General features: G+C 40.5%; 3 protein-coding genes across 3 annotated transcripts; all 3 read right to left on the bottom strand.

The window, feature by feature from the left end:
* Nucleotides 1-1,627: 1,627 nt before the first annotated feature.
* Nucleotides 1,628-12,361, bottom strand: LOC138604025 (polyserase-2). The gene is made up of 10 exons (XM_069675834.1): nt 12,276-12,361; nt 8,542-8,562; nt 8,078-8,240; nt 7,620-7,888; nt 6,347-6,492; nt 5,999-6,263; nt 5,729-5,900; nt 4,788-5,041; nt 4,563-4,660; nt 1,628-3,851 (listed from the first exon to the last, which is right to left on the bottom strand). Exons 1-10 carry the CDS (start codon nt 12,328-12,330, stop codon nt 3,528-3,530), a joined length of 1,767 nt encoding a protein of 588 aa, XP_069531935.1. The 5' UTR covers nt 12,331-12,361; the 3' UTR covers nt 1,628-3,527.
* An 11,571-nt stretch (nt 12,362-23,932) lies between these two features.
* Nucleotides 23,933-45,878, bottom strand: fus (FUS RNA binding protein). Its single transcript, XM_069675732.1, has 15 exons — nt 45,866-45,878; nt 45,265-45,289; nt 44,263-44,447; nt 43,980-44,160; nt 43,585-43,808; nt 40,479-40,674; nt 34,111-34,145; nt 31,098-31,139; nt 29,967-30,076; nt 29,749-29,878; nt 29,346-29,444; nt 28,976-29,120; nt 28,790-28,887; nt 28,182-28,326; nt 23,933-26,514 (listed from the first exon to the last, which is right to left on the bottom strand). The coding sequence occupies exons 1-15, from the start codon at nt 45,876-45,878 to the stop codon at nt 26,475-26,477; spliced, it is 1,668 nt and encodes a 555-aa protein (XP_069531833.1). The 3' UTR covers nt 23,933-26,474.
* Nucleotides 45,879-48,247: 2,369 nt separating this feature from the next.
* arl6ip1 (ARL6 interacting reticulophagy regulator 1) lies at nt 48,248-57,815 on the bottom strand. The gene is made up of 6 exons (XM_069676389.1): nt 57,666-57,815; nt 56,655-56,788; nt 55,985-56,104; nt 53,963-54,080; nt 53,431-53,515; nt 48,248-49,313 (listed from the first exon to the last, which is right to left on the bottom strand). Exons 1-6 carry the CDS (start codon nt 57,699-57,701, stop codon nt 49,195-49,197), a joined length of 612 nt encoding a protein of 203 aa, XP_069532490.1. The 5' UTR covers nt 57,702-57,815; the 3' UTR covers nt 48,248-49,194.
* Between the last annotated feature and the right edge of the window lie 3,862 nt (nt 57,816-61,677).

Raw genomic sequence — 61,677 nt, 5'->3', positions numbered from 1 at the left:
TTTTAAAAATCCTATTTTACTATAAACGTTTAACAAAGTACAACTGTGTTGCTACCTCTGTACCTTAACTAATGTCAAGCTAGGCTCTTTAAAGCTACTCCTTTCTAACTCTATATTATAGAAATGTCAAAGTAGCGTTGTGCAGCTCTGCAGGCACGGGTAGGAAGAAATTCTACCTCCAGTGTAGCACTCCAGACAAGAAATATGTATATGATTAGTAAGAAGTGTATATTTTGAATTTCTACAGCAGTATGTTGATTAGTGCTCCATTTTTTATTCAGAACTTTACTCAGAAACAGCATTTTAATATTTCACAGATCACTTAAACTCAACATGAAAACTTAAAACACTTCTTGTCGCTTAAAACTCGCCTTTTATATTTAAAATTTTTGCCAAATACTGTACCTGCATTTAGCATGAGGGAAGTCCACAGGCTTTCTTCGTGACTGACACCTGGTTTTTGTTGATCCTTTTGATGTCAAAGTGCCTTCTCTGTTATTGTTTATTTAAGACATGATTCATTAAGTAAGTCCCGACTTCCTGTCTGTGGCTCCTACTGAAGATGTTGAAAAACACGTCACATATTTACAGTTTCATGTTTAAAAAAGATTCAAGAAACTGCTGCTTATTGTAGTTTTTAATGCGACCAACAGGAGGAAACAAAGCACCTGTGTGGGACCGTTTCCAGCAGCTGCCTGATCCACATTAGGTGCTCCTGAGAGTATTTCTTGTGTGTGGTTTACATTTAATTCCTTGTTATTTCTACTGTAGCTTTGTGCTGTTATTTTATACATTGTGTTTTTTAAAGTTTGATTATTAAATTATAAAATGTTTTCAAAATGGATCCATCAGTTTGAATTTACGTTCACATTATTTTTAAAATGTCGCCATTATCAGATTGCAGTGTGAACTGGTCAGGGTCCTGAACTAACCCGCATGTGCAAAAGAACAATAACAAAGACTAAGCGCAGCACGCTGTCGTACGTAAACAAACATGGGTGCCGTGGAAGCCAGCGAATTCAACAGCAGATGATAACGAGGACGAGGAGGAAGAACGCCACATTTTTAATTATGGCTTTTTGTGGAGCAATGGCTGCTGGTGTGTGTGGACTCGGAGTCGGAGCTGTCTTCCATGTTTATATTTACAGTTTGACTCCCGCCAGCGCAGAACTGTGACGAATGTCGATCGAGAGTGGCGTAAAAGTCGCATGAATCATGAAGTCCGACTCTGGTTGCATTGCAAAACATCAGACCTGCATCTGATTTAGGACCACATATAAAAGATCAGATTCCATGTGATTTGTGCTGTTCACACTGTCGTGAAAAAAACCCACCTGAGTCACAAATGTGCAAAAAGAAAATCTGATTTGGGCCACATTTTCCTGCAGTGTGAACATAGCCTATGGCTGCATTAGTTTTAGCTAGGTGTACCTAATAAACTGGTAACTCAGTGTATGTAGCTGCTTCATTCAGCAGGATAAATGCAGGTTATAGGGAAAGACCAAAAACATACAAAACATTTTCTGTGAATCTCTTTTATTATTGATAGATACTCAACAAAATGCTTTATATGAATGTGCTGATATTTACAAATCAAGTGTTCTCACAGCATAAAAGAAAATATATGAAGCAGAAAGCATTTTCACTTTATTTACAAGCAGTTAATTTTCATCTGTTCAGTTCTATCACATCTACATGACAGCTGTTTTTCATGGCAAAGCTTGGAAAGATTCAAAGTTGACATTTCAAACCAAAGTATTATCTCTGTAAAGTGCAACTCAAGTGTGTTCTGCTGAGTCACTTCAGATCAAAATGAACATTATGATACAGCAGCTATATGAGGTAGATAATGTTTGTTAAAGACCACCTCCCATTTAACAATCATTCTGTTATATGAGTAAGTAAAAAACAATGAATTACAGAGAGTTCACATGTTATATCCTGATCAATGTGGCTTAAAAAATCATGAAATGCTGGTGTAAAAAAACTACATATGCAAGTATGTGTTCAGTGCAGCTTAAAAAGTTCTTCATTTTACACCCGACATTTAAGACTCAAACAAACATCCAGAATCTCTTCTGTTAGAGGACAGTGACCAAATAATGGAGCAGGATGAATCATGTTTCACTGTTGCGACAGAGAAGCTGGAGGTTACTGCCCTCAGGGTAAATTCCATCAACAGTATGTAAGAAGTGAATGTAGGCCCAGGTCTGTCTTAAACCTGCATTTTTTCTAATGTCCAGCAGGGGGCGACCCTAAGTCTGACTGTATAGAAGTACATGAGAAAATGACCCTACTTTACACTTGATTTATTACCTTAGTAAACATTGTTCTAATGAGTTTCTGGTCAAAATCACTAGTTTCAAGTCTTCTTTATCACAATATGATGTAGAATTTTAAAATTATGGTGCCATTTAGAGTAAAAATAAATGCTCTAGGACGTGGCTAAATTGTGATTGTCAAGTCGCTATAATAAGGCACTAAAAAAACGCTACTTTAAGCAATCGTAAGAAAAAACACTCACGAGTAAGTTGTTCTTTTTTTGTTCCCATTAAATCAAAATATATTGTCACTTAAAGGCCGTTATATTTTTACGGTCTCTTAAAAAATGACACAAAAGGGGCGCTGGTAGAGCAGGCGCCCCATGGTTACAGTCCTCGACACACCGATCGCAGGCTCGACTCCCAGTCTGCTAATCATTTGGTGCATGTCATAAATATCCAAACCTCTGGGGCGTACACAAATTTTGTCCTCCCCTGAATTTGTATGTCCCTCCAACATGACATACTAGCTAGCTAAGAGCTAGCTAGCACAGTTATGGGTCGTCAATGTCTTCATAACAATGTTCTCACTTGTAACGATATTGGCTTCTGTAAACGTCAATAAAAAATCCATGACATGTCCCTCCCTAGCTTTTATATTTTTAAAGCTAACCAAGCTAGCATTAACTCCACCCTTTCTTCCAAGTAGCGTCACTCTCAGCACCAAAAAACCAAGATGGCAGTCAAACTGCTAGACCCAAGCTTTAAAAAGAACAGTCCTCAACCAGTGGGGGACCTCCAGGTAGCTATGTCCACTTCTTATATAAAGTCTATGATAAATTCACATTATAAAGTTTCCTTTTAACTGCAATGTTCAATATATCCTTCAGCGCAGGAACACAGGGATTTTTCTGGTTAATTAAATCATTATATACAGTATACATTCATCTTCTGCAGTTTGCTATGGCAGTTAACTTTAGCAAACCTTAACATTACTTTACATTAGCTGTGTCCCTCAAATACAAGCTGTGCGTTCACACAATGTACTCAAAACAGTCAGCATGCAGACTAAAAAATGCCTGATTTTGAGTGTGCTGTTGATAAACACCACAGTCTCCTCATAGCTAGACACCAAGAGACACAAGTTCAAGTTATAGATCACTTTAACGCAGTTTGAAGTTAAAAAAATGTGCCTCAAATTTAAGGTTGTTTACATTCATTAGTGCGCGTCACATCATGTAAACCACTGTTTGAAGTGGGGGGTTTCTATACAAACAGTTGGAGACATACAGAGAAGACGAGGATGTGGAAAAAGATGAAGAAGGGGGAGTAAGCAGGGCCGCCCAGGCTGCTGCTGCTGGTCGTCATGATGCTGGGCGGCGTGGTGTTGCTGCTGGTGTTGCTGTTGGAGGCTGGAGATAAAAACACCCCGAGCGTGTTCGCCAAGAAGGTCCCAAAGCGGCTCAGTTTGGTTAAGACCGTCATTGAATCTGCTCGTGTTAGCCTGCTAGAGTTGTTTTCAAACGATAACACGGACGCTTGGAACCAAGAGCTGCCCACCTTACACATCAGAGGACCGCCAGAGTCACCCTAAACAACAAGGAAAGATGGACACGATCAAAGACAACGTATCGTCCACATTTACATACAGTCACATCTTTTTGTCGTTTTGATTTTCTTTGTTTCACCAAATCTGCTTTTCACATAACACTTTTGCATTAGTGGCATTGTTGGACATTTTATGAAATAAGCTTCTTCACTTTTCTGCGAAAAAGGTTGATTCTTCTCTAATGATAGGTTAAAAAAGCTGCGTTGCCAAGGGACTGTTTTTGCTAACACAGGTACTGTACATACAGTAATGCTGATTGACATTGTCCCTGAAAAAAATGAGTACATAAAACAAATTATGAAACTAGCAACAGTTAGCTTAGCTTAGCATAGCTTAGCATAAAGACTGGAAACAAGACTGGTTTTGTTAAAGGTAATAAAATCTTGCTGCCAGCACTATTACTGCTTTTTTGCACACTTTACTTTTATATGAATTTAATGAACAAGAATTACGTTTGAAAGTATTACAGCAGGTTTGGAAGTTAGTTAAGTATTTGTTGGTAATTTTGTCGCTACTTTGTCAAAGATGCCAACAAAGCAGCACAGTTCATGAAATGCCCACAGTACATAACATCAGATAGGTCAGTTCACCGTGTAACTGTCTTTAGTTTCTGATGGTTAGAGACCCGTAATCGCCTTCTAAAAATAGGAAGTCATAAAAAAGTTTGATAGTCTCCTGCTCTTTTTACTCACCTGCTCCAGTGTGAATGCTCCTGTACAAATTGTGTCACTTGATGACGCGTTTCCGCAATTTACAACTGAGGTCTGGAACTCCTGCAGAGTTTGTGTCTCTAAAATAAAATAAAAAAAGAATATTTTAAGAAGTGGACCAAACCCAGGCAGAAGTCACTTCTTCTTCTTAGTGTCTTAATTTTTAATCTAAAGAGGTTGAATGATGCAAGAATCAGTGAGACTTACCCCCGCCTCGCCCAGAGCTCCAGCCAGCGCCCCAGCAGGTCGAGCCCTCAGCGAAGGTTTGCCCGTTGTCCAGGCAGATGGGCTGGATGTAGTCGGACAGGGTGGGTTGGGTGGCCAGATGCAGCACAGCTACATTAGACCCGGTGAGGTTGCTCAGAGTGATATTCGACACGTTCAGTGTCACCTCAAAGGGGTTGGATCCGTTCTGGTTCAAACGACCCAAAATGACGGTCCATTCAGATGGTTTGGGAGAACTGTGGGAGGTAAAATGAACTGATTAGGACTCATCGATTGGATGTCTGATTGGTTTTGGTAGGATTTGACCTTTACAGATTCACAATTTTAGGTTGTTTTCTCAACAAATTGCAAGTTCATTACTGGCAAAACTGTCCAAACCACCACCTTCAAATTGGTCTCAGACGTAAGATATATTCATGCTTCCCAGAGGATTAATGTAATGGGATTTTTGGGAACACCTGACTTTTCCTACAAAGGACACCAGAAGTTGTCTGTTTCATGAATTGGCCATGACCCCAAGAGAACGCTGTTTAAAAACTTTGGTACTTATTACCTGCAAGACTAATGACATTCTCGTCCGTCTCAGCATGCTAACAAGCTAATGGTCATAGTGGCACAGCTGGAAGCACCTATACATGTTCGGGTCTTAATTACTGACAGATACAAAAAGTTTTGTGATGGTTTTGGCAGCCAGGAAACAAGCTGTAAAGGCTGCAATGTTATCACTGAGGCTTAATAAGCCTGATTAAAGTAGGTCCACCCTTATTTTTGCCACTTACAGGCTTAGATTGTTATTGAAAGTTTCTGACAACATCACAGAAAGGATCCCTGCAGAGATCGACCTTTCTGTCAAAGTGAGACACATTCTTTAATCCAGAAACGGCTGTTAAATCGCTCTCTTCAGAACCACTAGACTTTCTCACCTTGAGAAGCAGTTGGCGTTGCTCAACACAGAATCCGAGGCCACCAGAGTCCCACCACACACATGGCTTCCATTCTTCTGCAGACTCGCCATCCACGGCCACACCCCGGCTGTTGCTACCGAGTTTCCTCCTCCAATACGGGAATTCAAGGAGGCTTGTCCGCAGACCACAGCTGGAGGGAAAGGATGCATCATCATCAAATTGTGTTCAAACTCACCCAACATGTAAATTTGCACAAAAAAGGTGCACAAAAAAAATCAAAGTACTCACGACTTGCTGTGGTTGGGGGGGCGGTTGGTGCTGGTGGCAGGCCGTCGCAGGTCACGCTGAGGTCACTGTCGGTCCCAGTGGAGGTGAAGGAGACGAAGCCAGGCTGATTGCTGGTGATTTGACTGTTGATCCACGACTGATACTGGGACACACGAGTGTAGACTCCTGGAAAATTTGGTTGAGCACAACCTTGTCCAAAACTCACGACTCCTTGCAGGATCCAGCGACTGTTCTGCTTGGTAACCATCGGACCGCCGGAATCCCCCTTTAATAAGAGAGAAACGTTTAGGAGAGCGAATCTTTTCGGGATGTCAAATCTGACATAAATGCTGGTTTAAAAATGATCACCTGACAGGAGTCCTTCCCTCCAGCCTCCAGCCCAGCGCAGATCATGTTGTCCGTGATTGTGCCCACTCCATAGTTACAGTTACACTTTCTGTTCCCCACAACCGGCACCTCCACCTCCATCAAGTCTTGTGGGGAAGGAAGGGGCACTAAAGAGACAGAAAATTACTTCAGTTTACAACATGTGTGGAGGAATATGCTAACATCAACATTTTGTTTGTATTCTACACACAACCAAAACTAAGATTTATTTCCCAATTACGCCTAGTCCTGCTCTACTGTGCTGTGATTGGCTAGAAAGGCAAATACGTCACATACATGACTCGGGGCTGCTGTTCGTGTCTCCTGTGAAACCAAACTGTCAATATCATAACCCTAACCATGATCATTTCCTAAACATAACCAAAGTAAGTGGTTAACGTGGTGGTGAAACATCACAGTTTGGCTTGGTTTAGGCTCCAACATGAGTTGGTTTGGCTTTAAAAAAGGTCATGCTTTGGGTTCAAACAATAAGTTAACTTGGACTTCAACACAGGCCTCCTTTACTCCTGGGTGAAAGAACTTCCATAAAGAAAGCGCTACAAAGCAAACGCAATGGGTCCTAGTCAGTCACAACACAGTAGTATTAGCCAATCACAGCATAGTACTAGCTAACAACAGCACATTAGTAGTAACCAGTAATAGCACAGTACTACTGGCCAATAACGGCACATTAATACAAGGCAATATCAGTACCCTAGTACTGGCCAATACAGCACAGTAAATAGCCAATAAGAACACAGTAGCACTAGCCAATAACAGCACATTAGTACTGGCCAATCACAGCACAATACCAGCTAATAATAGCATATTAGTACCCAATAATAGCACAGCTGTACTGGCCAATATCAGGACAATAGTACTACACGATAACAGCACAGTAATACTAGCCAATAATAGCACAGCGGTACTGGCCAATAACAGCACAGTAGTACTGGGCAATATCAGCACCGTAGTACTGGCCAACAGGTACAGGGGGAAGTACAGCACAATCACGTATTGAAATGCAACAACCAAGGCAGGGATGAAAATACTGCTAGCAAAGAAATACCGGTTTCAATGGTAACGTATAAAACGTCCTTTATACTGTGTGGTATGATATGGAATGTTCAAAACCTTTTAGCTCCACATGTTCAAGGAAGAACTACATCTAAATACGTAATGGGACAAAGCAATGCCACCATTGAAGCCACACTACTTCTGAGAATAAATGTTGTTTCGTTGCTTTCTGACCCACCTCCAGATCCAATGTTGCCCCAGCCTGTGACCCAGGAGTCGATGCCGCTGAAGAAAGTGCTACCGGAGGCTGCCAGGCACACTGGCAGGATGAAGTTGGTGAACGGCACTGCCGAGGAGAGCCTCAGGAGGGAGATGTCGTTGTCGTTAGTCTGTGAGTTGTAATTGGGATGATTGATGATCTGCACGACCGTCCGAGACTCCTCGTTGGGGTTGGATCCCTCTTGACTCTGACGACCCAGATACACGATGAGATTGTTGGTGCTGGTACTGAAGTGATGGGAAGAGGAGCAAAACAGAGACATTCTTAAAGTTTGTAATTTTGTAATTTGTACATTATAAATCATAAGATCAAATCACTTTTAGCATTTTTAACCCCATAACTTGAGGCTTTTCTTACAGTATATATATTTATTTTTAAAAGATGTCAAACTGAGGTCTATCCCTGTATCTGTATACCTCGGGAAGCAGTGAGCAGCAGTCAGCACCCACTCACTGTTGATGAGAGACCCTCCACAGAAGTGCCTCCCGGAACTGTGCAGACTGGCCTGCCAGGGCCAGCTGCCCTCAGGGGCTGCCTGTCCTCCAACAATCCTGGTGTTCAGCGCAGGTTTACCACACACTAAAGACAGACAGACCGTAAGAACACGGTGAGCAATACTCTCCCCTCCCTGGATTAGCCCTCCTGTAGGATTATAATCTTCAGATGTTTGTTAAAGATTAAGATCCTGGGAGTGTGCTGGGATGCTCCCAGGTGTGTCCCAGTCATGATGTAAAACTATTCTCATTTCACAATTAGTCTAGACATTTCATTGCCTTTATTAAGTTAGAGATTCTGTGTTTGTCAGCAAGAATGATAGAAACGACACCGAACAACATGTTTTAAATTACACACATAACAGGAAGTAAAAAACTTGACGTACCTTCCAGCTGTGAGTGACACTCTGAAAAACAGAAAACAAACACTTTAGGAACAACAGTTCTGTCTTCATATGTGCTCATATATGTCTATAGCAACATGTGATGTGTACATGGGAAGGATTTATTTGTAGGTCCAAGGAAAACAGGTTGGGGACCTGCTGTAATATACTGTGTTCTGTTTCTATCAACCATTATTTCAAATTCCTTTTCAACCATTACAACAACAATAAAAGAAAATGTTCAGGTGGAAAATGTTGATTTTCTTTCATGAGATTGTTCTTTAAATGTTTACTGATGTGCTTGTTGTTGTTGACATTAGCGGAGGGGACACGTTTACCTTTAAGCTGAAAGGGACTGTAATAGAAGCACTTTTAGAGGAACTAGGAGGAAATAGTTTCATCTTCTTTGACCTTCTTTAACACAAGAAAGTTGGAAATATTCTGACTTTTAGTCTCTAATATGGTTCAAAGTCCAATAGCGCTGGATCCTACATTTCCCATAACGCAACTCTTTCATTGGAGCCTTTCTTTAACATTCCCTTGATCTTCTAGTGTGCTTGAATTTCTTCTGTTAATTTATTGCATTTTTGGCACCTCTTATTGTGATTTTATATTATTTTATTGTATATATTTCATTATTTATTTTCACATATATGTGCTATATATTTTATTCATACTGTATATATGTTGTGTTTAGGTGTTACGTGGCATTATTTTCTTCTACTAAAGCTTTTTTACAATTTATTTCAACAGATGTAGTCCCACTCAAGCCCCACCCAAGGTGCCCCCTCACCCTCACCTTGGTCTTGCATGTGATGCTAACAACACATACAGGTAACGTCATACATTGAAAGTATTTAAACATGCAGCCAGCTGAACACAAAAAGGCTCTCAGGACGTTTGCAGCACCTATTATTAAACTGATGTTACAAAATTCCTCACAAGCAGCAGAAAAGCATCAACTGCATGACAGCGATGACATCACTTCCTGCATTGACCGACAACATGCCGTTGTTTGTGCGAGGTGGGTGGTGTTGTCATTGTCTGCATGTCTTTCTCTTTTAGTCGTTTTCACACTCTCATGTTGTTTTAACGGATCGGCTGTTGTGTGGCATCGTGCTGCGTGTGTGTCCCATCAGACGGGTTTCAGAGCCTCGTCTGACAGGATTGTTAACATGCCTGCACTGTGTCAGCCTCAGTGTGAACACACACTGTCAAGATTACACAGGACACAGGGGGGGGACATATTCCAACTAAACATGCATTTCCATAATGTGTGATGACAGACGTAGAGGGCGGAGAGTCAGCGGAGGGAGGGGCGATACTGACAGACGTCTCAGAGCTGACTGGAGGGCTAATAATCACTGCCACACACATGTCACACATACATGCAACATCCCATGACACGAGGTGTTAAAGCGGAATTCAGATGATTATACACATTAAGTGCAGATTACTCTTTACAAGAGTGTAACAAAAGGAGAACAACAAGAAGCACAACTCTGTGTAAAACGTAGATAAGACAGATGCAATCATTTTTGACATGCATTCACTTGAAAACGGAACAAAAGCACGACACTTAATCAATCAGAATTGACTTTTTGACCGGGTATGTGCACATTCAATATTTTCCGTTTTTGATAATGAACGTTGGTGGTTTAGCATGGAGCTCTGCGGTTTCCTTTTTTTTATATGTGGATGAATGAATTGAACCTTGAACTCGATCTCTTCCTCACTACCACTGCTCAGGTGCCCTGTTGCAATGCATTTAACCCTTAAAGCCCCGGATAAGATTGTGGTCAGAATATCTTTAAAACTTTAAATCCTCATCCTTTCTTTCTTTCTGTCTTTCTTTGTAAACGAGTTGAGTGACCTTCAAACGTAAGTGTGGGAAATGACACAAAAGTTGTTGTTTTTTTCTTTGGTTAAATATTTTTTCACTCTTTAAAAGTCACCCTGTTTGGGTCCTAATTCTGACATAGAGGTTTGGATTAGGAGGACGCCTCACCCTGAGTTTATCATTTCCTCATTAAGCTGTGATGTCACAAATCTGTCCTGTAATCCCCGAATTAAAGTTCCCTTAAAGCTGCAAATATTCCTTTATTCCAACACGTTAAACTATCTTAAAACGATTGATATTTTTTGTTAAAGTAGGTACACGAAAGAATCAAACAATCTTTCCGATATGGAAATGCAGAATTTTAATCCAAACCAAAAAATGATTTAAATTTGAACTCCCATGTAAATATTGTATTATCCATCCTTTAAGGGTCATTAAGGTTTAAGAATCACAAATATTCTTTAAAACCCGAAATCATTACTGTCAGTCTGTTAAGGGTCAGATTTCTTCTTGCACACGTCACCCTGACGTGACATGTATAAAGAAGGTTTAGAGTTTAAAACTGTGACTGAATTTAACTTGTTGCACCGTGTTAGACTCCACAAACAATACAGATGTTAAAATAACTGAAGGTTGACACTATTTACTTTGTAATCAATCCAAAGCTTCCTTAAAATACAGGAGTTATAAATCCAGAAAAACACATTCATGTTGCAGTAATCTGTTTTAAATAAGTGATACTTTATAATAAAATGAGAAACTCAAAATGAGTTATTTATTAGACTTGAATACGTCTTATTAACACACAGTCAAGATTCCAAGCACAGTAACGTTTTCTATAAGTGGACCGTTTTTCGTCTGTCTCATGCCAGGTTGCCAATCAGAAGAACAAATGACCGCTGTGACACATTGGGTGTATTAATATACATCCATAGATTTTATTGCATGTGGAAATTAAAAATATAATCACATTAATATTTTAAGTTTTGCAATATAAACAGAAACTTTAAGAACAGATTAAAAAGGCTTTTTTCACTATAACTAAATAACCTAATTTAAAAACTAGTCTTTTTAGATACTAAACCAGATCAGGAATAAAAACTTTATAAACACGATTGATCGTGTTCAATTGGGTCTGTTTTTATCCACAAGTTGAGGCCCTGTTTGATGTATAAGATGTTGCGATTTATAGCGACATACTTTGTTAATGCACCGAGTGATTGACAGGACAACCCGTCACTCAGCTGCCTCCTGAACTACAATAATAATTACCTATTGTATAGGGAGAGTAGCATGGAGGCTAATCATTTCACTTTCCACCTTGAGGCAAAGTTGTAAAACAGGACACATGAAGAGTTCATTCTGGAGTACAAAGTTAAAGTTTGAGTGTTTTCATTACTAAAGGAAGTCTCTGTGTTTTTGTCTGCAACATATCGGAGGGAAAGTTTGTGCTTTTTATTCCTTATTTGTCTGAGAACGATACATGCTGCTTACTTTGTATGTTTATTAATTTCTAACGCTTAATAATTATGTTTTATTAACAGATGACAGAATTATCTTTGGACTACAGAACTTACTCAAGCAGTGCAACTTTAAGCATATTTCATTTCTTATTTCTCGCCTTGATTTGACTATTTTTATACTTTTGATTCATGCATATTTTCAGTGCACGTGACAGGCTTTGACAAGTACTTTGGTTTTGTATATTTTATTGATAAATCTGCATAAAGAGTTGAATTATAATTCAAGGTTTTGCACATGGGATCCAGTTCTGCAACAACTTAGCTCCTTTTAATTTATAATCAACTTCCTTGTTAATGTTTCTCCTGTCGTACAGCAGTCAGTGGATCTCAGACATGATTGGTTCAGGTGTGTGTGCATTGAGGAGGGTCCTTACCTTGCGTGAGGAGAGTCAGCAGAGTCGCTGCACAGATCACTTTGTGGAGAGCCATGGCCAGATGTCCATATCTTCCGATCTGCTCCTGTATAAATAAGCTTCTTCTCTCCTCCCTCTCTCTCCGTCTGTCTGCCTCCAGCACAAACACACCACTCACTGCCTCCCTGACAGACGCTGTCACCTGTCCAATGACACGCCCAACACCTCGCTGCTAATCACCTCCAGCAGACAGCGCACACACCTTCCTCTCCAGACAAATACTGTTCTTAAGTTACTTTTTATTCTTTCAGTTTCTTTCCCATTGATCACCTGATTTACGTGCCGACCCTTCGGAGGGATCAGACCACTGGACTAAACTAGTAGCTCAGACTAGCTGTACCTGGAGCAGCTCCAACTGTAGCATACAAACATTTTACTTTAAAATTGTACCTTAACTGATACTTTAACTTCACAAAGCTGGGAATACTGTTGTACTTTTTTGAATATACTTTAACTACATGAAGCTGAGAATACAGCGGTGCTTTCACTGCGACACACTTACTCTATAAAGCTGATGATACTTTTGTACTACACGTTTTATTAACGTCATATTAGCAGCGGTACACATGCACATGTTGACAAGCTGGAGAACTTCAAACTGGAAAAGTCGACTTCAGAAAACAAAGAACTACGTCAACAGCTGCATGACGTGGCATTTCCAAGTGGGACAACATCCTCATCCCCTCATTATGAACCAACCAATCACACCCCTCTGATATCATCAGTGAGTTTCTCCTGTGGTTCGCTTCTCATGGTAACTTACTGAGCTTTGAGAGCAGGTCGTGCGAGGGAGGAGGGAGAGAGACCGGTCAAACTGGTCCTCTTTACCATATGAATTTTGATATCACATTTATTTATGGAAGATATTCATTGTGCTCTAACGATGGAGCAGTGACTTCATTTGCACATTTACACAGTTGTCCTTCCTGTCTTCAGCAGCTGCAGCTGGATTAGGTTTAACTTCACAGTTTGCTCTGAGTTTGTAAAATATGCCGAATTAGCTGACGGCAAACTTGTCCATGTGTGCGACTGGTAATACGTAGCAGACTCTGTCCCTATAATGTGAACCAATCATAAAAACCCTGGGTTGACTTATTGAGTTGGTAACCAGCGTCAAGTGATTGCCTTTGTTAGGTTAAGTGAAGCCAGATCAGGAAAAGATACCCTGGGTGTGTTGAACTGGCTTGGTAGTATAGCCCCAGGACCATCATCATCATGTTGACCCTTTACCATCACTGCCATGTTTACCATCACTGCCATGTTGACCCTTTACCATCACTGCCATGTTTACCATCACTGCCATGTTGACCCTTTACCATCACTGCCATGTTAACCATCACTGCCATGTTGACCATCACTGCCATGTTAACCATCACTGCCATGTTGACCATCACTGCCATGTTGACCCTTTACCATCACTGCCATGTTAACCATCACTGCCATGTTGACCCTTTACCATCACTGCCATGTTGACCCTTCACCATCACTGCCATGTTGACCCTTTACCATCACTGCCATGTTGACCATCACTGCCATGTTGACCCTTTACCATCACTGCCATGTTGACCCTTTACCATCACTGCCATGTTTACCATCACTGCCATGTTGACCCTTTACCATCGCTACCATGTTGACCCTTTACCATCACTGCCATGTTGATCCTGGAACATCTCTGCCATGTTGATCCTGGAACACCACTGCCATGTTGGCCCTTTACCATCACTGCCATGTTGGCCCTTTACCATCACTACCATGTTGACCCTTTACCATCACTGCCATGTTGGCCCTTTACCATCACTGCCATGTTGGCCCTTTACCATCACTGCCATGTTGACCCTTTACCATCACTACCATGTTGACCCTTTACCATCACTGCCATGTTTACCATCACTGCCATGTTGACCCTTTACCATCGCTACCATGTTGACCCTTTACCATCACTGCCATGTTGATCCTGGAACATCTCTGCCATGTTGATCCTGGAACACCACTGCCATGTTGACCCTTTACCATCACTGCCATGTTGACCCTTTACCATCACTGCCATGTTTACCATCACTGCCATGTTGACCCTTTACCATCGCTACCATGTTGACCCTTTACCATCACTGCCATGTTGATCCTGGAACACCACTGCCATGTTGACCCTTTACCATCACTGCCATGTTGACCCTTTACCATCACTACCATGTTGACCCTTTACCATCACTGCCATGCTGACCCTTTACCATCACTGCCATGTTGATCCTTGATTGTTTATGTTGATCCTGAACCATCACTGCCATGTTGATCCTGGAACATCACTGCCATGTTGATCCTTGATAGTTTATGTTGATCCTGGACCACTCCCTTATTAACCCTGGAAAACGTGTTTTGTTGAACCAAGATTATCATCACTGGTTGATCCTGGATAATCTTTTTATCCAGGATCATATATGCCATGTTTATCCAAATACGTTATAAAAGGGAAGAGAAATCAACATAAGAAAATAATCTGTATTCACATGGGGAGGATGCTTCTGGCACAAAATAAACGTAAACAAATGATCCAGGATCATCATGACAGTGAATGGAAGTGTATCATAAAGCGCTGCAAACTTATGATAGATAGATCTATCATAGACCTGCTTTCGTTACAGAGTAAAAGAACAGGTGTATGGGGCACAAAATGGGAATGAAAAAGAGGCTCCATTCTCTCTATAAGAAGTCAGTGTACCATCAAACGAGTATTAAGCTGTTATTTCAAGCGTAATCGTAACATAATGTTGATTTAAGTGCATGTAGCTGAGTTTTAGTTGAATTTTAAAAGAAGATATTTCACTCCTTATTGACTTTACATTCATGCGTTGGTACTTCTTCCTCTACTCTGTAAACCACTTGAGTTCAAATGGTTCCTTCAATGACATGTTGCCTTTGTTTATTGATTCAAGCAGTGCTTAGTGTTGACATGACTTTCCAGTTTGTTGAAGCGTACACAGTCAAGAATGGGGAGGAGCTCTTGGTTTTGTTCCAAATGATAAAGTTCCAGGTTACACACAACTGTCATCCCCCACTTTTAACACACTGGGAGTCATGGAGTCTCACCTGGCAGCATTCCTGCAACTCTGCACACAAGTCTGGTTTGACTTGTGTCTGTTCCACTTCCTTCCTTAGGATGTCTTGAACTCTTCTTACACTTTGCAGAGGCTTTAACATATGTTTGCTGATCCTTATTAATAATCACATTGTAAAAATACTGCATAAAAATACAGAATTAACAGCTTAATATACTTTGAGCATCAAAAGTAAAAATACAAATGATTCATAATGCCCTTTTAGATATTACATGATTATACACATCATGCTATTTGTTGTGTAGAAGCTAAACATTGTAAAATAACCATGGTTCTCCGAGTCATATGAGTAAGGACTTTTTTATTTTGCCCAACTAGTTGAATAGCATTTATTTAAAAACCATTAAACTTTAAAGAACACCATCAAGGATGAGACAATATGCCCACAAATGCAATTAAAGAGTTATTGGTTGTTGTGATAATTCTTTATAGATGAAGGTCACTTATTTCAATGAGCTTTTTCCTCGAGCTAACATGCTAGTGCAAGTAGCTGATTCCCCTCAAATGTTTAACCAAATATGTTTTTTCAATTTTATACCTCCTAATGAGTCGAAATTCAAGCATAATGACGAGTTCAGTCCCAAAAAACTGAGCCTTTTTTGTTTGTCTTTTGTTTTTTTTAATGTAGTTTTTTAAATTAAATTTCAGACTTCTGGGCATTTGTGCCTTTACCTATGGAAGCCCGTTTCCACCACTTGGGTGAAAAAAAAATTCTATTGACATACTTTCTCAATATTTCGACTTATTATCTCAATATTTTGACTAATTCTTGATTTAATATGTCAAAATATTGAGAAAGTATCTCAATATAATGACTTACAGGATGTTTTATTTTTTCATCCAAGTGGCGGAAACAGGCTTCCATATTTATCTGACAGTAAAAGCTGCAGAGAGATGAGGCTAACTGGAACTACTTACCACACCCATAACATCATACCATTACCGATAATGAAGCAGATGAGCCATTAGTGGTAATTAATGATAGTAAACTGGATCCGCTAGATTTTTGTGTGTACTAACTCACTAGTTTAAAATATCAAACAAGAATTGAAGTAAAGCGACTAAATTGTGAGTGAGTTTTCAGAAGATTTAAAGGTTTATTATCTGATGAATCTACAAGGATAATCAGACTTTCAACACTGCACCGACGTTTGAAATGACACAGCAGATTTTTTCCAGGATGGAGTTCTGAGATTATTTACACCAAAGAACTTTAAGGTGAGTCAGAGCAGCTATGACGCTGATGGCCCTTTGACCTTCACCCGTCTATGCAGACAGCCGGACCGACACATGACAAATCTAAGAACAAGCCTGCTTTCTGCGCAGGAATGAACAAGTAAAACTACATTTGTTGGACGGAATTACCCACTAGCCATTGTCAATTCCATCAGATAGTGATTGTTTTGGAACAAGAGGAACCAGGAAAACTTTCAACACCAAAGAGGTCAAAAGTCAAGGTTTAGGTGCTGTAATCTCTGTGTGTCCATACCGTTGAAGGTTAAAGTTAAAACATTTATCATACCTATTGGATAAAGAGTGGAGAGGGTAAAAAGAATGAATAAATGTTAAAAAAAAAAAGAAAAGTTGTAAAAAGTGTATGTAATGGAAACAGTTAACTCATTTACTGGATGAATGGTGAAATAGCTAACTTTGTATTGTATCTAAAATTGTTTGATTAAGGGTAAAAGAGCTAATGTTAACTTATAAGTCACAGATAAATGGTTGAAATAGTTAGCTAACAATGAGGATAAATTGTGAAAAAATTCAAAAGTAATAAGTAAAAAAAAAATTGCCAAAATTATTGCATGAATGGTAAAAAAAAAGCTAACGTTTACCTGTAAGTCATGGATACATGGTTGTAAAGTTAGCTAAAAAATGGGAAAAGACGGTTAAAGTTCTGGATACATAATTGAAGTAGTCCGCCAGCTTGTAAAGTTAGCTGAAAATATTGGAAAGGTGGTAGAAAATGTATAAATAAATTGTTATTATAACAGTTAAAGTGAAGTAATGGATTATTGTGAAGTTGAAAACAATCACTTCAAATAATTGATTGCTAACGTAAACTTACAAGTAATGAATAAGGGGTTGAAATAGTAAGCTAAAAGGAATGGATACATTTTGAGAAAAATGGTCAAAGTAATAGATAAAGTTAAAAGCAATGAGCTAACATTAGTGAATGAAGGGTGAATGTGCTAACGTGAACTTATAAGTCATGGATAAATTGTTGTTAAGTTTGTTGAAAATATTGGAAAGGTGGTGGAAAACGTAAATTGTTCAGTTAGTTAGCTAAAAACAACAGATGAATCGTGAAAAAGGTCAAAGTAATGGAAAAAGTTGAAAACCAAAAACGTAAAAAATAATTGAATAAAAAGTGAGAAAGCTGACATAACTTATAAATAATAAAAAGTTAGCTAAAATCATTAGAAAGGTGGTTGAAATAGATCAATTGTTGACATAGTTATGGATAAATTGTACAGAGGTCAAAGTAAGGGTCAAAGTTAAAAACAATTTGCTAAAATTATTTAAAGAAGGGTGAAATAATAATCATGTTAACCTATAAGTCATATATAAATGGTTGTAAAGTGTGCTGAAAAAAATGGTAAAGTGGAAATGGATAAAATTTTGGCAAAAGATAAATTATTTAAATAGATAGCCAACAGTAATGGATGAATTGTGAAGAAGGTCGTAGTAACTGATATATAATCGAATACAATTTAATGAAGATTGAAAAAGCTAACTTATAGACACTGTATAATGGTGACAGTTTTCACCACTTCGTCACTATCTATCGCTGAATGAGGTAACACAGTGGTGATTGAGCCTGTGGCCCACTGATGAAAGCCTTTGCATTTGCAGTATTACAAACTGGGTGTCTGGGGCGGAAAAAAATCACAAGCTGCGCCCACTTAGTGACACGTTTTCCATCATGGTCTGCCAGAGAGGGTAGGTGGAGCTAAGCGGCTGCTTTTCCAGTCTCTGCAAGTGTTGCGAGTAAACAGTAATCTACTATGGCTGAACAAACAAAAAAAAGATTGATGACTACAGATACAACTTCAAAAATAAGTGAAAATCCAAAGAAGAAGAAACAAACTCGACGCTCAGATGCGGCAAAGCAACCGTCAGCCAGGAAAATCAAGAGTTCCAACCGTAACAAAGGGAGCAACCGTATCTGGAAAGTGTTCCCCTGCAAGTGCCGTTTATCACCATAAGGTGTTGCCAAATAGATCGAAACTGAGATCTTTTGAGATTATCACTTTAACTTAGCTAGAATAATATGAACAATGTTCAAATAGTTAGCCAGTGGATTAATAGTTAAAATAGTTAGCTAAAGGTCATGCTTGAACTATTGAAAGGGCTAAAAGTAATGGATGGTTGTTCCCTGTCTGCCCCTGCCTCCCACCCAATAAAGATAAACTATTCAAAAAAATAGACAGCTTCATGATAAGCGCATACTAACTCACAAAACTGCAACCCACTGAATACACCCAGGTGATATACATTTAACTGATTATATGACCTATTAAGCTAATTATCTGAAGTGATGAGTCACACAAATACTTGTGCACATACTGTATGTAGGTCAGCTTTGTTTTCTGTACTTCTTATTCATTTAGATCAATGAGTCTGTTTTCTCGTTCACATGGGAGTTATGTTGGTCCCTTTTTAAAAAGTCACATTAAATCTACTTTAATTCCATAGAAACAACAATTCTAAGGGGATTATGCTTTATGTATTATTTATTTGATTTACTAATGCACCCATTAAAAGGCCATATTAGGTGCCCTGAGTTTGGTTGAGATATATTCTTGGAAGCAGATGCACATAGGAAAACTATATGCCGAACGTAATGGGTAATTTTGGAGGTTACTTCGGGTCGAGGACACGTTTCTTCCAGGAACACACGACAGTTTCACACTTAGAGACAAACCTGATCTGCAAGTCAGAGACTAAAGACATTCTCAAGTTCATCAACGAAGTCTGCTTCAACAGTCGGACTGCAGGTATGTGTGCAGGTATGGGGAAGTGCACTTTTATCCACACAGCACCGGGCAATGCCTGTAAGGTAACAAAAACAAAGCTGGATGAACCAGTGAGACGGTTAATGACAAATGATGGGAAAGAATCTGAGAGGACATTTGCCAAAACGGCCGACATTTTGTCATCGAATTTAAAGCACATAATTTGTCTTGAAAAACAAAAACAAAATCAACAACACACAACTAAAAAAAAAACACCCATAGACACTTTACAGCACATCAACAACAACCAAACAGATTTAATGTATGCAGGACTGTTAGATTGGATCAGTTGTTGTATGCTAACCAAACATTTATCAGAACTATTTACGTATTTTGAAAAGACAAAATGTACCGAGGCATAGCAGTGACTCAAGTTCTAACATCAATGGTACACTTACATTTTGATGTCTATGAGGTATACTGTTTATAATGTTCACCCACTTAGTTTAGCATGTTAGATTCTGCAGGTATTTGTACATCAAACCAAATAATTAGAAACATTAAATTGTTGACCTGGATGAAAAGTCAGACAACTCCAAAGTTCATACGATTCATCATGAGAAGAACATGAATGTGTTACGTTTTATGGCAATCTATCCAATAGTTGTTCAAGCCCCTCTCCAGTGAAAATCAAGTGTTTAACCTTGTAAACATCTCCATGTGGTGTTCTTCATGAGCTTTAAGACTTATCAGGGACAACATCAGCAGTCACCTCCATGGCTGGGCCTGTCTGCTTTTAAACTCCAGTGTACCAAGGACAGGCTGAACAACACGTTTTCAGATTCAGTCACAAACGTAAGGAGCCAATCCCGTTAAAGGATGTATGCATATTATTAAGTGTAACCTATGGCAACCACTTCAGCGAAGCGCGAGCCAGCTGTAACCGTCATCGTAATTTTTGCAAACTCACCATCGACTGCTGACGTTAACGTTACTACATTTCAAGCTAGCTACGTTTCAACAAGTTGCCACTAAACGATGGCAGAGACGTGTTTTGTTTTCGTGACGGAGGGGGGCGGGGCCTATGCAGACTCTGGAATTTTCAATGAGAGGGAAGGAGGAGATGCCTTTGGAGGATTTTTACAAGGTAATTAAACATATTTTGCAGAAAAAAACATCATTTCAAGCAGAGCATTTTATATGTGTTAAAACGTGACTGGAGCTGCTCTTTGAGACATGTCACATTAAAAGCATATTTGAACCTGTTTAAGGGTTTAAACTGTCATTGTCACAACTAAGTCGGACAAGGTGAGTGCTTTAATTATTATCAAAGAAACGTCTACTCTGTGTGTGTGATTGTATTAATTTATTTAATGTCCTATTGTGAAGCTCTTAAGTAAATATGCATCTTCCCTCGTACCAGTGAATCATAGCTACTTGTGTAAGCAACTGCTGACAATAACAGCATTGTAATATTAATTACTCACCTCATTATAATTAATATAATGCCCGAGGCGTTAAATGAACCAGTTAACCTCGGCCTTTAACTGGCTTCACAGGAGAGTGATTCTGGCTACGCGTACAGTAGCGTGATGGCTCCATGATCAGTTCTGTTGTCCATGATTCATATTTGCAGTCATAGAACAAGATGCAAATGCTCTCTGGATCCAAGCGTTTGTGTTTACACAATGTGGGTTTATTGCTGTGGCTGCAGCTAACACAAGGCCACTTTAACAAGGGTGTGAACATGAGACAGAGCTCCCCAAAGGTGAAAATCATTAACTTAAAGCAGCAATGTGGAACTGTTTGGGTCTATAGTGAGAGTCTGACCTTTTTCCTGTACGTGCTCATGTGTTGTTACACTAAGAAAAAGTGTTCCTGCTTCCTTTTAACTGTTTAATGTATCACTTACTACGAATCTCTGCCAATTAAACTTTGCTCTTTCCGTCCGTGTGAATCTGACCCGGGAGGTAGTCACACACAGGCTCTAGTATTACACTGAGACTTTCATATACAGGAAAGAAAATTCTACTTCGTGCTCCAATCAAGGAGACAGACAAATCACGTTGTTAAGCTGTATTTTTTTCTGTTTTTTAATGTCTTTCTGTGTGAGGTTAAACTAGAAGCCATATGAATTGGACGTCTGAGCTAGCTACCAGGCTGAGCAGCCAATCGCACCAGTTTATAACTTACAGCTCAGAGAAAGAGTAATCAAAAATTAACTCCCAAGCGCCTTTGTGTATTGGTTGGGCAATTCCAGGCTGTGTGCTTCACTAATTTCACCTCAAAAGGTTTCTCACTGGTTATGAAACAGACTGAAATAATTCTGATGACTCTATATAACAGCAAACCAGACCATCAGCGACAACATTGATTATTTCTATATAATTATTCTTAATGACTGAAACTACTGGCAGGGGGGGTAGGTGTCAGACGAAGCGATTAACTGCACGCTGCGTTTGTTTACATTTTCCAGCGCAAAAACGAGTGATACATATGACTGTTAGAGAAAGCAGGATGATTTGTTGTTAAAAACCACCACTTGAGAACGTACAGGACAAAATCAGCAATGAGATAAGAGGTACGGCTTTGTCCACAGGGTACGCCAGAATCAACACAAACCAAACGTTCCTCACAGGAGCTTTAACCCTGACCACTTCCTGGACCACATCCAGCTGTTGCACAAGAGGTGCACAAATTCTCTCACTCTTAGCATGAACACAGAGGTGTTGCTGTTAGCAAGGCGGCATGACTGAGTGCACATTGTTCTTCTCCCATCCTGCGTGTGTCACGTGCTTATCATCTCTTTGATACAGAACGTAATGTAGCACACACGCACAGGAAGAGTTTTCAATCCCCTGTCCAGGCTAAACTTTACAATGAGCTCTCTTATTTACCACTAACTTACAACGTGAACAAGGTAATACAATGGTGAACACGAGATTCTTCAATAGTTAAGAATCAATTCTCAGCAAAGGCATGCTCATATTGACAAACACATGGTCATAGATGAAAAGTCATGTTGATCACAGGAATTTCCCTCACGGTGCCTTCAGGCTTGTGGAATTTTCTAGAACTGAAAATCCAGTTGTTTTTTTGTTTTAAAATTGCAAAGAGGTATTTTTGTGCTGAAATTTAACAACTTAACAAACCAAAGTGGATTTGTTCTTATTCTGGGGTTGTACCCAACCAGCCCTCAACAATGTAAAAGCACTCGTAGATATGTGCTTATAGCAAACTAAACGCTGGATAGCTGTTGCCTGGATAGGTATGAACAGGCCTAGTGTTGGGTAATGGCTTACAATGGAAAAGATAACATATGAGATAAAAAACATGGTTCAGGGTAAACAAGATGTCTTCAAAGAGGTTTTGGGACTATTTCTGGACTTTGAGCGAAACTGCCTAACGAGGGGAATTCTGGGTAATCTACTATGAGTTGTGTACATGTGCGGTGGTGGCACCAGATTACTAATTGGCTTGTGGCACTGTGTGTCATCCAAATGATGTCCCAAAATGTGTTTTATTCTCTTGGATCAGACCACTGTTGTTTTGTTTCAGATATTGTTTTTTTGTTGTTGTTTTAATTTTTCATGTTATTTAATCAAATTTATTTTTTTAATGTGGTTTTCGTGGTTTGTCTTTTTTCTGTTCTTGTAATTTCTAAAAACCAATAAACATATTGTTAAAACACAATTCTCACACAATTAAAAAACTCACATTCTGAATGGATACAAGAGAGAAACGGAAACATTAATTTATAACAATGTGCAATGTGCCTTTTTTCTTATACAGTGTCTTTTTTTCCCCTTTCTTTTCTTCTGTTCTGTTTTCCTACACATGCTCTGACTGATTAAATTATATAAACACAACAATAAAGGGGTAGGACTAGATACATTTTATTAACTTCATCCTACACCCTTTCGAACAAGGTATGATTTGCTATGTTGTTATAGAGCTGTCTTTTTAATAGTTTTTCTGCCAAAGCACATTGTATATTTTATTTATTTTGTTTTCTTTTAAGCTGTTCGAATAAAATTTTTTTTTTTTTTTTTTTAAAGTGGGTTTGTTTCTTTATCAGCGCAACAGCTGTGCTCACTCATTTACCTGTCACTAGTCCTGTATTATATTCCTTAAAGTTCCCCTTTACATTGTGTAAAACTGTCAGGTTGAATGTCGTAAAATCTGCAGAGTCATGGAACTTGAACCAACTGCCAAGTGTGAACACTAATGGCTGTCAGATGAACAGATTAACAAAGGCAAGCGCCTCAGGCCAGATACCCGCTGGCAAGAACGAAACTATGCCCGAGCAACAAATGAACTGTTTCCAAATGCTGATGACAATAACACCTACCAGACTCTGTAAGTTGACTCAATACAACCTTAAAAACTACACAGAGGTGGAACTGACGCAGAACGTGGATTTAAATGCAGAATATAAAAACGGACTATTCTCGGCTGTCTGCCTGCAGGTTCAGAAATCTGTGTCAGACATAAACACAACAAAGCCGATAAGAACGACAGACACTTTGTTTGGTTTTATCAACACTTTCATTTGAAAACCACATCGAGCACAATACAAACAATAATAAATACTAGAGCAAGAGTTCTGTCTCAACAAAAACACCTTGAACACACCTGCGCAGACACGAGGCCTCATTTACAAAACTGGATTATCATGATCATGAGATATTTTCCCAGAATAGATTCAGCCTGAGTCATACATGTGATCCAAGGGTCAAAGGTGTGATGTAATGTTGTGAGACCAATTATAGTACCCATCTCAAATTATATTAATTTCATCTGACAGGTGTGATGTTGGCAGGAGTACAATCAGTGTTTGACAAGTGACTTAGTTCCCGTAAGAAGCACAATGGTTTTCTGTGATGCTTCCTTCAACATCAACAGTGGCAGGAAGCGATTTCTGGCTGGTGTAATGTTTTCTGATGCGAGTGATCACACTCTCACAAACGTGAAAACTTCATGAAAGTTGGAGCTGCGTTGCAGATGCGTTTATCCTTCACAGCGCAGAGCTTCAAGTCCTGCATGTGGAAATAAACACAACATATTCAGCAGCACCGTATCGTGAGAGAACAGGAGGTGGATGCTGAGAGATGGTGTCGCAAAGGTTAGATCAGACTTTAAAGTCATGGAGATGGTTCAAAGTAATACTCTTGGGATTTTATTAAAGATTTTTTATTAATTAATCAGCAACTGTTTCACAGACTTATCCTATTAAGCATTTTTAATCCTAAATGCCACAAAAATAGTGGCTCCAGAATGCATGTTCTCCCCATGCATGTGTGGGCTCCCACTTTGGCTTCCTCCCACAGTCCAAAGACATGCTCGTTGGGTCCATTGGTGACTCTAAATTGAGTGTGAGTGTGAAAGTTGTCTGTCTCTATGTGTCAGTGACTGACTGGCGGTCAGTCCCGGGTGTAACCCCGCCTCTCGCCCAATGAAAGCTGGGATAGGTTCCGGCCCCCCCGTGCGACCCTTAACAGGATAAGCGGCATAAATAATGGATGGATGAAGTTAACATAGCAAAGTGAATAGCTTTGGGTTTTCCACTGTTTAACATTTGATGACATCACCTTGGAGCTGATTTATCACTGGTTTGTTGGCGCCTCAGAGGAAATACAAACTTGCACGTGTTTGACAAGTTGTAGCTTGACTCTTGCATTACATCTGACACCCTTTACTGCACAGCTGCTGAGTGTTCCCTGCACGTAAATTCTAGCCTCCACATTGTTTAAAGATAAAGAACACTATTTTATGCTTCGCACTTACAAAAGGAATCAGACTGTGACAAAACAGGAGCCATCAAACAGGTTTTTAAATCCCCGAGTTGCTGAACCTCGAAGTCAAAACAAAGACAATGTCAGTGAAAATGTCAAATGTTTTAATCATCCATCACTTTGTAAAGATGTGCTCTCCGTCAGGTACAGCAGGTAAAAGTGGAACATGATGCAGATGTGACAATAAGAGTAGAGATAGACCGATATGTTTTTTTCAGGGCCGATACCGATACCGATTATTAGTAGTCAAGGAGGCCGATAACCGATATTTGGAGCCGATATTCATTTGCAGTAAACGTGAAAATATTGGCGTCAAAATTTTGAATACAAACTCCAACACTTAACTTTGTTTAAATGCCTTTAAGCATATGTTTATTAAACAAACAAACAAAAAGCGCAGGGAGTTCCCAGGGTCAGCAGCATCTCTTATAAAGTTCACTGAAAATTTAAATAAATAAATAAATAACTTCCTGAAGTTTTATAAAGTAAATAAAACAAAAATATGCAAATAAATGATTTTCCTCTCCGCCGTGTGTGTGAGCACTCTGCATGCACAGCTTTCACTGCTGATTGGCTGTTACCCGTGCCATGGCTCTGCGTGTAACCAATCAGTGCTGTGGGTGGGACAATGCTGGAGACAGAGTAGTGACTGCAGACAGAGAGGCGCGGCTGCATCAGAGCCAAAATAACCCAGTTTTAAATTGATCTCTAATTGATCTCCGATAATCAGCCCGGCCGATAATCGGTCTAGCCCTAATCTTGATATATTTTAATGATACATTTCAGAATAATTAATCTCTGACTAACTTGAACATAAATATAAACCCAACACTTTTGTTCTTGCTGCCATTTTTCATCAGCTGAAATAGAAGTTCCAACCCTCCCTACGCACACAACGCATTGTGTTGTGTTGTTATGCAGCATCTACTAGAGAGGCCTTTTATTGTAAGCATCACCTGTGTAATAATGATGTTTAATCAGAACCTGGGTATGCCACACCTGTCAGGTACATGGAGTATATTTGCACAGGAGAGAGACCGATAAAATTTGATGAGTTGTTGTAAATGAGGCCCCACTGAGCAGAAGAAGGGAGAATAGATAGACTTGATAGTAATGAGTGACATGAACAAGAAAGAACACAAAACAGGGATAGTCACATTTTTCTACACACTGAATAAAGAAGTTGACAAAAGGTGTGAAAGTTTCAGGCTGGGCCCAGTGTGGACGACGAGGGGGGGTTTAAACACTCTGGTCTTTGTACTGAGGTGGGATACTTTGTCCTCGGAGGATGGTTTAGTATGGGCGGCCTCGACGCTCCTGTCTGTGGTCACCCCTGGAAATAACAACACACTGATTATATCATCAGTCTCCAACCAATGAGCAGCGTCTACAGGGTGAACAGGTGTGTGTGTTTGAACAGCAAGTGGTGTTACACAAATGATATGCTGATGGAGAGGACAAACAAGGGACCGTTCACAGAGGGTTTGACCGGCCTTACAGCGGTGTTCATTCAGGCTACAGTATCATCGTGGAAAAATACTCAGTTTATTTCAGATAAAATCGAGCCAGTGGAAACTCTTTTGGTCATTTGTGGAATAGAGTTCACACAGTTCATCCTTTGTCTCATATACCTGTGTACCCATGTCTCTGCTGTGGAGCAGTTTTTACCCCCACAAAGGAGGTTCAATGAAACCGGACGAGTCTGTGAAGTTCTTAAAGATGTCTCACCTCTCATCTGAAAGGCTTCCTCAGCTCTAAACTGACTGGTGGACGGAGCTAGAAATATACCGGCGGTCTTCTCTAGCCAGGATGTGAACAAGACAGCAAGGTTCACATCCTGGCAGAGAAGACTGTTGGTTTGAAAGAGGCGCAAGGAAGCCATCTATAGCCCCTTTCCCACTGGTCAAAAAACCCACTAATACTTGGCTTTTTTGCTTTGTGGGAAAGGCTACAATCGGCATTCAGACCCGGGTCAAATGACTCTGCAGTAGACCCTGGTAATTATCGCCTCAGCTCCGATCGGCATTGATGGGAACACAAAACCTGCTATGACACGCTAATCTCCGCCCTCTTTCCAGTGCTCCGTCTGTAACTTCTGCGACTCCTTGCAAGCGCTGGAACATCGTTCCAGATTTGTCAGCGCCGAGTTTGATAAACAGACTGAATGAGTAATAGATACAATAAAGACCGAACCACCGCATCATCTTCACTGTTTACTAACCCTGTTTTGGGCACGTTTGTGACGTCAGACGGTGACGGAGCAGAAAAGAGACCGAAAGGAGTATACTTCACTGGCAATGGGAAAAGAGACAATCGGCATCTATAAGCTGGTCTTCCCGGGTCTGAAAAAGCTTTGTCAACACGCTAAATTTAGGTGGGAAGGGGTATATGTTAAGCTGGAAGAACCATCCCTTAAAAGAGGTGGTGGGCTAAGGCACCACCTATCACCCACATGCAATGCAGAGTTGAATTCTCAGCAGAAATCTCAGGACTCAGGATCACGTGAGCCCAACGACCCGCCAACACCAGAGGGCGTTAACAGTGTTCTCAGTGATACTATGTGAACAGCCCAGGTCAACGACTTCCTCAGTTACACATCTATTAGCATACTAATGACCTACAGAGGCTTATAGTTCTAGCTCTGTCCACCAGTCCGTTAGAACTGAGGAAGCCTTTCAGATGTTCACTTTTAGGGAGTTGTCATGTCGTCCATCTTTTTATACAGTCTGTGGTATAAATGTGTATGTGAATGGGTGAATGGGTATAAAAGCGCTTCGAGTGGTCGCAAGGCTAGAGCACTATATAAGTACAGTCTATTTACCATTTTTGAACAGGAGGAACAATTACGAGCACCAAAAGCTGTTTGGTTCTACAAATGGTCTTATGTGGGAAACAGAGTATTATGTATGTTTAATGCAACACTTGTTTTGAACCAATTGTAGCCCAGTTTCAGAGTTAGAAGATTTGTCAATGAGTGCTGTTTGTTTGTGTGTATCTGACCTTGTGTCCATCTTCCCAGGGCCGTATCCTCCCCGGTCACCTCCTCGGCCCCCTCTGAAGCCCCCGCGGTCCCCACCTCGGTCCCCACCTCGGCCCCTGAAGCCGCCCCGATCGAATCCCCCTCGCCGCTCTCCTCCGTAACCTCCTGAAACCCGAACAAGCACTTCGGTGACAATTTGTAAACAGCTGACAGAGAGCGTCGACTTTTATTACTTTTGACCCCGGGCTGAGAATACGAACTGCTGATCTGCAGTCACCGTGGCTGTAGGGTAAACTGCTGCACAGGGCTTAGGGATGACTTGAGGTAATTAAAGCTTTCTCTATTGTATGATTACAGGTTATGAGCTGCTTTCAATGGAGGGAGTCATAATAGAGGTATGAAATGAACAAGTGTTTATTTAAAGGCTATTCTCTGTCTTTACTTTACTACTCATCCAATCATTAATAAGAGAGAAAGAGCAGCAAGCAGCTTTAATAGGGACCATTTCTCTGTGAGCTCCTGCACAGATGAATCCATTTGTACTCTTCATAATAACATTATTAATATAGACAACCAATGACAGAGCTTTTCACCACGTCAAGCGGTAAACATGAAAAGACAGTCAAACCTCTCTCCATGGGGGGCATCCCACAAGCCTCCTCAGGTTTAGGGGCTTTGCACTGGTTGCACTCATTACGCCACGAGAAGTTCAGGTTGCCACAGTTGCTGAAAAGAAACGAGCAGAAAAGAAAGAAATTAAATGAGAAACCACAAAAAAATTGTCTCGATCCAGAATCACCAAATCCTGACTCACGGGTTCGAACACTTCCAGTCTCCAGCTCTCTGCTGTCCTCCTCCTCCTCCACCTCCTCCTACTCCAACTCCTCCTCCGCCACCCCCATTGCCTCCTGGGAAACCTCCACCTCGACCCCCTCCAAATCCACCGCGGCCCATCGGCCCTGTGCAGAGCAAAGAACCAAACCAGTGTCAGCGAAACACTGTAGAATAAGTAGAAAAAGTACTGAGGAACTTTCTTTAAGTTGTTCATCATGGACCTTGTGGTGAGAAGGTTCTCAACCGCTTCTTCCGAAATCAAAAAAGGAAAAAAAGGGAGTCTGTTTTACGTGACCCAGAAGGAATTTTTATCTCAATTTGTCTCAGACAAGTTTAAAAAACAGTCGCACCTCCTCGTCCTCGACCTCCCCTCATGCCACCTCGACCTCCAAAGTCAGCTCTGCGGGTGGCAAAAGACACCTTGATGGGATTTCCATTGAAGTCTTTACCTGTTGAGGAAAGACAGCTGAGGTTATAAGAACCTGGGCAAAGCTTTAAATGGAACAAGAACAGAAGTTAACTCAATAAAACATTTGAAATACGACTGTAAAATGTTTGTAGTTCTGGTGGAGTTGAGGTAAACGTGCAGAAAAGGCCAAACTTTTTGAATCACTCATGCAGCCTAGTTCACGTCTCTGCTGTCTCTCTGTGCTCAGTATGTTCCAACTCTCATATTGTGTCTGCCTTAAAGTCATTATTTAACTGTAACCAAATCAAAAATACAAAATTGATTGATAATTATGAACAACTCACCATCAAACCAGTCAATCGCAGCCTTAGCTGAGGGGGGGTCATCGAAGGAAACTGTGGCCTCCCCCTTCAGCTTCCCGGTCTCTCTGTCTGTGTACAGGTTTATCATGGGCAGGCCCGTCTTCTTGTTGACCTAAAAAGGATGGACATACTTTTACTCATACTGTAAACACAATACACAAATGGATATAAATAACTACAATACAGGAAGTGATTGAGACCTTAATGATCCCGATCTGCTTAAAGAAGTCTGCCACTGATTCAACAGTGTAGTCGTCTCCCAGGCCTTGCACAAAGATGGTGTTATTATCAGAGTTATCCTGGTCTTGCACTGTTGGGAGATAAAAGGAAGAGATGTTTAGAAAGTGTGAGTGGCTAACAGGGAACTCGCAATGCTGACCTCACTATGCAATCCAAACTGAGCTACAAAAACTGGCCTTTGTTGGCCTATATGGCAAAGCTGTATCAACAGAAATGATATCAATCAATCCAGCTGTCCCAATCATTCTATTAAATTGTTCACTTGATGAATACAATCAAATATTAGCTCTACTTTTAGCTCTGGTTTGGTTTCCACCAACTCCCGAGGAGAATATCTGTCCCTTTAGCTCCTAGATGTTCCACTTTCTTTCCAAGCACTGTCCCTTTGGACAAGTCATGTCACCAGGAGGGGGTCAAGAAAACCTTTGTTTTTTGACAAGCTATGCTTTAATCAATGGGAGGACGTCAAGAAAACCATCCGTGGGAGAGATTTATGGCAACCCTCTAGGTTGGACACGAAGGAATGGTTAAAGAAAACCATCTCTTTTGGTGAAGCATTAGTCTTGACAATTAGTCAGACAAGAAAATCATGTAATTGTTCAAAGAAATATCTAAGTGAAGAGGTCAAAGAATCATCTCCATTGCAGCCAAGAATGTATCCATAGGAAGGGTTCTTAAAAACCATATCTATTTGACAAGTATTATTCATAAGAGTGTGTCAAGAAATCCATCTCCTTTGGAAAAGTATTATCCTTGGGTGGAGGAAAACAAAATCAACATAATCATCTTGCCTGGAAATGTATATTCATTGGAGGTGGTCAAGAATTCCAACTCGTTTGGACAGCAAATATCCATTCGAGGGTCAAAGAAAAACATTTTCTGGACAAGAGATATCCAAGGCAGCGGGTCCAGACGACCATATCTTAGCTTGACTTTATCCATAAGAGGAAGTCAAGGAAATTGACTCATTTGGAAAAGTAATCATCATGATAGGGCGGCCTAGGAGAACCATCTTGTTTGGATAAGTATAAACAATTGCATGTGGTAAAGAGAACCACATTTTGGATATCTATGAACACGACAAAACTTACTGAAGCCGGGTCCTCCATGTCCGTGTCCTGGATCTCTTGGTCCTTGAAGGGACAAAAAGACAGAAATGAGTTCTGGAAAAGAACAAATTATAAATCTTACATAACAACCCACGCAGCCATAAATGATTTCTTTTCTCTCCCTGTGACTGTACCAGTATCAAGCTCCTAGTTACTTTTTACCTGGAGATACAATCAAGGGCCTTACCATGACATCCTGTATGTTTGTCACAAACAAACCCTCGTATTACAATCCTGTCATAAACCCTTTTTTTCACCACATCCCCCATGATGACCAAACTTCACAGCACTTGTACATGGACTACTATAGGACATCCATTAGCTGATAGTATCTTGAAGTCCCATGAACAAGTGTGGGAAACGAGATTGCGCATTATATTAAGATACTGCCTTCAAGATGTGTGTGACCATCGCAGTAACCAACATACTTCTCACAGAGCATTATTTCATTGGCTCTGTTTTTTGATCCATAAAGTAAACCCAGCCATGTAAAATCCAGAGCCACACAGTTTGGGCTCTTACAAATGTTTTTTTAAACCGCTAACGAGTCAATACATTTTTGTTAATGCTTTTCTTGGCACACTATAAACCATTTCCTTTCACACAAACACCAACTCATGGGACCAAGTCCTATGTCATGCAGCACGATCCCTTTTTATAACCCTTCAAGTGGAACGGTAATCGATGTCATTTATTCCTTTGTCAACTTTAGTTTTCACACATCTGAACAAATGATTCTTGGAAGTTGTCCCAACATACATCTTGAGAATAAGAAGACCTAGTTTGTCAACCCCGAGAGTTTGACAGATTTTGATATTTAGTGCAACAGTTAAGCACACTTTACCCATTCCCACAACCAACCTCTGATGAACTCTCTGATGAAGTTTGAAAGGTCAACTGAAACACCTTCGAAGTTTTTTGTTGTGTTGAGAACTGTCACCTCGATTAACCAAAGCTTTGGCAACTGAAGTAAGAGTTCCTTCATTAAAAAGCTCTTTGCTTTGTGATCAGAAGCCAGAGCCACACTCCTGGCATCAACACAACATTTGAACCACTTAATAAAACTGTCGAAGAAGTGGCTGTAAAACCAGCCAAACCCCTTTCTCTCAGCGTCACAGAGATTCTCGAGCTGACTCTCCTTTGCTCTATAGAAAGTATAAATCTTGGCCCAACTTATGGGTTACATAACAACTTTACTACTTGACACACCTTTCCCATGACATTTCATTTGTGTGTACAGTCACAAGTGTCAAAAGTAAAACTCTAGGTATACATAGTATGACAACTTATAATTTCTTCTTTTATATAGTTTTGTTCAGTGTCAAAAGCTTGAATGGGCAGTTTTTTCAACTTTATAGATTTTCATTCTTATGGCACCTTTCCCCCGAGGTGAATAATTGGTTTAAACTGCAACAAGAATCTCTAGCCAACAATAGACTTTTATATAATTAATGTTATATAAGGAAACATTAGCAAACACAATGGTATTTGACGTAATATTAGCTTAAGTGATAAGAGTCCTTCAAAGGGTCCTTCTACTTTAGTTCAGTGTCAGGCATCCAAACAGGAAGCAGCACCAAGTGCTATGATACCTGGTCTGCTCAGAACTATACAGCCCTACAGAGACCGGTGGAGGAACACACTTAAAGTCACCATTTCTTGGACTTACACACCAGAATGTGCAAAACCAGAGTTCGTAGGATTATGAAGGATCCTCACAACCACAGTGGTAGACCATCTTCTAGACTAACCCAAATGTATCACTATCGTAAAGTCAAACACAGAGAGACTCAGAACAAGCTAATACCCTAAGATCATAAGGATGGCTGTTCCTGTAGTTTATTTATAATTGCAATTGCGCAGATTTTGCCTGTTAAAAGAGGACAGTAATCATTACACGTTTTTTTATTGTAAATTTCATAGATACTAAGTGAAAATACAAAATATGCTGCTTTTCTTATTGACAACATTGGCAGACCTGCCTTAACCACTTTAGGTGCATCATTTTGAACAGAAAAACTAAATTAACTTAATACAGACTTACACTTTATTACCACCTGGTCTATTTCTCCTACCGGTCTCTCACATTGTTGAGAAACAACAACCTTTCCTTCCAGTAACAGTACAATGCAAGTTGCATGTTATCAAGTCAGTACTCAATAACATTCCACAGGTATGCAATCAGACCAGTTTTTACCTTTTTAACTGTCATGTCCGGAAATCACCACCAAAGTTTCCCATTCCACAACCTTTGGTACACAAATGTTACGTAATCCCTTCATGTGAGGCGCACATCCTGCATCATGTTTGCAGAACCTGAATCCTGAACCTGTCAATTCTCTCATAACTCTTTTTTTTGGTTTGTTTTATTTTGACACAGTACCATACAGTATGAACAATGCAGATTTTAGAACTCACGGACGACTGGACAAAGCCTCTGAACCACCATCAAATTCAAACACCTTCAGATTCCAATGCCAAAGATGCAGGTAGAGTAGCAAAAGAACTACATAAATCCATTCTGTACGATTTAACTCCCTCTGCTGGATATTTCCAATCACAGAGTAAGGTACCACTTGTTAAAACTGAGACGGTCATCCATTCAGATAACGTCTAAACACACTAAAGAGTGTTCTTACCTGAAAAGGCTGTGCTATTGAACATATTATGGATCACACTCTATCTTGTGTAGCATAGAACAAAGAAATATAACTCTTAAAAAACAATTGTAAATTCATGTTTTTCCGACAGTTGGAAACATGATTATGCTACACATTATCATCTTTTTTGTTTACACTCCTCTGTTGTAGTCAGGGAAATCAGTGTAGTTGTGTAAACAAAATGTCCCTTTTCCTAGTACCTAAGTCACTTCAAAAACCACACACTTACATTACCATACATTTTACCAGCCTCATGCTGTACTTATCTCCCCTCCTTTTAGCTTAGACTCTTCAAACACAAACCTTGTTGCTAAAGAGTTTGTCTTGTCACTTACCACCAAACTTATTGAATCCTCCACGATCGCCCATTCTGATGAGGAGGAAGAGAGAAACGACACGCATTGAAGGCTGGTGCTGACATCGATTTCTCTCAAGGGGTTGTGGGTAACCTTCACTCTCACAGGTTTTCAATTAAAACCCACCCCTCTTCATTTGGCACTTGTCCTGCTGAGCCCATACTTATTCTTGTTCAGAGTCTCTTGAACACACCTCGAGGACAAGAGGCCAGTTTAAAGACCTTGTCATAGTAGCCAGGCAGGCAAAATTTTGCCATTTTTACCCTTAAGTTATATTAAGTCTTTGAGTGACTTGTATGTACCCATTGTATTTCATTAACCAACCCAAGAATGAACAACTTTGATCCCTGGATGGATTTTGGGTATTTTTTAGGTCAGACAACCTTGACTATTTACACAAATTGCAGTGTTTATGAGGCTTTTCTCCTGCGGTCCCAAATTATTAGTATTTTTCAGTCAGTCATTCTTCTCTAGCTACAAAAAGATTATTAAACGTCTGTAGACTTTCCCCATTTTGCAATTTCCAAAGTGATGGCCTAAGAGTAGAAAGCCAGCCTGGAGAGAAGGTAAAAGCCTAGGAGAAGATTCAAAGGTTGATTAAAGCAGAGTATGACACAGTGATCCTGCAAGGGCTGGTTGGGAAGGGGGTGGTGACAGGTGAGAAGGGCAGGAGATGGTAATGTATTTTGGTGTCTTAAGATGTGTTCAAACCAAAAGCAAAGCCAATTTGTTGAGAGGCGCAATTTCATTTAGAGGTCAAAGCAATGATAAGAATCTGCGTCATTCAGGCGAGTTACTTGAACAAGAAATGTGTTTGACCCTGTGTCCCTAAAGCCCACCAGGGTTAAGGTTTCCTGACATCCTGAAGTTGCATCATTCCATCTCCATTGAGGTCTTGTCTTGCACACAGACCTGACGCAGCATGACTTCAGACTTTACAAATTCGCATCATGATTTAGTTATTTCATCATGCTCTTAACCCAGAACTGAAGGCTTCTTCAGTTCTGCTGAGGAAGCCTTCAGTTCTTCGAACGAGAGGCGAAACATCTTCAAGAACTTCAACCAAGTCAAGAAGCCTTTTGGATTAAACTTTTGAATTACCATGACCTGGATGACTGAGAACCTTCACAGCCACAGAAAGGTATAGTTTTAGTGTAAAACTGCAAGACACCAGAGAAAGACATACTGGCACTCCACAGCTGAAATGAAATGCCAGTAGTTGGTGTCTATCTGAGAAATCCTGGCACTGATGCTTGATAACAGGCCATCAAACTGGGCACTGGTCAACCTCAAATTGCTGGAGGAGGCAGTGGAGCATAACATTAGTTATCTCGTTACAGTGGCACCTTTCAGTGGGTGGGATATTATAGAAAGCACGTGAACATCTTGTCCTCGAAGTTGATGTGTTTCAAGCAGAAAAAACGGGCAAGCGTGAGGATTTGAGACACTTTGACAAGGGCCAAATTATGATGGCTGGACAACTTGGTCAAAGCGTCCCCATAACTGCAGTTCTTGTAGGGTGGTCCCGGTCTGTAGCGGTCAGCACCTACCAAAAGTGGTCCAAGGAAGGAAAACTGATGAACCGGCAACAGAGTCATGGGTGGCTAAGTCCCACTCACGTGGTAGTGTGGTCCGATCCAACAACAGAACTACTGTAACTCAAATTGCTGAAAAAGTTAATGCTGGTTCTGATAGAAAGTTGTCAGAACATTCAGTGCATCGCAATTTTTTGCCTATGGGGCTGCGTGGTCGCAGACCGGTCAGGGTGCCCATGCTGACTCCTGTCAACTCTTGAAAGCGCCTACAATGGGCACGTGAGCAACAGAAATGGACCACGAAGCAATGGAAGAAGGTGTCCTGATGAATCGCGTTTTCTTTAATATCATGCGGACGGCCGTGTGTGTACCCGGGGAACTTCTTACCTGGGGATGACATGGCACCAGGATGCACCATGGGATGAAGGCAAGCCGGTGGAGGCGGTGTGACGTTTTGGGCAATATTCCCCTGGAAAACCTTGGTTCCTGCCATTCATGTGGATGTTACTTTGACACGTACCACCTACCTAAGCATTGTTGGTGACCAAGTACACCCCTTTATGGAGACAGTATTCCCTAATGGCAGAGGCCTCTTTCAGCAGGATAATGCACCCTGCCACACTGCGAAAATGCTTCAGGAATGGTTTGAGGAACATGACCACCAGGTGTTACCTCCCCTAAAAAATTTCCCAGATCTCAATCCAATCGAGCATCCGTGGGATGGGATGGACAAAAATGTCTGGGCGCCGGTGTAGCTCAGCGCTTAAAACTGGAGGCCATTTACAGAGCCTATAGTCCTCAGTGCGGCGACCCCGGGTTCAACTCCCGCCCTCAGCCCTTTGCCGCGTGACATCCCCACTCTCTCTTCCTCCATTTCCGCCACTATCCACTGTCCTCTCTCCTTCAATAAAGGCATAAAAAGCAAAAAAATTATATTTAAAAAACTCCCAACTTATAGTACTTAAAGGATCTGCTACCAACTTTTTGGTGCCAGATAACACAGCATACCTGCAGAGGTCTAGTGGAGTCAATCTTGACAAGTCAGGGCTGTTTTGGTGGCAAAAGGGGGACGTACAGGCAGGTGGTCATAATGTTTGGTGTAGTTCCTGGAGAAGGCAGTTAAAATTACCAAGCTGTTTGCACTTCTGGATGATGATATGAACCAAGACACGATCAGAATTCCGTGGGTTTTGTTTAATCAACACAAAGAATCACAAATTATCATGTGAACAAAGTCACGCAAGTCTCATAAAGTGAGAATTTGCTTTGCTTTTTGTCTGAACAAAAGTATGTGGACAGAGTCAAGTTGCCATTTTGACAAAAGACACCATTTGGACTTATTAGTGTGGATAGGTTTACTGGCCAAGCGAGCCGACTGTTTACACATCTTTGAATGATCAAGGTCAAAACCTAATTAGTTTTGATGTTATGTATGTTGTGTTTGGCGCAAATCTGACTCTCTTATAGTTAAACCTGTTTATACTTTTTACAAACAGTAGAGACGTTTTCTTATACAAAGCCATCAGATCTTGAATGAAGTCGCACAAGTCGCTTTTTATACCAACACTGAACAGTTCCTACATTTTCATGTCTTAAAACAAGATCAAACCATTTTTTAATTCCTAAATATATTAAGATAAAATCTAAATCTAAAGTCTAGATATTTCAGTTGAGGGGAGGAGATTTACATATAGTTAATGATGTATGTGAGAGCACTGAATGAAATGACACACTAATCCATCTATGAGTTTATCACTAACATTATGAGGCTACAAGGAAGTAGATGAAAGATAATGTAACCTCTGGGTAAACAAAGAGCACCAACTTACCATACCAGTTTCTGCTGCATAGCTTTACCCATACGGTGATGATGTTCTTGTTGTAAAGTCTTTTCCCGTAATTTGTCTCTTATTTATTTTATACAACTGTATATTCTATTTATTAATTTGGCCATTTGCATCTTTCTTTTCTGAATTTGAAAAGAAATACAGTTTGAAGAACAGTCTGTTTAGATATACTGTATAAAAGATTTAATTTTGGACAACTGACTTGTGTCTGAACTTGTGTTGTGTTGCCGTATACAGTCAAACCACAATGAAACACCACCAACATGTGGTAACATGTTGCATTACAGTTTAAATATTGTTTGTTTCCTTTTTTTTCTCCTTTTAGAATAAGGCACTGATTAGGTAGCAAAGATGTCTGTATAAGCTTTGTACCTTACTTAAATGTAAATAACAGGCACACATGTAATAAACCTGTTTGAATAATTTTTAGTTTCTCCCTCATGCCTTCCAATGTTTTTCACTTTCTGTTCCACCTTAAAATCTGAGTCCTTACCTGAACCGAGTGACTGCTGGACCCAACAGGTTTATCCTGGTTCAAGTTGTAGCACAATCATTGAAGGATGCATTTTCAATGCGTCATAAGGTATTCTTTGCATCTTTACACGTGTACGAATTTGCTTTCAGTGTTTGTTTTATCATAATGCAGACTTTGATGATGTGGTTTCTGACCAGCATTCAGCCAAAGGGACCTTTACGAAATGAGCCAAACATAAAAGACTCCAAACCGCCACATGTTTTGTTGTTCAACTTGCCATGTGAAATGCTAACTTAGTTTTGTTTGGCAACCACTCTCTGAACATTTAGTTCCCTTTGTACGCTTTGGGCATTTTATGATTTCTTCTCGGAGAGACAAAGACTTCAAGGTGTTATGGTTTAATGTTTTGCATTCAGCAGGTGGCGTAATAAACTCCAATTTCATGTGATGTATATACTGTGTTATTGGTTTTCAAAATTCAGTGGTTTGTCAATTGTAAACTCTTATTAAATTACTTACTGAAGGTTTTTTTTTCATGAGGATATGCAACAATCTTAACAAAGGACATTCACTAAATAAAGGGTTCCTATTATTGGATTTTTGCCAACCAAAACGCTGATATTTTCTCACTCATTTTAGCAGATGGTGAAACCGATATATGCACATATTTTTCCACCTAAATGCAGAGACCATCAAGTCTGTACTGTAGTGGAATTATCACGCCTATGATTGTGATAACCCAATATTATTGTGCATCCCTACACCACATCGTAACATTGTATAGTATCATAGTGGAAAATATTCCATTTATATCGTCTTTTTGGTTTCTACAATATCTCGAGGTACAGCATCCAGGGACTGTTTGCCTCAGCACGAAAGGTGGGCTGACTAGCAATCTTACCTAAACTATGTCCTGTTTTGAGATTTGATTGATTTGATTTGAGAATATTCCTTTTGATTGGAGAATATTCCTCATTAGACACTTTATTACGGGTATGTTCTTAAATGCATGTAAAGTGATGTGAAATTATAACAAAAAGCAGACTTAAAAGTTTGCTTTTCTCTCGTGCCTTCGAGTGTGAGTTTGATTTTGTGTGTGTGTGTGTGTGTGTGTGTGTGTGTGTGTGTGTGTGTGTGTGTGTGTGTGTGTGGACTTGTGGGTTTCCTTGTGTGTTCCTGGTGTAAACCTGTGCTCTAATAGGGACAGGTCAGGGAGCATAAGACCTGGGGCCGGTTTCACGAAGTTGACTCTGGCTTAGATATAACAAATACTCAGACTTCAGATCGACTCTAAATTCATCCGTTTCACAAAGCAGTTTAGTTCTTGACAATTTTAAGCAGGACTATGGTGCATTGAATTCTGGGTAAATTAACACTTTTTAAGACAAGACAAAAAAATGGACCGCATCTAACCGCTCAAGTCCGTTTACCCCAGCAGAAAATGTTTGCCTACTGGAGGAATACAACAGTTTTAAGGGCATTTCACTTGGAAGATTCAGCCAAGAGTGTAACAAAAACAACAACAACAACAACAACAAAACCTGACATGGAAAAAAATTGTTCAAAATTTGATGCTACTGGTCAGCAGGTGTCACTGATTGTTACCATGGTAACATGAGTCTTGGAGCAGAGTTGGCCTGGGGGTCTTTATTTTTGCGAAACGGTCTAATTTGCGTTAGACTAATCTATGAGCAAAATTAAGACTGTAGACCAGTCTAAGACATCTCTGTGAAACCGGCCCCTGTACTTTGAGTACGTGTGTGTTGTATGGATTAGTGCAAGGTCATTTTCTTAAAGTTTTTGGAATTTTATATTTGTGTTTCCGTATTCATTGTTTATTTATTTATTTATTCTTTGTGTGTGTGTGTTTGTTTTTATCTTCTGTAAAGCACATTGAGTTAACATTTGTATGAGCTATACAAATAAAATTGAACTGAATTGAACAGACTAAAAAATAAATATCTTGTGTGGCACGCTCAGTGGTAGTAAAAATGTATTGACAGGTGTTGACAGGTATTTTCAAATATTTGATCAGAATCAGTTTTATGTTATTGCCCATCCCTAATGGACAAATACCCAGAGTTGCAGCACCAAACTTACACTTCATCTGTCCTCTGTTTAATTCAAAAAGGTGCTCTGAAACACTTGCCTTCTTATGTATTTATGTGTTCACCTAAGATAAGTACTCGTATGGCGGCTCTGAAAACAAGCCAAGGTTTGTGCAGTGTTCACTGCAGGCAGAAAATGTTTCAGTTGCTTTGTGACAGAATTCTTGGGGTTAAATTTCCTCAAAGGAAAGTGTTGACACTTATAACACACCTCTCAATTGCTTTAGAATGCAACAATAACTGTGGAACAGTACTCTCCTCTTTCATTTTCATTTGTACAGTTCAACAGGTATCCAAATGTGAGGCAAGTTAAAATGCATCATTGTGTTCAGATTCGGCGCACTTTCATAAGTCAGGGAGATGTACTCATACTAGCACTTACCCCATGCCTCCTCGACCTCTTGGTCCACCTCGGCCCCCTCGGTCAAAACCGCGATCATATCCTCCAGCACCGCGACCTCCAAATCCACCCCCACGGCCTCTGCCACCACGACCATCCTGCCCTCCGTAACCTCCATCAGGACTATCGTATCCTCCACCACCTCCTCCACTCAACGGTGGGCTTTCGTCACCATACCCTGAGAGACAGTTGAGGGAATCACAACCAAACTGTGAATGCCACACTGCATACAACTTACACCAGGGGTGTCAAACGTACGGCCCGCGGACCGGATCAGGCCCGCGAACAGGTTTAATCCGGCCCGCGAGATGATTTTGCAAAGTATAAAAATGAGCTGCAATTTTTCAATGAAAGAAACTGTTGTTCTAAATGTGTCCACTGGATGTCGCAATAGCAATGCTGCGAAGCAAGCAAACTGTTTATACCGGGGCTGAGCAAGTAGGCCAAGCAAATACAGCTAGTCCAGAGCTACCTTGACGTTCTGCCTGCCCTATTACGTCTTCTACTTTGAACATCACGTGCTTTGGCACCCTCATTTCCCCAAAATGTCTCTGTCAAAAAAGAGAAAAGTGGACGCAGAGTGCCGAGTGTTCCAAGAAAAATGGATATCCTCCTATTTATTCACGGAAGTGAATGGGAAAGCTGTGTGTTTGGTTTGTTCACAGTGTGTTTCAGTGCTGAAAGAATATAACCTTCGTCGCCACTATGAGACTCTTCATGCCGACAAATACAACAACCTTCAAGGACAACAGAGAAGAGAGAAGGTGAATGAATTGTTGGCGGGTCTGAAGAAACAGCTGTCTGTGTTTACTCATAGCCGAGAAATCAGTGACGCTGCAGTGAAAGCTAGCTACCTTATTGCTAATGAAATTGCAGTGGCTTCAAAACCATTTAGTGAGGGTGAATTTGTGAAAACATGCATGCTGACGGCTGCGGAGATTGTGTGCCCTGAAAAGCGCCAGGCTTTTGCAAATATCCGCCTGACAAGAAACACAGTTGCAGACAGGATTTCTGATCTTTCGGCGGATTTGGACAGCCAATTGAAGCGCAAAGTAAAGTCATTTATTGCGTTTTCAGTTGCAATTGATGAAAGCACGGACATTACAGATGTTGCGCAACTGGCCATATTCATCCGCGGAGTTAATGACACTTTGACCATCACAGAGGAGTTCGTGGAGTTGGTGCCAATGACGGATACCACAACAGCAGTTGATATTTTCACCGCACTCGACGGCGCGCTGGACAGGGTCGGAGTGGACTGGTCCCGCGCTGTCAGCCTGGCTACAGATGGTGCGCCCTCAATGATCGGGAAAAAAGCAGGTGTTGTGACAATGTTCAGAAAGAAAGTGCAGACTGCAAATGGAGGGCGTGATTTTTGGACTTTTCACTGTATTTTGCATCAGGAGGCTTTGTGTTGCAAGTCATTAAAGATGGATAACGTCATGAGGGTGGTCTTCCAAACTGTTAATTTCATCCGATCCAAAGGCCTGAATCACCGTCAGTTTGACAGCCTTCTCAGAGAGAAAGACCTCAACTATGGCCTGCCGTACCACACCGAGGTAAGATGGTTAAGCCGAGGTGCTGTGCTGAGGCGTTTCTTTGATTTACGAGAGGAAATTGAGCAGTTCATGGAAAAAAAGGGCAAACCAGTGTTAGAATTTCAGTCCACAGTATGGATGCAGAACCTTGAATTTATGGTGGATGTTACAGAGCACTTGAATAACTTGAACAAAATGCTGCAAGGGTGCAACAAAGTTGTCACGCAGTATTACGACAGCATATGTGCGTTCAAGTTGAAGCTGTCATTGTGGGAGACGCAACTCGCAGGTGGTGATGCAGCTCACTTTCCTTGTCTGAAAGATGTGTGAGTGACCCAACATGCCGTAGACATGAAGCGGTTCAAAGATAAAATAACGGGACTATTGCGGGAGTTTGAGCAACGCTTTCATATTTTTGGTGAACTGGAGAAAGACTTCAAAGTCTTTTGCTCGCCATTCACCGTGAATGCCTCTGATCTGCCCGTCAACATCCAACTTGAAATAATAGACTTGCAGTGTGACTCAGATTTGAAGGGCAAATTTGCTGCAGCTGGCTTGGACACATTTTATCAGTATCTATTGCCAGGTTACCCCAACTTGACAGCCCTTGCTGCAAAAGTGTTGTGTATGTTTGGAACCACATATCTTTGTGAGCAAGTTTTCTCTGTAATGAGCATCAACAAAACAAAGCTGCACTCAAGGCTCACGCACAAGCACTTGAATAACATCCTGAAATTGGCTGCCACTCAGGATGTGACGCCTGATATTGATGCACTTGTGAAAGCTAAAAGATGCCAGGTCTCAGGTGTAAAATAAACAATGGGTAACCCCACTTAAAATGCTGCATGAGACACTGCACCCTGATATAGTTCTGTGAAAATGAATGTCTTCTGTGGTAATTTAAAGAAAGTGAACAGTGTGTGATTTACTGTAATAATGTCAGTCACTTCAGTTCATAAGTTTGGTTTGTTGAAATTGTTCATGCATTGCACAGCTTCTATTTTTCTATCAATAAATAGTGTAGCCTACAAGGCAGGGAGTAACTCAACCCTCTTGAATAGTTTCTACCTCAGTTTGTATGGTTTGTTGAGTTAGCACAGGATTAATATGTGGAAATGACAAATGAGGTATTTGATATCTAGAATAGTGGTTTAATTTATTTATTTATTTTGTATTTTGTTCAATCCCAGATAGGCTGTGACTTAAAGTTTAATGGCTTTGTACATACACTGAGACGAAGTCTAAGTTCCAATCACTGAGGCATTGTGAATGTGAAATTGCACCAATTTTTTCCTCAGAATTTTCAACTAACTTGAAGTGTTTTGTCAAGAGGATTATTTGTGATGTGTACATTTTCAGAATGTGCTTGTACTATTTTGGACCAGAGTAAAACAAAGAAAACAATCTGAAGTTATTTTTAAGTTATTATGCCATGATTTTACCGGTCCGGCCCACTTGGGAATAGATTTTCCTCCATGTGGCCCCTGAGCTCAAATGAGTTTGACACCCCTGACTTACACATACCGATTCAATAGAAACCCATCCCTTACCTCCACCTTGACCATACTGGCTCTGCTGACTGTAGCTCTGTGAAGGGGGAGTGTTGTAGCCCTGAGGCTGGTTGTAGTGTCCTCCTCCATGTTGGGGGGGTTGTTGGTGGCTCCCGCCGCCCCCATAGCCGCCAGTCTGACCTCCACTGCTGCCGTAACCACCTCCACTCTGTCCACCGCTTGGAGGCTGGTTATAAGATGAGGCCTGCGAGCCACCTTCATAGCTGTTGAAGGTGAAGAAGACGTATTATCTTTATTAATAAATCAGCCTTTTATTCAGTTTGGTATGCATGCAGTTAATCGTATTTCATCACATACAATCTCTACTGCTGCCCAAATGGGGTTTAAGGCTGTAAATTAACGATGACTTGAAGCAGAAGGTTATGTTGTCTTACCCTGGAGAGGATGAAGGAGGGGGCTGCTGCTGGCTGTACCCAGAGAAGGATGACTGCTGGTTGTAGCTCATGTTGGAGGGCTGGTTGCTGTTATAGCCTCCAGAGCTATAGGACTGAGCCGAATGATTATAACCACCGCCACCACCACCACCACCCTGATTAGAGGACGGAGAACCATATCCTGCTTGGAGAACAGAGGAGACAAAACATGGAGTTGAAGTTAACACACCACCACCATGCGTGACAAGAAATGTGTGGTTTTGGACAATAACTCGTCCTCTACCTGACTGGGGTTGACCATAGCTTCCATATCCTCCCTGGCTGTAGGAGCCAGGGCTGCTGTCAGAGCTCTGGTTGTAGCCTCCATAGCCCTGCGGGCTGTAACTCTGGCCAGAGGAGGACTGACCATAGCCCTGGTTACCTCCACCACCACCACCTCCGCTGCCACCTCCACCATATGACCCATAGCTGCAAGAAGTTGAAAGAAGACAAACTATGAACACAGCACTAAAAAATTTTTTTGCATTGGCTTAATCAAATTAAGGTCTCTTGTCCTTGAATTGAGAGAGATCTCATTTGAATTTGTCAATGATTTACTTTCTATTCTAGGAGTCTGTATGAAAAACAATGTATTATTAAGACAGTATGACATAACTAAAAACGAAATAAACATAAACAAGTAAGTAAGGTTTGGGTATCGTTGGGATTTTAACAATTCTGATTCCGATTCTGCTTATCGATTCCAGTTTTTAACGATTCTTGATGCAGGGTCAAAACAGGTCACATGCTTATCCTATTTAGTCAATTTTAACAACTGACTTCAGTTTATGGAACTTGTAAATGCATTTCATACAGTGTCATTTGGTTGCTTTTGTATGATATGATTCAATAATAATCCTTTTTCACAGAAACAGTCTCAAAAACATTTCATTTACAGTTTAGGGAGCTGCAGCCTCATGTCCTCATAAGCTACCCAGACTCATTCCCACAAATCACAAACAATCGTTTTGCGCAGCCGCATCGTCCAACCAGGCGCAGCCGTGTAGACAGACAGCCAGGTCCTGAAACTAGCCTGAAATTTGAAATTTGTTTAGGAATCGATAAGCAGTATCGAAATTAAAATTTCTTTATGATTCCTTCAGAATCAGAATTTAGGAACTGGTTCTATTTTAGAACCGGTTCTCGATGCCCAATCCTACAAGAAAGTTATCCAATCTGCAAACCCAGTGACCCCATGTAGAGTCACAACACCAAGGCTGAGAAACTGTAGTATTAAATCACTTACCCCTGGGGCGATGTTTGGGAATAATCTATGAAAAACAAAGAGTTGACATTAATGGAAAAGTTTAGATTTTCAAATGTATATATCTGATAGTGCTGAACAAAATGCTACAAAAGACACTTATTTAGGGTTAACTAACATCTAACAGACATCATGGTATTTCCACCCTCAGTGTGGGTGATGAGGGGCGGGGCCGCCTTCAGAAACTGGGTCAGTAGCACAGAGGCGAACTAGCTAGCTAATGTCACGGAACCCGTTAAGCTTTTACTAGCAAGTTAACTGATTCTACCAGTTAGCAGCTGTATGCTAACAGTAAACATGTCAGTGTTAGCTTGACATGAGGTCCTTCTGTATTGTAACGGAGTCATTTAAAACGAAAAAACATAACCCGTTTAAGCAGTGACAGAATTTAAACCGACATTTAAGTCGCTCGTTAATAAATGACACTCGTCAACCTTAACGTTAACTACAAGCTAACTAGCCTCTTATCACTAGCTAGTAACCGGTAACGGTATTTCCTAATATTTGCTAACTAGTGTGTTGTCGTTCACTGACATACATCTTAACCGTATTCAAGCACTGAACATTAGTTCATTTTCCTTACCATTAGATGCCATTCCAACGACCGAGAGAGCCGTTAAACGTTACACAGAACCGGTGTGTTGTTAACGGACGGACTGAACCGAGGAGGAAGCTGAAGATGAATGAAGGAGCACCGGTGTCTCTTTAACGGTGCTCTACTGCAGTTCCTCCTGTGACCAAAGGGCGGCGGTCCGCAACCTGTGTCTCCTTATTAACCCTGTAGGACCCTGTATGAATTATCTTTATCGAGCCCTCTGATAACACATAAATAATAATTAAATAACGCATTGCATTTATGGGTTTTGTTTTGTATCATATTTGAAACATCAGGCGTTTTTGTTTTGCAATTTACTTTACGTTTTTTTTACCCCTTACATAGAGCTAATAATAACCATCCACAAAAATGTGTTTGTTTTATATTATACAACAATGTATTTTTTGTGAAAATCAATTTGCAAATGCAAATTATAAGCAGGAGAGACAATAACTCAGCCTTTATTGTGATAAATCAGGTTGCGTATGTATAATGAATACTGATACATTTACAGATGCATTATACGTATTTGATAGACACATGTTCAACATGAATTTACTATAAAATAAGTTAAAATATATTTGGTCATTATTTGTTTCTTTTATCCAGTAAACATTCCTCTTGAAGTATCAGTTACAATTTCAATGCTTTTCCTGCCTTAACTTTTTCAAAATTGGCAAAAATATCTGAGAAAAACCACGTGTAGGTCACACACAGATGACCTCCATTTTTGTAGAGATGTAGAGGTCTCAGAAACTTGTGTATCAGATACGACACACTTGATGATTTTTCTTTGGAAAGTGTGTTTGCTTTGGAAAGTAGGTTTGCCGAGCTGAAACATGCGTACAATACAGAGCTTGACAAACTGTTTTGTTACTCAAGTTACTGTACTTAAAAGAGAACACAGAGTTTTCCACTACTTTAATATTTCTATTTTATGCTGCTATTAAGATATATTGCTCTACTACATATCAAAGGAAACTATGGCAACTAAATTGGAACTTTTACACGAAGGCTAATAATGTTTATGTTTGAAATTGCATTGTTCTTGTTTTCTTGTGAACAGTCTTCACACAGGCATCCTGAGTTGACAGAGGTGAGGAAAATCGTAACTGCATTTGTTAAAGTGGGTTTAATTTGACCTTTAAACTATCTAAACTAACAAATGTTTTCAACTGATCTGGTTTAACTTTTATGGAGCAGAAAAAAAAACAGCAATCGGATGTACAGTGACCAGAGGTGTGCCCACAGCACGGCAGAAAAACTCAGGCAGAGGCATCTGCACCAGAGCAACATTGTCTTCGGGGATGGACGTCAGAGCTGCTTCACCACCACCTACAACCAGGTAAGTCCACCGTTATTAACCGTTTTAGGACGGCACTTCCTCTGGCATATTCATCAGTTTGTCTCTTCATGTTTGTCAGAGTTTTTCTGGAAGGCCGGCTGTGGGGAGCTGCCCCTTGAGACATGTGGCCAGCGGCATTAATTATCAGTGGCACCACTACAATATACTGACAGGTAGGCTGCATAGCTTTTACACCAAATATGCTATATATATATATATATATATAACATATTTATAAACAGCTTGTATGGTATTATGTGTCATAGTGTTGGACAGATGGCTGAAGTGTACTTAGAATCATGAGCTTACTGCCATCCTGTGGCCAAATTTAGTAACTGAGGAAGGTATTATGTTCAGAAATTAACAATGAACAAACCCGTCTGCAGGTGAGAAGAGGCAGACAGCTGGTCCAGGAAAGCCCTGCTGAAACTCCAGATAGAAGGTGCACCACTGTGCACTATTAAAATAAAATGTAATGATGCAAAACAATGTCGTAATTCATGTCTTCTTTGATTATGGGCTTCTAAAGAGTCAGGTATAGGAATTTTACAGATAAATCTAGACCCCAACTCTTACCATGTATATACAGCTGAATAACAGAGGGGAAATCAGCTCTTCTATGGAAGTCTTATAGCAGCAATTCGTCCCTGGAAAAAGCCGCTGTCAGTCAAAGCTGGCGTTCTCTGTAATCGATAAAAGCAATATTTGAAACTGGCGCCATAGCTGTGGAGAAAGTTGTGCAAACAGCTCGTGGTTTTGCCCATTCTACATTCCTACAACACCCAGTGTACATTGCGCCCCTCCCTCTGAAAGGAACGGCCCAGCGAGAGACGCTGGAGTGAAATACTACCGTTTTCCAGTCAAGGACATCGATTGCTGCGGGCAATGGGTCAGGAGCGGTACAGAATCTGAAATACGACGAGAATATACCGGTGGATCTTCTAAAAAATCTTCAGGTCTGCAGTCTACATTTCAAGAAACTTTTTACTTTTGTTAAATAAAGAACGAAAATTATTAAGCAGTACTTTTCCTTTTAAATCAAACTTTATTTGTTTTCATAAAGATCTCCAATACAGACAAAAAAAAAAAAAATGTAATGAGTTAAAAGACAGTGATCAGACCAGAATAGTCGAGACTGAGGAGGAAAGAACACAGATAAATATCAAGAACAGAGAGAAGGATGACGGACGGGGATAGAGAGAGGGGTAGGCCTATTTACAGAGACAGCCCACATCAGTAACACACTGCAGGGCTTTACATAAGAGCTAATAGACCAGAGTCCAGCTAGCAGCGGTACAGCAGTAGGCTTGTATATCTAAACACAGTTTCACTTCTGAAGAGCTCTGCTATAATTCCAGTTTTGTTTTAAGCGCTAGTTATAAATACCAAAGAAGAAGAAGCAAAAAAGAATTAAATAAAACATAGTTGACTTGTTCTTACGTGAAAAAAGTATTTACTGTGAGGAATCTGAGGAGGTTAAAATGATGCAGTAATGCTACAAGAACTGCTCAGTAGTCACTTTGTCTAGGGAGAGTGAACGGCTTAAAAGCATTACTGACATTTTAAAATTGAAGCGCACTTTAACTACGAAACGAACGGGAAGAGTTCAGCTTTGTGTACATGTCAGGGGAGCGTGTGTGTGTGCTGTCGATTGTTTCAGTGTTTGTGTGATGTGTGACAATAGCAGATAACGTCATGTGGTGGCTTCATGCTTGGCCTTTGAATTCATAAAGAGAAAAAAAAAAAAGGGGGTGATGATGGTTATAAACGTCAAAATGTGGGAGGAGAAATTAAACTTAACCTATGTGTGAAAGTAAAAAATAAAGTGTGTCTTCCTCTGTGGCAGAGACCAAGGAACCTGGAGGCTCTTTAACTTTCTGCTCTCCTCTCTTTTCTTCTAACAACTTCCTTCCAACCTTTCGTTTCATGTCGTCGTTCATCTTTCAGAGATTTCCCCCCTCGACGCTTCAGTCTACTCGTTCTTCTTCTCCTTCTGTTTGAGCAGTTTGTTGATCTCCCTCTTGGCCATGCCGGCGTACTTTGTGATGATGCCGTGCTGGTTCAGGCCGGGCAGCAGCAACAGGAAGCTCACTGCAAAACAACAACAAAAAAAAGTGTCAACAGCTTTAGAGTGTCACAAGTTAAGCTTTTAGTCAGACAGTCCAACCACAACAACGTTTTTTTGGTGCGTTTTCTTACTCAGAAATTCACATGCTCTCTTCCTTCTAAGCATAATAACACAAGTAATGAATGAGGTAAATGTTTGCAATGCATAAATGCTCCATTTAGGGTTATTAGAGATGTAAACTCTTGAATGATAATTGTAAAAAGACTCTTTTCCCTTAAGAGTTTAATTTTCCAATTATTATATTAATTGATTAACTAGAATTAATATATTCTATTCACCATCAGTCACAATCACACACTATACTGATGTAGCTCACAACTCTCGCATTGTTTGAGCTTTAACAAAGTGTTGCATGTAAAGCTCGTCAGCCTGACAACAACAAACAACTGAGGTTTGGATCTTGTTACAGAGTTTAGGAAGTACCTCACACACTTCAACAAGTCTGGTGTCAGTTATGTTAACCTAATATATTTCTAAAATATAATATTCTAAATACTGTGCAAAGCTCTACACTCCATCATGTGCAATAACACTTTGTCAGTATCAGGTTATATTACGTTCATCATGTGCAATATCTCCCTTAATATCAGGGGCTTTATTTGTAGAGTGCATTACTATGTGCAAATAACTTTCACCATCCTGTGCTTTACAACTTTTAAAATCACCGTGCTCTATTACATATTTATCTCTATCTGCGTCTTCAATGTCTCAATTTATCTTGTGCAATAGAAGGTTTTCATTCTTATTTTCACTGCAAATAAGACTGTCACTGTAACTGCCACCATTACTTTTTACTCAGCTGTATTTTGTAAGTATCTTGTTGTACTATTGTAATTACACAGCATTAGGTCATGTCTACATGTACACGAGTAATATTGAAAACAGACTTTTTGCCTCCGTTTACAAAAAAAAAACCCTGTCCACACAAGCGCGGTTATGAAAAATCCCCGTCCAAACGAAAACGCAAAAACAGAAACGCCGTCATGAGAATGCCACACCAACAGGTGGCAATATAACCCAGTCATGTAAAGAAGAAGAATCACGGGCAGTCAAAAGTCTGAAAAAAACTCCCGACGCCTTTGTTCCTCAATATAGTAGAAGAGTAACAGTACATCTGTGTAAACATGGAAAAAGTCCTGTTAAGCATCACTGTTCACATCACGTCCATCATTTTGCAAGGAATGTCCCCTCATTTGTGACGCCTCACAAAAGGAGATAACGGCGCACAGCCTGACGTCACGAGCCAAAAACTCTGTTTACCCCGTCTACACGTCTCTGCAGAAACAGAGTTTCTTAAAGTCTTCATCCTGGCTGGAGTTTTACAAAAGATCCGTTTTCAGTGACCTAAAACAGCGTTTGTGCGGACGAAAGGCCAAACAGCAGAGAAAAAGCTACGTTTTGAAAAATACACGTGTGGACGTGGCCTTAGGCACCGTCTCTCAGCATTTAACCTCTGTACACTTTATACTGTATATCATTTCACTTATATTTGAGTTACTTTACTCATTTTTGTACTATAACCTTGGAGCAACCTGGCAAGAGAGTTTCCTTTGGGAGTAATAAATGTTCTATTCTATTTATAGATTAAAATGCTTCCAATATGTACTCTACACTGAAGTTTGGAGAGATGCTACGAGCTGTAGGAGCACTCAATGAACTGCCTTTAAAAGAAACTTTTGACTACTGTATTAGACACTGATGAGCTCAGGACTAACGGATTCTCATGAAAGCACTGCTACTCTGCTAGTAAAAAAAGAAAAAGGTTACCACATTAACACATCTCCCTGATTTATCAAAAAAGGATGTTTTACATTCCGACAGCACTGCAAGGAACAAGAGGGGAGTGGAAGAAGTCAACATTTCCATCACTGAAAAGATGACGCACATGTCTATATATAGAGATTACATAAAAATCGAAAAAGCAAATTAACCTTGCAGTGACAGGTAACCTTGATATGCCTGGATATGATCATACTTGTGTCAGTGCAGGGTGGATGGTGAACGGATGCTGTAACAGAGTGTCAGGATTGTGGGATTAAGCCTTTAAAAAAATGAAGCAACTAATGATCCAAATGAGCCTCAAGAGAAACTACAGAGATAAAATAAAGGATGCTTTGTTTCAGAGTCATGAGCCCTCTAAAGTCACATCTACTTTATGGTTTTCTGAATACTTGACATGTCGCAGCTTATATAACTGATGATCAGCTCCTACGCTGCTGGAAAACCTGCTGATTCACCGACTGTCACTTTGCCTCAGGGACCTCTGTGCAGCTTCAAAGCTGAAGCAACTGTTTGTCTTCACAGAGCAGCAGAGGAAATGTTACATGGCTAATAGATTATACTTCCTATTATGGACACAATTTTAAGGGTTAAACAACTTCCTTATTGTACGTCATTAACAGAGAACACCCCCACGGCTTTAACACTAATGCATTAGTCTCAGGGATCACGTTATCGATCTACATCGCTGCTGCTCTTCTGAGTCACAGTACCAGGAAGCCTGGTCATGATGGGCAGAGCTCATGTGATCAAGTGAGAGTACGGCAGTTTCACATCTCCAGAGTGTAAAACACAGCTTCCTCTGAAGGACTTCAACCCCTCGTCAACCAGCAGAAGCAAAAACTCGTGACGAGTTGCGATTTTGACACAGACTAACAACCACTTCCTGTTTCTGCTGTGTCCGGTGTGAATGTGATCAGATCTGTAGTTCACCTCAGCAGCCAAATAAACACGATCAGGAATGTAGCTGAAAACTGGAGGCTGATTGAACACGTCACTTGTATCAGAAGGATATCATTTTAACTCTGGGGGAGTGTTGCTCTTTGAAACAGAGAAGTCCAACAACAAGCAATTCCTGCCTGTGAGCCTCATTTTCTACATTCACTAGATACAGTGGAACGTATACAGATGTAAGGTCAGGCCTCGCACATGAACCCGTCACCTAAAACTTCTGTTTACTGTACAAACACCTCGAGCTCTTTAGCTGTCAAACTTTAAAGCATCTGCTTCAACAGTCTGAAATCAGCAGTGCTTTGTACATCCAGCATGTTTGAACGCTTCAAAGGTTAACATCTTCTTTGATCAACTCAGAGTCAAAGTTCACTGTTGGAGAGAGTCAGGAAAAAGTGGGTTTCTCCTGTGTAAGTTACAGAGTAACACAGATGTACCGCAGACACAGTGAAGTGCATGTTTTCCGTTGGTAATTAAGTTACATCAGTCTGTAGACAGCGTCCAGATAAGCTCAGATTCAATACAGCAGTTCTTAAAAAGGGCAGTGTGTTGCGTTTGCTGCACTGAGTGAAGTAATCACCCGTTTCATTATCAGGGCAATTCACTGGTTACTTAATGAGTAGGGAGATACGAGGCAGGCTAAAGACGACAGTCAGCCTGAAAAACTCTGAAGCCTACGGACTTTGAAGGATGGAAGAACAGTAGGGACAATAACACCGTGCTGAAATACAGTTTAGTGTCCTTGCTCGTCATTCACACACATTAAAAATAATTACTGATTTTGCCGTTAGCGTTGTGGTTAACAGGCAGCTCTCTAAATGTGTGCGCTTGTCACTACAGTTTTTAAAGACTCATTGAAATTGTTTTTATGTAATGAAGCATGGTGGGGACAAAAGGTTCATAATAATGTTAAATACATGAAACGTTAGCATAAATGTGTGAAGACTAACCGGCTAACAGGGAATCTACGCAGGCAGCGTATCTGAAGCGTATTTTTGCCGCGACAGAACCACTACAATATATTCAATGCTGCAATCTCCACCAGCCACGTATGCAGCGCGGAGGGTGGGCGCAATACACGAGTCGTTTTCTGCTGCTCCTGCGGTCTATTTTTCCCCCGCTGTTACGCGTCAGTGAAGCGTAGAAAGCCACTGACTGCTATGTAAATACATGCACACAACCAAGGGATGCATGTTTCATGATTTGCAAGATTAATTTGAACGCAATGAATATGTACATTTTCTCAACATTTAGGTATCTTGTAGCAGGTAAAAAAAAATGCATTCCAGATAATTGAAAAATGAGGAATCAGTAATTTTACTGATTAAACAACTGTTGTAAAATACTCACCAATCAAGTAGGTGAGGAACAAGTTGTGCACCTGCTGTCCGATCCAGGCAACCGCCAGCAAGCTGCTGATCACTGAGGCAAAGTACTGTGGAGAGGAGGGAGGTAACATTACATTCAACACAGACACACAGACTGCCCCCTGACTGCACGCGGAGCATCATTAAATGACATTAAAAGAATCATTTCGTCAGACGTACTGCAACATAACTCAATTGGTTTCTATCAGCAGAACATTCACGGTCACAATCACATTCTTTAACTCAATGATGGCTTTGTTGGTGCCTTCAGAGTGTCTGTTACAGTGTTGAGGCATGCTGTGAAAACCAGGTTATCACAGCCTTTAACCCACTTTGAGGGCTGCTAAGTGGAGCAGCAAAGCCAAATCAGCTGAGAGTATTTTTATCTGGAGCGCAGAGAAAACGCACCATTGTAATAAACAGACAGGAGGGCTCCATTTACGGCACTGCAGACGGCTCCAAGGTTCCCGTCTTAAGTTAAAGCTTCATAGATTAAGGTTTGTGTTTTCTGTTACCATTTTAGGCTTCTCCTCTTTGAGGGCGCAGAGACGCTTCCACCAGCCCACGACCCGGCGCTCGGTCTTCACCAGGTTGCCGCAGATCTCGTGGAAACGCTGCTGCTGCTCGGTGGTCCTGCGCACAAAGACACGTTTAGGGTTTGAAACGCAAAGCTGACTACATCCTGGCAGAAGAGTTTATGTTCAGTTAAAACAGAGGCCAACCACATCTCTTAATCTGATGAAGAGGAAGTCAATATAGTGTGGTTTGTACCATCAAGATGGATCTGATAATGAGGAACAGGCACTATTGCAAAACTGGTCATTTTGAGTTTAGTGAAATAGAACATTGCCCATCAAACTCCCAGACAAAACCAACTGAACAGTGGCACTCTGTTACTTCCCTGTAAGCACCAGTCAGATATTAAAGAGACAGTTTGTATGTTCAGTGCTGTAAGACTAGAGGGATACAAGAATGGCAGGGGACTGGCGAAGAACTTGACTGGACGAGAGCAGCTGTGAAAAGTGGCCTTCGCTTTCTGCTTAGCCATCCTTTCCTATTTCCGTCCTTGTCAGATAGCCAAACGAGGACCGTGACCGGACTCTGATAGCTCTTTTTAAGCGGCGCTCACGGACACACTCCCGCTATGTGGCGGACTCTGCTGCAACCTCAGTGAGTGAGCAGGAGCCCACACTGCATTATCACAAAGACTCCTGATCAGACGCTGGGGGTGAATTAGTGCCTTTTCTAAATGGTGACAAAAGACTGTTGTGAGCAGGTTGCAACCACCAAAGTGTGAAAACGCTTTACTCTTGCTGCTGCGGCCTGCTGAACTGACCTCGCCTGTTACTCTATCCTGTCCAGGGTGTCTGATTATCACCATCACACACACACACACACACAGCTGAGTCAGGTGTCTGTTCGGTAAGCACTGTAGAATGTCAAAGCTTCATGCTGTGGTAGGATAGGCCAGCATTCAGATTTTCATATTAGAGCAGAGGAGTCTACCATGGATAGAGGACCTCATATACCCTCAAAGATACTGAACAGGCTGAGATAAGGTTGCGAACCAAGCAAATCTCCAACTAATGATTTGGCTTAAATCTAATAGCACTTTTACTGGCTTTTGCCCCCTGCCACCAACGATAACTTGTTCTTAATTTCTAGGTTGCTTTATCAGTCATGCACAGTGTGTGAAAAGGGAGGAAGATATGATGCACAAGTAAATCTAAAAAGGGATTAAGCAGGTACATCGTTTCACAGCTTAGAAAAGCTGAAAAAAATCACGATGTCTCCAGGAATCGCCTCTCTTAATGTCAGAGTTAATCCATTGCATCCAAGGCTGCAAGACTGGCCTGAGTCTTGTATAGTTTTATGAACATTTTGTTCTGAAACATCCGATTAGATCTGATGCTGAAAGACATACGGCATCATTCATGGCCTCTCTTACTATACAGGGTGTGATTTTGGGTGACATCTTATGCGAGCCTTACACAAAATGTGTCTCCGAGTGATTTCCCAGAAGCAGACAATTCCCCAATGTCTAAAGGAAACCTTGATGGTTGTGGCGCCCTTCAGTCATCTAGATAAAGTCAGACTTTTTCCTGTATGGTCGGTTTCAATAAAATCAACACGTTAATATTTACATGTTTAATACTTTTCAATGTTGGCTCATGCAAATAATGAAGTTAATTAAGCAAATATTCTCAACCAGTAGGTGCACTCTCTCCAACACAGGACAGGAAACAGGGTACATATCCATAGGTGGAAATTTGACACCATTTGAGAACAGCTGCCATGAGTTTCCATTTTCAAAGTCTGACACAAGAAACAATGATATCCCAGTGAGGTGCATTTGTCCAATCAGATGGATTTAAAGATTTAAAGAGAGAACATTTATATTGGAACACTAGAACCAAAAAAAAGAAAGTACTATACGAGATTGTGGGACTCGCATAACCCCTTACAGATAACGTATAAGCCTGAGAGCCAAAACCGAAAAGATATTTCATACGTAGGATGTTCATCTACAGTCTCACCACTTATTGGAGCCAAAGACTCTGGGTGCGAGGGTGGGCACCAGGTAGTCAGCCAGGCAGAGCAGCATGACGGTGCAGGACAGCCCAGTCAGCACTGATGGATCCAAGTAGTAAATCAGCCTGTCAGAGGAAGACATGGTCAGTCAGTCAGTCTGGGTCATGAACTATTTTTATAAGAAGTGCACACCATGACACTAAAAGCAATGTTTACTATGAAAGCATTAATAAAGAAGTCAGTTCACGTGCATGTGCTAAGAAAATACAAAAGGCCTTTAACAAAGACTGATTGTTAACCAGAGATTAAGAGGGAGGGTGTGAACATTTGGGGATATAGAAAAGGAATGTATTGTGTTGTGTGTCAGTCGAGGTCGTTCGAAGAATGTTACAACCTGAGCTTATTTAACAAACTAATCTGGTATAATTAACAAGGTTTCCTTCTTAGAGTTGCAAAAATGTATGGCTGAACACAATCTTTGAATCACTGCGTTTGCAGATGCATTTTAATCAACTGAATGACATTTAAAACAAAAGCAGCTCTGTAAGTGTAGATACATTTTGTCTCTCTCGTTACAGATATCTCACTGCTGGGAGGAAGGAAATGTGTGCTATGCCAACTATGTGCCCAGCTGTGTGTGCGTGCCTTTGACTGACCTCAGGGAGACATACTTACATGAAGAGCACAGTGGTTGCACCCATCAGGGCTCCAGGGAACCATGGCTTCTCCCAGCGCACGACGCGATCTCCGGCCAGGATCACTTCACCCCAGCCCTGCAGCTGCTCCTCCAGCTGAGCCGTTTCCTGAGCCTGAACACAAATTCATACACATAAGGCAAAACAACATTACTGATCAATGTGTTTCTGAAAATAAATATTTCTGTTATATGAACACAATTGTATAAATTAAACCGTTTCAAAAGAAATTACATCTAGGTGTAGCTTGCCATATTTTATAGTGCAGCCAGTGCACATAAAATCACTCCATAATTACATTCTCAACTTTGGAATTATTTTAAATTTAGTTAAATTTCTACCTGTGAGGACAATCGTCACTCATAGATGATCCTGGAAGCTAGCTGTATATTGTGCATTTTGAATTTAAAGCACAATTTATCGTAGCCCCGAGTCTTGGGTGTGTACGCCTACAGCAATAAGCGAGGCAACGATAACGGTACCTTCCACTATTGATATGACTGGGCAGTATGTGTCTCCACGCAGGAAATAGGGTATGAGCTAACCACATATTTTATTAGGTAACGTCGAATGAAAATGTCCCATCTCCATTTCATGCTGAAGTTGCCTCATGTACAACAGCTAAAAAATTAGCATTAGCGCCCGCTGGCAAGGTTACACAGGGAAACATCTCGGCTGAAGCTAAAGGGGTAAGGCGCATAAAACTAGCTAGCTAACTGTCTAGCTGAGCAGCTAGCTGATGCTAGCTGCAGTCTCCGTCACAAGCTAGCGGCTGCAGTTAGACGAAAGGTCGGATATGCGATTCAAGCTAAATCGATATTTTACGGTACAAAGTTCACGCTAATTGAAGACATGTTTAAACGGGGGCAATCCTCGGCTGCGTGAACGCCACAAGATTAGCAACAACAGTTTATGCTAACGTTTCTGTTATAAATACACCCACGGCTCACAGAACAATTCAAATTCACAAGAGGGAAAATGTGGTACTCACTAGCATGTTTGCGCTTTTGTTGTCGCCTTCAGCCATCGTTACTAAACCAGCGTCGGTTATGTCTCTATTGTTAATTTCGAAATATTTGTGTAGGGATACGACCCGCAGAGCAGCAGCAGCACACACGCCTCCTTTACTGGCTTCGGCGTCTCTGACTGTCGTATTCTGACAGCACGTCTTTATCTCCAAAATTGCGTCAAAATTAGCCAATGGCATTCTGGGAAATGCAGTTTTGTATTCGGTGTGACATGTTTTAAAGTATTTTTGGCTGCTTTTCAAGTGGGCTAAATACAATGGCATAAAGCAAATAAATGCACAAAGTACTTTTTTAACACAAATGTCAAAAATGTGTCATATAATCTGCTAAATGAAGTAGAATGTATTCTGTGATAAATGTGCTTGAAAGACTTGATTAATTTGTGATTTATAACAGGTGTGATGTCTGTAGGCTGATCAGGGAAGCATCAAAGGCACTTGTGTGTTTCAGAAAACACAGTTGGTTTATTTATTTTGTTATTTGTAATTCAATTGTTTAATTTACTTTAAGAATGTTTAGTGCACAAAAGAAAATGGTTATAGTACATTTAAATGTGTCAACGATACTCAATGTAAAATAAAAAAATAGACAGAGCCTATTCTAGTTGGCCATACAATTGTAGAGTAAAAGTCATGGCAGTGTTCATTATGAACATTAAAATGTAGCTATGTTTCCGGAAAAGTCTGCATATTTATTTATACAATCTGGGAAGCCAATCAATATTGACAAGGTGAGCCTGGAAGAATTGAGCTGGGCAGACGCTTTTACCATGTGCCGCTGTGGGCAGTAAAACACAAAGCATTTTACTGCTTGTAAAAGTTAAAAACAGCTACTATCTATTAAATGCACCTTAAACTTAGAGCAGAAAGACTGTGCTGTAAATCACATGCTATACTATTTAGTCAGCAATATTATTAGCTTCAGGGTCAGGAGCATCATAAAGCATAAACAAAAATACATCGAAACAGGAATAAAAGTAGTAAATGCAGTACACAGTTGAGGCATTGCAAAAGCTCATTCTATATAGGCAACTTGTACCCACGAAAGTCACCTGAAAACAGACCACTCTAATGTCTTTTTCTTCTTATGCTGTCTCAAGTGTGATATCCCTGGGGGGAAGGTTTGTTGCTCAAATCTCATCAGAGAACACCAAGAGTGAAGAAAACTGCCAATGTATCCAAGGTAGGTCTATGCTTGTAATGTGGATTAAGGCGCCACCAGCTGGACAAAATCAACATTTCAGGCTTCAAGCAAAAGAGAAACATGTGATTGATGGCCTGCTATCTGCTTTTCTGTGTTTCCAATCTCCTTCCATCCTCCTGCGAACGCTGACCAAAATCACAGAGGCGTTCTCCGTCATCACCTGGGACTTTCTCGTGTCTGAAAAACGTGTTATTTTAAACATCTACCACTCCATTAATGCCCGTCTCAAAGACAGGAGCTAGTTGATTGACCAGGACTACATCATGGTGGAGAAGTCCTCATCTGCAGGGAGGCAGAAAGGTTAAAGGTCAGAGAGAAGATGAGGGAGCTTATTGTTGTGACAACTTAACTTTATTTGTCCCTGTTTGTTTCTAAAACGTTACAGAGTCGTTCCTCTCATCTACACGCCGGCCCGGCTTCTTCACTCTGCTTTATCACCAGCCTTCCTGGTGTGGATGATGGTTTAGGCTCACTGCAGGTCTGCTCCTAAAAGATTATTTGCTACACCGAGGTGCGGGCCTCCAATAACTTCAGGTCTGTTTAGATTTTATTTCCCTCAGTCATGTCCTGTTTGCTTTGTATCATCCTGAGGCTGTCTCTCACGCAGACTGCACTGCTCTCGTGTGGGTTTATCAAAAATCCTGGTTGTGTTATTTCTGGAATATTTCCTCCTATTTTACATGTTTGTCCGATGTGCATTTTTTATAATGCATTGTTATAATGCACATTATAATACTGTTTTTTTAACAGGAATTGACTGGGTAGAATCACATCTGAGAGTTAACATTTCTTTTCCAACCTTTTTTGTTATTTCAGACAGGCATGCATACTGAGATCGTACTGCCACTGTGCCTTATGCCCATACACTTAAATTAAAGCCATTTGCAATCTGTGAATATTTCAGTTACAGTTGGGGCGCCGGTTTAGCTCAACTGGTAGAACAGGTGCCCCAAGTACAGAGGCAAAGCCCTCGACACATTCGCCGCAGGCTCGACTCTAACTTGCAGCCCTTTGGTGAAAGTCTAACCCCCACTCTCTTCTCCCCACATTTCCTGTCCATCTTTACTGTCCTATCTAATAATGAATAAAGGCCAAAAATAAAAGAGAAATAAAATCCAATCTCAGTTTCCTGATGTGATTTACAGTAGTTAAGTGTATCACTAATACAATGCACCATAAAAATGCTGTATATCTGATATGTAGTTACAGTAGATTTATGATCACTACAAAGCAGCACGCACTGGATCAATAAATGCAAACTGAGACGTTTAAAACAGATGAAATGAGACAGATGAAAGAAGGTAAATGTAGCTCTACAATGTGTCCCTGCAGTTGCTTTTATTGTCCACAAGATGTCACTATGCACTGTGATTGAAACTGCTCTCAGCTCTGCAGCATAGGTAGCACATACTGTGTAAGGTGTAACTCAAAACACTTCAGAGACATTAAAAAGGGTTGTTTTAGTAAAGGATTCACCACAAACATGAATACTGACGTAATTACAAAGTGTTTATAATGGATCTTAAACTGAAGTAAGGGGGTGTAGTGGGGTAGAAATGTTGAATAATCGTAGAGATGGGTTGTTAATCATTTTAATAGCAATAGGTGAGATGAGCAGATAAAATCTTTAAAATACACAGCACACTATCTAGATTTCATATCATTTTGTTTTTTGGGCTTGTTAGGCATATCTGCTGACTTTTCTGAGCAAGCTCATTAGAATGCAATATAGTGTAGCCCCCCTGTGATCTGGCACGAGGCCAGGCAGACAACTGATTTGCATAAAACTTTAATTTCCATAAACTTATCAGATGCTTCCAGCTAAAGACTAATTGTATTTCCCCGTGTTATTTTCTCTCTTGGTTTGCAAACTTGTGTCATGTTGCTTCCCGTCGTCTAACAATTCAAAGTCAGGTGGGTCGAGTTGTTGGAGGGGTGGACTGAACAGGAGGCAGCTTGCTCTGGTGACATCTCAAGACACATTTTGTCCACATAAATAGCAGCTTTTTTTTAAATTAAAACCTTTGATTTAAGGCTGAATTATGTTACTTGTGTTCACATGCTTTAAAACAAATCTATGATGTAGGTAACAGTAGTTTGGTAAAGTGATAAACCCGATGCCTATAATAAAGTATTAAAAAAGAATCTCTTTCCCACCTGACACAACTTTGTGAAGGACAGGTGGTAGCTAACCCACAGTGACCAAGTGTTAAGCTGATTATCTGGAGAACTGGGAATAAGGTACATTTCAGTAACTGTGACTGGTATGGAAATTGACCAGTTTATCACAGAATTAGAAAAAAAACACATAAGAGATTAAAGCTTGTGTTAACCTTCACAAAACGTATCTTTGTGGCTTGCTAGCAGTAGCATGTAGCAGTATATTTGCTGTGTCATGTCATCGTAATTAGGACATTCCTACTTGTACAGATGCTCAAAAATCGTGGAATTGTAATTGGTCGCAAAAGTTAACATTGCAATCTAAATTCTAGCATCAAAACAGGGCATATAATGATGCTAATATTTAGCAGCTGTAATGTTTAGGATGGTCACTTGTTCATTTAGTGTTTTAGTGCTAATAATTGCTAATTACCACTTAACACAAAGTACCAAATGTTGAGGATGATGGGAATGTTATATAGTTTCGCAGGTATTTGGTTATAAACCAAAACAACAAAGAGGTGTGTGAGAACTATTTTGAAATTGCGACCTGATGATGGAGGTAGATGAAAAAGTGCTTACAGTACTTTTCCATCCTGAAGGGGATATGTT

The sequence above is a fragment of the Semicossyphus pulcher genome, unplaced genomic scaffold, assembly GCF_022749685.1.
Source record: "Semicossyphus pulcher isolate SPU_LCO1_2020_fin unplaced genomic scaffold, fSemPul1.0.p SCAF_25, whole genome shotgun sequence".
Classification (NCBI taxonomy): domain Eukaryota; kingdom Metazoa; phylum Chordata; class Actinopteri; order Labriformes; family Labridae; genus Semicossyphus; species Semicossyphus pulcher.
Note: the sequence above shows the minus strand (reverse complement) of the source record. Positions and strands in the feature narration are given on the sequence as shown.

Coding starts and splice junctions, on each gene's coding strand:
- fus (XM_069675732.1), bottom strand. Junction 31,140..34,110: donor AGGATTCAATAAGTTTGGTG/GTAAGTGACAAG, acceptor TGTCCCTTCAAG/GACCAAGAGATCCAGGACAC. Junction 28,888..28,975: donor GACTGGAAGTGTTCGAACCC/GTGAGTCAGGAT, acceptor GTTTCTTTTCAG/CAACTGTGGCAACCTGAACT.
- arl6ip1 (XM_069676389.1), bottom strand. CDS start 57,701: ATGGCTGAAGGCGACAACAAAAGCGCAAACATGCTA. Junction 54,081..55,984: donor GTCTTTGGCTCCAATAAGTG/GTGAGACTGTAG, acceptor CTTTGTGCGCAG/GACCACCGAGCAGCAGCAGC. Junction 53,516..53,962: donor AAGAGGAGAAGCCTAAAATG/GTAACAGAAAAC, acceptor TCCTCTCCACAG/TACTTTGCCTCAGTGATCAG.
- LOC138604025 (XM_069675834.1), bottom strand. CDS start 12,330: ATGGCTCTCCACAAAGTGATCTGTGCAGCGACTCTGCTGACTCTCCTC. Junction 8,241..8,541: donor GTGTCACTCACAGCTGGAAG/GTACGTCAAGTT, acceptor GTCTGTCTTTAG/TGTGTGGTAAACCTGCGCTG. Junction 7,889..8,077: donor GCTGCTCACTGCTTCCCGAG/GTATACAGATAC, acceptor CCATCACTTCAG/TACCAGCACCAACAATCTCA.